This window comes from Sphaeramia orbicularis, chromosome 9 (genome assembly GCF_902148855.1).
Source record: "Sphaeramia orbicularis chromosome 9, fSphaOr1.1, whole genome shotgun sequence".
Classification (NCBI taxonomy): Eukaryota; Metazoa; Chordata; class Actinopteri; order Kurtiformes; family Apogonidae; genus Sphaeramia; species Sphaeramia orbicularis.
The window spans coordinates 51,216,325-51,288,413 of NC_043965.1; the positions used below are offsets into that span (position 1 = coordinate 51,216,325).

At 37.5% G+C, this 72,089-nt stretch overlaps 1 protein-coding gene across 3 annotated transcripts; it reads right to left on the reverse strand.

The window, feature by feature from the left end:
- Positions 1 to 27,283: 27,283 nt before the first annotated feature.
- Positions 27,284 to 41,114, reverse strand: lhx2b (LIM homeobox 2b). 3 transcript variants are annotated; one of them, XM_030144187.1, is made up of 6 exons: positions 40,242 to 41,111; positions 39,675 to 39,837; positions 37,957 to 38,159; positions 36,793 to 37,163; positions 33,190 to 33,395; positions 27,284 to 29,065 (listed from the first exon to the last, which is right to left on the reverse strand). In XM_030144187.1, exons 2-6 carry the CDS (start codon positions 39,792 to 39,794, stop codon positions 28,775 to 28,777), a joined length of 1,191 nt encoding a protein of 396 aa, XP_030000047.1. In that variant the 5' UTR covers positions 39,795 to 39,837; positions 40,242 to 41,111; the 3' UTR covers positions 27,284 to 28,774. The 3 variants fall into 3 exon arrangements, with proteins under 3 accessions (XP_030000047.1, XP_030000046.1, XP_030000045.1); XM_030144186.1 differs by having other exon boundaries at positions 36,793 to 37,160; positions 39,675 to 41,114; XM_030144185.1 differs by having other exon boundaries at positions 39,675 to 41,111.
- Between the last annotated feature and the right edge of the window lie 30,975 nt (positions 41,115 to 72,089).

A 72,089-nucleotide genomic window follows, 5' to 3' on the forward strand; every position in this document is an offset into this window, starting at 1 on the left:
CACAGTTTTGAGAAATTTGGATTTTTTAATTTTGACAAATTTTTTCAATATTAAACATTTGCCTTTACTTATAATTGGCCATATTTTGATGGCTTATAATATGGAAATGGATAGAAATAACAATATAGTTACTGTTGAGCACTGATAGAAAGTCATATATGGGCTTTACTGAATTCGTTGAGTTCTTCATATATATATATATATATATATATATATATATATATATATATATATATATATATATATATATAATTTGTTGAGTTGTCCTCCAGTGAAAGTACCGCCTACTTCTGTTGGGAGATTGATGTCCTGCACCAAGACCACAGGACTCTAACATAGTGGCAGAACTTGACAACCTTGCAAATTCAACTTGTTATTGATTCTTGATAGAACATGCCGGTGGGATACAGGGCCATTGGTCCTATTTTTGTTCCTTTAGAGTCAGCTGTTTATATAAAGAATGAGCACTCCCATGTTTCTACAGATATGGATGACTTCTTTCTTTGTTTTGTTTTTATGAATCATATATCATCATATCATATATAAATCATAACTCATCTTTCTATCATCACCTTCAGGACAAGAAGAATAGAAAACTATTATATGCTGCAATTAAAGTTAAAATGTGTAGGAATTCTATGAAAGGATATCATAAAATCACAATTTCTATGATAATGTTTGGCTTGTGTCGTTACAGTATTGTAAATATTTCAACAATGTTCAAATTCAGAGACACATAATGTTATTCAATGTAATGCCTGCTTCATTTGGCCATAAATGGCTTCGTATCCCCTTTATTAAAATTTGTATTCTTTATTGTTGTTTCATCAGAAAAAAATCATATAATATGGAAACACAATAAGGATAAATTGTCTAAAAATTTACTTCTACTCATCTTTACAATAATAGTGAAAACAAAAAGTCCCATGATCCCATGCTACGTCACAGTGTCATCTACTATTATGCTTTTTCACTGTTTTGATTGATGACCCCTAGTGGCAGAAAGATGTTAGTATTTAACACTTAGGCTGCTAATGGTGCTGACAGGGCTGTGCTTCCAAAAATAAATACTAAAATATAATACAATAAAATGAAATAAATAACTTTAAATCTCTACTTGTATTGTTGAGTATCAGATTAAAGTTATTCTCAGCCAAAACATACAGTATCAAACAAAAAGAAAGTCTACATAAAGCATAAAAGACAGGAGTAAATTTGACGTGGGTTGAGTTTTACAGTGTATGGACAAGTGCTGTTGTGTAAAGGGCCAGGCCCAGCTGCATTGCTGGGAGGTCCGTCTATTGTCTGGAAGACATAAAGGCAGGACGAGCTGGGGACGAGGCTTTACAACTGAGCCCAACAAGCTGCTGCAGACACACACACTCACTGACCATGTCATTGATGCATCAAGTGATGTGGTGTGATGCTCTTCACGTAAATGAGACAAAGGCACGCACACAATCGCTGCATGTTCAATAAAACAAGCAAACCTTAACTCGACCACTCTTTCTGTCTCTCACCCTGGTGGACAATGGGGGTTTATCAGGTGGGGTTCATGTTGATGTCTGAGAGAGGGACAGACCTGTCAATCATCTATTATCCAGTCTTGTTGAAATGATGCCTGTCCCAAACAAATCACAACTGAGCTTTAGTGAATGAAACAAAACACGAATACAACCCTGTCCTTCTGTGCATTTAGAAAATTTGACCATTCTTAGCTCTTATGAAACTCTCCAAACACTGCAAATATAACCTTAGGTAACCTAAGTCAAGCAGTTATGTTATAGTATTAAGGTGCTATAACCCTTTACAGTATTTAGCATGTATAAGCTGGTAAAAAGCTTGCAAACACTTTTTAATTCACTGTGTTGTGTTGCGATCAGCACTTTTAATGTCTCCTATGAAACATTTAATCTGCGGTGTACTTATAGTCATCCATTATCTGGTGAACACCACATTATCTGTATCTAACCTGTACATATGTTCATGTGCCCACATGAGGAATTATAGTCCTTAATATAGTACATCAATAAACTACTTTAAATGGTGTTTATAAGCACATATTTCTGTCCGACGCATTTAAATGTTCTTTTAGCTCATTTTAAGGACCTTAAAACAGCTAAATGCTATAGAGGATGTTTCAGCATTAGCAACATTCATTGGCTGCAATCAGTTTGTTTTATATAGACAAGTAAAAGGTCAGATTTCATGTCACCACTGTATGCTTCTGCACCAAAAATACTTCTATAATTTCTTATTTCATTTTAATAACAATTTCTAAAGATGTGACATGTATTACTGTGTTTTATCTGCCCATGTCTCCCAGAAATGTATTATTTTTTGGTTAATTTTACACCGGTAATAGTAGTTTGTTTTACCAGAATCAGATGCAGAAAAAGTCTGAAAGATGTGATGAAAATTATTCTCATTGTATCAGTTATATCTATAAAAACAATTCACAATCTTTTTTCTAACCCTAGGCAAAGCTCTTTTTGGCCTTAATACAAATAAGTTTAGGAGACATGATATTATATTGTTCTATTATATTCTACAGTTTTATATTGGACTGTAACTCTGGTTCTGCATTTTGTGCATCTGGCATTCCCCCAACCATCTCAGCCAGAGAAAACACAACAAGTAAAGTCTTTCCAAAGAAATTACCTGATTATACATATGCTTGATTTGCAGACATGCAAATGTGGCTAGATAGCTAGATAGCTAGATAGCATGTATAAGACACTACAAAAAAACATAACAAACAATACAAAATATAATAGTATAGTTATAAGTAACAAAACTGTTTTTAATGTGGTGACTAGTTTACTTTTATCCATCTTTGGCATCTATTGCTTTATTGCACATATACCAGCACAGCCTAATGTGGTGCAGAGTTTGTTGCTATGACTCAGTCCAAATTCTTGTTTTTTGGGGGTTTTTTGTTGTTGTTTTTTTTTTCTTAAAAGGGGAACAAAACCCTCAGTGTATCATTCATCCCATATGGTGTTTTCCCTCTTGTCATATTATTGTTCCTGTTCTCACAACTGCTCAGGTGATGCATACAGCGTGTATGCCATGCCCTGCTTTCTGACCTGAATGTACACACAATGGATCAGCCCGCCGCTAATAACGTGAGCCTGCGCCTGTGGCCTTTACAGTGTGCACAGAATAAAGTTCAGGTGTCAGTAGTTCAACTGATTTATAATGGTGAACAGCCTGTGATTAAGTGCTGATGTCACAGGATTCCTCACCACTCATTTGGGGAATCAAGTCGTTTGTATCCAAACAAGACAAATGGGCCAGTGACTGGTTGTAACCTTTCTCATGTGCATGTTCCCTCCAATCATATGCCACTGCTCCTTGGGTCTATGAGCTGACTTTATTTATAGCCGTGCTCCTCCTGTGTGTGCGTTTGTGCATTTTGTGCACGCTGTGTGTTTGCAGGATACACAGTTGTTCGGTTAATTTCCCTTTGCGCTCTTTCCGTGCACAACATATGCTCGCCTGTATCTTCTTATCTGGCAGACCGTGTGCCAGGGAATTAAATTAGCTCTCATTTTGTCACGTGGGTTGATTTTCACACTCTGAGCTGTACGACTTAAGCTTTTTATATGATCATAGCAAAAGTAGTGTCTCAGCAGCGCTAATTGAGACAGCGTGCATTACAGCAGTCTGTAAAATTCCAGCATGAGAAGGGAAACTTCATTCGAGCAGTGACAAATCCAAACCTTGCTACTAATGATAATTGTTCGGAGTGACGATTCTATCAGGGAAAAGGGTGGACTCATCAAATTGATTTTTAAAAGGAGGAAAAAAGGAGCTTATAAAATTACATTCCTCTTGTGTCAACAACTTTGGGGTACTTTACAGATGTCACCTTGAAAGATCTGAAAGTTTTGGAACATTCAAGGCTTTTTCTCGAGTGTGAAAAAGCTGCTTACAGTGCACATTGCAACACATTCAGAAACAAACTACACTATATGGACAAAAGTTTTGGGACACATTGAATTTAGGTGTTTGTTTTCTAACAGGGGTCTGGGATACAAAACAATAATAACAAAAGTCATCATATACTTTTATATTGTAGTGAGTATCATTGCATGGGTTAGTTTAGTTTAACCCTGTAAAGCCTGAACCATTAAATCATTGACAGCAAATTCCAGTTCTTTGAAACTGGAGCCTTTACTGGTCCTTCTGAACTACCAAAATATGTTTTTCTCTTTTTTTTTTTCAAAGATAAATTTCCATGTATGAGTTTCAACTTTGTATCATATTTGATACATCGGGTCTCAATGCTCAAATATTATTATTTTTGAACAAACAAAAACATAATGTAGCACAAACATGTCTAACAAATTGGTAATTCCTTTTCAAAATTGGCAAAGTTCTGCCTCCTTCCTCCTTTTTGACAATTATGTAGTGTCACTGGTGAACGAATTCCTCCCCCTGGTGGATTATCTGTGTATTACATGTATCTAATTGTATACATCAGGTTTTTCAAGAAAATAAATATCACACTGATCATGTAGAGGGCTTCAAAACTCATGTATCAAATATGATACATTTGGCATTATAGGGTGAAATTGTTATCTTTGCTTTCAAAATGCCTCACAGATGGTTTTTATGTCATTTCTCTCAACATTGATTTTTTTTATTATTGTTTTTTTAATCCATAAGTATGATTTTAAATGTTCTACCTTTACATTTCTAAAATATTTTTGTGCTCTTACTGTAAATGATAATTTTCTACCACAACTAACCATCTACTTTCTTCACATCTAACTCCGATAAACTTTAAGGAAATGCTGATGTTTATATCTCAAATCAGCATGAACAGGACATCTTGCAGCTGTAGCCATGATGTGTCCCAATAGTTTTGTCCAAATAGTTTGTAACCATCAATATTTCAAAGTTTAGTGAGAGATTATTCTTCCTCAGTGAGATATGAAGAAAGTAGATTGTTAGTTGTGGTAGAAAATTATCATCCACAGTTAGAGCATGAAAAAATAGTTTTAGAAAGGGGTATAACATTTCAAATCATAGTCATAAATTAAAAAAACAAAACAAAATCAAAGTTGAGAAAAATGAAGTAAAAACCATCTCTGAGGCATTTTGGAAACAAAGAAACGATTTAGGGTGACACATTGGTGCAGTGGATAGCACTCGTGCCTCACAGCAAGAAGGTTCTAGGTTCGATTCCAACACCATTCGACGGGGGTGGGACCTTTCTGTGTGGAGTTTGCGTGTTCTCCCCATGTCTGTGTGGGTTCTGTCCGGGTACTCCGGCTTCCTCCCACCATCCAAAGACATGCACTATTTGTTTAATCTAAATTACCCATAGGTGTCAGAGTGATTGTTTGTCTCTATATGTCAGCTCTGCGATGAACTGGCGACCCCGCCTTTGCCCCTATGTAGCTGGGATAGGCTCCAAGTGACCCCTGTGACCCTAGTGAGGATAAAGCGGGTTCAAAAAATGAATGAAAGAATGAAGAAACAATTTAAACAAAACTAACCGATGCAATGATATTCATCCCAATATAAAACTATATTGACATTTGTCATTATTGTTTTATATCCCAGACCTCTGTTAGAAAAGAATTACCTGAATTTACCGTGTCTTAAAACTTTTGTCCACATAGTGTAACTCTGCAAATGTGGCATTAGCTATCATCACGTTGCATTATTTCTGTATTTAACTCTCCAAACCAACAAAAATGTTCTTTTGTGCTATATTTACATCAGGCTGAAGGAGTTGTATGCTCGCCTATTCAAGGCCAGTCCAAGCTGATGATCAAACAGAGACACAAAGAGAAAAGGCTGCACAATAAAGCCACGTTTTAGTATTATTAGTATTTATTCTCAGATGGTTTATCAGTGCAATACATAAATAAGTATCAAATTGGACGGTGCAGGTCCACACATTTGCATAAACTACCTATCACTATCAACATGAATGAAAGGGTAAGTTAATATACAGCACAGTGAACTGCTCATCTTTATGTGTGAATTCATTTTAATACATTTTCTTTGGATCTCTTTCTAAATGTACTGTAGTGATGTTCAGTTCATTGAAGTCATGTTCACTGTGTTTGCTTTTCTTTATAATGTTGACTGTATCCTCTGTGGTTTTTGTTTTAGCACGGGGCATTTTTTTGCCTTTGATGTATCTGTAGCCTAACACACAGTAAATTTATGACAGATAACTGAAAAAGGATCATATGTCCCTTCTAAAGAACAAAGTTTGAGCTTGATCATTATCTTATTGTATTATTTCTATCCTGCATATGGTCCTTCTGGGTGTATCACAGTATTCAGATTAAGAATTTAAGTCTGTTTCATGTTGTAATTATATTTAGCATCTGTTTGCTGCTCTTGTGGACTGGTTATTGTTTTAATTTCTCGTGCAGCTCATAGTATAATGGACACAAGATTTGATTAGACTTTACTGATCCTACAAAGGGGAATTTCAACAATTGCAATGGAATAAAGTGCAAGAAAAAATGTGCATGCATAAAAATAGTGCAAAAAACAAACAATGTAAAATAATAATAATAATACTAGTAATAAAACCGTAATGACTATATACATATTTACAAAAGAGTGGAGTTGGAATTGTACTCTAGTCATGTACTCTATGAATGCATTGTACTCTATGTTAGCACACAAAGCATTTAAATACTTTATAATAGTTTGTTTGTCTTCTCATGGTGTAAATAAATGAGCTGTTCAAGTGTGTGAGGTAGTATTCTTTAAATTGACACAGTCCTCCAAGATTCTCAAAGTGAAGTTTGGGGACCTCCAGTGGTCCTTAAAGGTGCCCCTGTGGTCTCCACTTTGGACCGGATCAGAACTATGTGACTGTTTGTCAATGTACACTGCCTCTTAACCAGTAGAAGTGAAAAAAAGACCCAGACACGTTTCAGGATTGTGTTAAATCACTTTACACTTTTACATTCGAGGATGTGGTGAGTCAGTTCATCTAAAAATAGTGCTCCTGCCACCACTGTGATAAACGTCTCATCTATCTAACTTGCATGCTTCTCAGATGAAACAGACAGTAAATGGAGCCCAGCTCTTTAAAGAGACCTTTGACCTTTTCATCTACTCTTTTCTTCGTGGGCTCGCTCAAATCTCCAGTGAGTGGAGCCGGAGTGTGACAATTTTCCTGATCTTGACATGTTGGGAATGTTAACAGCGACTTTCATATCATCATATCAACTGTTTTAGTTCATTTGAGGTATGATAAAGAGAATTGTACTGCTGGAGGGGTTTTACTGCTGTTTTGTGCTGTCAAATGGTAGAAACAGTTAAAAACACATTCCTAGGGGAGAAAGTTGTTAAATGGTTTTCTTTAAATGATGCTTCTGACTTTTTAATGTGATCTTCGGGTGGTCTGAGGTTTTTGAAACCCTTTTCTCTGCAATAATTTGGCATTTTTCTTCTAGTGTTTTATGCATTCTAATTAGACTTGCATCTATTTTTATTTGTAGTTGTAGTAGATGTGGTAGTAGTAGAAAAAATTGTTGATGTATAGAATTTGTTTTCTATTTACTATGTTTCACATTTCAGAAAATTTTTCATAGGGATGTAGTTAGGAAGTTTATATTTCCTGCCAGTTGATGCAAATGGAGCACCATTAATCCCCAGTACATGTACAAGATGGAAACAGTTATTTACAATTAATCAAAAATATACTATATAGTGCACATATTAATGCAAACACGCTCTTTTGAGGGATATGTTTTAATGGTAGACCTTGTCATACATGAGCATTATGCATTTGAGTTTATAAGTGTCATTAATCAAAAAGTTGTATTTCTCTGAGAAGAATACTCACCACAACAGGACTACAACATGAGAAATAAATACCAAGTTTGGAAGATATAATGCACTTCAATGTGGAGATAAATTAGTCAAAATTGCTTTGACGTCAAAAATCTATCAAAAATATTTATCTATCAATAATTGTTCAAAAGTAGTGACTTATTGAACTCAGCATCTTATTTTATACCATTCATTTTTACTGGAAAATCAGCAAAAAAAAACCCTGGATATCTCAAAAACAAAACAAGATATAAGGCTGAACATTTTCATGGTGTTTATTAGAACTCATAACAATATTTACTGAAAGATGAATCCGATAAGAGATGGTCAGTGGGGTCAGTGGGGAGGCCTCCAGTGACTTTACATGGGCTGACCCTATTAGCTTTTAACATATACTGGAAGTGTTAATTTGTTTACTGACAAATATAATTATTCTGTGGAGACTGATAAACCGACACACCAATGCAATAATATAATACTATTTAAAATAGCAACAGTTTAAAAAAATGCTGCATATTTGTAAAGAGATTGTATTCTAATTGGGTAAGTGTGGACTACTGTTTTGGTGCAAACAATTTATCTATTTAAACTCTTGCCTACATCTGTGCATTGTTCATGTACCAATGGAGATTTAATGATTTTAATCTAGCTACACTAATCAGAATTTCAGATGTACTCCAGCAACTCAAGCTATTGGGTAATGAAACAAATTGGATACAAACCCCAGGTAAACTCAATATTTTTGAAGAAAAAATAACAGTAAGTCATAAACCTTTGTGTCCTTGTAATAAATATGCACTTCCTCTGTTGACTTCTGCTAGATTTATCTGAACAACCCTTACCATAGGATGTCATGTTGTACATGTTGTCTTTGTATTGCTATATTTTGTTGCCCACTGCTGCAAATCTTATCTTAATGCTTAATTTGTGTGAAACTTTGTAAAACACTATAGGTTTGTCCTTACAGTATGTATCCTTACAGTGGGACCTGGGGGTGGGGGGTGGGGGTATGTAATTCTAAGAGTAACATGACTGACCTGTATGTGGAGGATGTGGTGGGTTATAGCTCTGTAGATAAAGCTCCCCACCTTATCACTGAGTACCTGCTGCACCCCGAAAAACAAATTTGCAACCATGAGGAGGGGGTGACGATGTGCCGGACGGTATGCCCCAACTCATGGATTGATGTCCGTGAGCGGGGATGGGGGGTATGTGCCAAGTGATTTATAATGTTATGATGTACAACAGTAATTGCTAACGCACCCGCACACACCTTTGCTCATGCCCCCACCCCCCATTTGAGGACCACTCATATATAGTATATGTACTTTCAGATATTAAAAAATGACTTAAAATTATCATAAGAGTGTTTAAAAAAAACAATAGAGGCCAATGTATTGGACTGTGGAGATATAAAGGGAATTTATCTACACTTATGTGACCACTAGAGGGAGCAGTGAGTCACTCTGCCAGTCTCCTATGGCAAGGAAAACTAACGCCACAGGGCCTTTGACCAAAGCATCAGAAAGTGACCAGATGGGATGAAAACCATTAAAAAACAATTTTCAGAGTAAAAAAAGTGACAAAGTGATAAGAGCGAGAAGCACTGTTGTTGTTTTCTCTACTGGACACAGCTCTAAATGAAAAGAATAGAGTTTGGTGCTGAAACGGCAGCGTTTCATTTATTTGGAAGAGTTTGATAATGAGACTTATGAAGGTGTAAAGTTATTATGGGATGTTATTATGACTGAACTGTGACAGTTCTGACCTTGTTTGGATGATTCCATAACAGATTTCTGGATTTACTGTGGCTGATTTCTGTCTGAACACAGAGCTACGCTAACAGAGCTATAATGTAAACTATAAGCAGAGCAGTTTGCAGAGGAAAACTTGATGATACAATAATACTGATGTGTGTAAATAATGAGCTTGATACTTTATTCAGTGATACCATCTGTGGATACTAGCATCGATTCGTTGGTGGCTTTCATAGTCATTAGTGTGTTCTGGTAGCTACACGACTTCCCCCTGCTGGTAAGACTGTAATGTCAATACTACATAGATCTACTTGAACCACATTAGACATTGCAGAAGTTCCCCAAAACATCCCATTTTGGCAACAGAAAAAGCAAAAAATAAATGCCATAAAGGTTCTGTAACCTTATTAGATGTAGACTTGTCAAACCTTAATTTAGGAAACGTTCATGAATCATAGCTGTGGGTATGAACTCATTATAGTTGTTTGGAATTTGGAGATCTGTTGGCTTTTCGCTGATTTTGTTGCAAATGTTGTCATAATCAAACATAATCAAGTCGTGTTCTTCTAAACAATATGAATGATGTACAAAACTACAATTAAGGCTTCAATTAAAATAAACTGGAATATTTTTTTTAGGAACTGTAGTTTAATGGCGCAGATATGGGTCCCTCAGTGGTAACACAAACCCAACAGGACTTTAAAACCATATTCTGCACTTAAATAGGGAGTGAAAACCCAAAAGGGTCTAGCTGCACTATATTTATCTGCCAAACCTTAAATCATGCACATTCTCATTGGCTGCCATGATAATTTTGCATGACACTGACAGGTGTTCAACAGACCCTGTGAGTAGGTGGGTATTTTATTTTCAGGATATGGTACATTTATGATATCTACAGCTTTTAAAGAGAAAAATTTGGTTTCCTCTCGTGTTTTTTGAGGCAGAAAATCTGGGACAGATTTTACACTGAATGTGTGGGTGGAACTCTGCGAGAAAATTTGTTCGCTTTTTCTCTGCTGTGCATGTGTATATGTGTGTGCATGTGTGTTAGTTTCATGCTAGCTCCTCGCACAGCCGGGTGGCGGGATGATGGGGCCCACACACGCTGGAACTCCTCAATTATTGTGGTTATGTGTACTCTACAAAGACTTCATCACACAGTGTTTCAGGGAAGTTTTCACATTGCTAGGTGAATCAAAATGCCAGTGACACCCATCCCCGGCCCAGATGTCATCTGTGAATAAACAGGGTGTCAGTCTGGCTGTGCTCCCGCTGCCTGCAAGACAGCCTCTGTCAGCGTCAGACCAGAAAATGCCACCTCTTTGCTGACAGCTGCCTGTGCTGCACTCACACCGACACCCGCGGGGAGAGCCCGGCAGCTCCCTATCCAGCTCTGAGCACCGCCATGCGAAGTGCACATTCCCCAAACCTGCCGCATGCCGCCAAGCGCCTCGTTTCCCGCCCTGACAGCACTTCACTGTATATCTAAATAGAGCAGGAGCCCGGCGTGTCCCAGGGAAACTTTTACATTCTGCGCCATTCAGGGAGGATTTGTCACCTGGGAAGGAGGATAATGAAGCAGTGTTTCTTCTCTGGTTGTTCAAGGCACTCCTTTCCCGTAGACATGGTAATGGCTGGATTGGATTAAATGAGCTCTCATCTTTTTTCTGTCAAAGTGAGGATGGCTAAGATTTGTGGAACATCAGTAGTTTAAATAATAACTAGTCCCAATGCCAAAGTAAAGCCTAAACAGACCAGGTAATAGACGAGGTGGAGTCTGGTGGAAAAGTTAGTTTTCCTTTGACTATAGTGTCCAAAGCCCCACAGAAATAAGCACCTCTCATTCAGATATTTTGCAAAACTCATACCTTTCTCTATATTTTGGCTTCTTGTCCACATGTGAACTATTGACATTGATTAAAAGGTTTTCCAAAGTGTATACTGTTAAACTCATTAAACTTATTTATTACACTATTAAACTTGTTTATTATCCCATAGAAATAGGCACCATTCCTCTATAATTCATATGGCATCTCTGACAAATGTTGGTTTTGTAATTCATATTTTATGTCACACTTTCTAACTTTCTCAGCTTCTGTAAATCAAGGATTCCCTCATAATACCTGGAAAACAAAAACTAATAAAATGTTAACTTATTCTTGTCAGTTCCTTCAAAATAAAACCAAAACTACTTATATGGGTTTCTTATATGAAACTGGTCTCTAAACACAAGACATGGAGGGCTAAAAATTCAAACCAGGTGTAAACTAATGTTATGAAGCAAGTTTGGAAGCACTTTGGGTCTATTTTAAAATAATACTTACAAAGATTTTTCAGATTAAACATTTTTATATTATTTAACATTATATTTTAACACAAAAATCTGCAAAAGGACACGAAAATTACACACTACTCTCTCTATATATTTTATATCTTTTTATTCTCTCACATTTTGGGACGTGAACTAATTATGCAAGGCAGGGTGTTTCACAAAAATGACCGCTGTTGCAAAATTATTTGTGATTTATATGCATTTAACTGGGCAGGTTCTGCATGTAACACATGTGGACACAATGGGTTACACGCAAAACCTGGAATGAGTCTGAGATTCATGAAAAACCTGCATGTCTGGGTTAGAAACCCACTAGGATCATCAAATTTAACACAGTATCTTTATTTATAGCACTATATAAGACCATTTCAAGTCATGTGGTCCAGGAAAATTCCACTGACACCTAGGTAACTTTTCCTGTCCCAATTTTGGTCCTATTTTTGGCCCCAATATTTAATTAAAACTTAATTAATTTCAGGATGGCTCAGAGCAAGAGTATAATTTTTTTGCATTTATCGGAGGTCATCATTTGGTACATCCTGGGGTGAAATATGTCTAAATTTTTCTTTTATTGTTGGGTCTAAAAAAGCTGGCAAAGTGCCAGGTACCAAAACGTACCCAGTTTCATAGAAGCACCGATAAACATAAAACTGAATACTTACTAAAAATCTAGTCAGTTAATGACCTGTCCACACTAATGCAGATATTTAACTAAACTGATATTTTTTCTCTATATTTGGGCTTCTTGTCTACATGTGAACAATGTTTTAGGTCACAAAAATTGAGAATGGAAAAAGATTGTGTTGCTCTCCAATTTGCTCATGTTTATTAATACTTTGTGTAATGAAGCTGCACTTGAAACATCAAATCCAGGTGTATGTATCAGTGTATGACCTGCAGTAGATCGAGGTCAGCATGGAAAACAAAGATTTGTGTGGACAGATTTTTTTTTTAATGGAGGAAGAAAATATCTGTTTGCAACAAGGCATGTAAAAATAAAAACTAAAGGAAAATTGCATCATGTTTCTTCAAAGTTGTCTGTTGGTTATAATGACACTGTAAGTTGCTGAAATGCAGCGAGTACATGTCTCCAAAAAAGAAAGTGCTGAGACAGTCAGCTAGGAAATAAGCCTGCAGGTTCACCAACTTTATTTAGGAGAGAAAAACAAAGGAGAGGAGTAAAGTTTGTTAACGTCCATCCCATAAAAGACAGTGATCTGACCTGCCTCGTGGTTCTTGGCCCATTAGACTTAGCAGATCACAACTTAATGAGAAATTTTGTTTGCACAAAAATAATACACTGGAAAAATCTAAATCCCACCAAGTGTGTTTTTTTCATTCCAAGTCAAAATATCTCATCACACTTAAAATTAGACATAATCACCTAAAGACTAGCTTTTCAGTGAGATATAAGAACTTATTTATAGCCAATAAATCTTGAAAATCTTATTTCAAGAAATCTTACCAAGATAATTTTCACTTGTTCCATTGGCAGATTTTTTTTATTTTTTGGCTTAATTTAAGATGTTTTTGCTTAATTCAAGCACAGAAATCTGCCAAAGGAACAAGTGATAATTATCTACAATTTCTTGAAATAAGATTTTCAAGATCTGTTGTCTAAAAATAAGTTCTTATATCTCACTGAAAAGTTATTCAGTAGTGTCTTCATTATGTCTTATTTAAAGTGTGATGAGATATTCTGACTAGAAATGAGAAAAATACACTTGGTAAGATTTAGATTTTTTCCAGTGTAAAAGGGGGCAATACCAGTTTTAAGCCACACATTGGCCAGAACATGGAGCCATATTGTAGCTATTGTAATGTTAAGCAAAATTCTCTAAAGCGTCCAAAATAACAAGTCAGTCTGTGTGATACCTGTACCTGCCTCACAATATTCACCATTTTGGCAATTAAAGTAATCTTTTGAAAGGGAAATAATATCCATGTGGATGGGATACCTTTATTTCTGAACGTGAATGCTCAACGGAAAGATTCACAGACAACTCTACCATGTTTATGCCAAATTCAATGGGTGTTTTTGTGGAATCAAAGCTGCAGGAGCGAAAATCTGAATAAAAATGAAAAATAAAATACACGCCTTCCTTCTGCTCTCTCCTCTGTGTCAAAAAATAAATGTATATATAAATGAACTAATGTTGTTTCACATCCAAGTCACATCTGAGAGAATGGGATCAGTTTTTGGTACTTACAGCTTCATATATAATCTCCCAACTTGTCTAAAAACATCAGTGACAAAATTGCAGCTTCATAGGGTAGATTGTTTAAAATCTGGCAAGGAATAGATGCAGATTTCCATTATCATTTCAGACTACTTCAGTGTGCTAAAAGGAAATTATAGCTTTATATCTTCATAAGTAGAGAGGTAAATTCCCACCCTTTCCAGTGTGCCCTGTGGGACCTAACTTAAGGAAAAACTGAGTCTTCCGTCAGCCTGCCCCAGGGCAGCTGTGGCTACAGGTGTAGTTTACCACCACCAGAGGGGGAATGTGAGAGCGAATGAATAATGGGTCAATATTGTAGAGCGCTTTGAGTGTCCAAAAAAGCGCTATAGAAATGTAATCCAAATTATTATAAATCTAATCCATTGAGTCGCATTCAAGACCTAGAGATGAAGGAATTCTTGCTCCTATCTATTTTAAAACCTAATTTTTCAAGTCAAGGAAGTGGCAGTTTGTGGTAAGGATAGTAAAGTCACATCCAGTTTTGTGTTTAACAGTTCAGTGGACTGCATCCTCTCTTGTACATGATACACGTCACCAACACTGAAATAGATGTTATTGTACCTTAACATATTTTACCAAGATATTTGAGAGCAAGGTGAAAAGATATTAACAAAAGTGGAGAACTGTACAAGTCTGTTCTCAAGCTGCAGAGAAATCTACGGTGACTTCAGTGACAGACACGTTAGCTTTCTTGATTAGTAAAATTATTTTGTTGTCATATGTAAAGATTGGCATAATGCAGTCAGGATCAAAGAATTAAGAATTGTGTCTCATCAATGACTCTAGTATAGTTTTTTGTTTTTTGGGTTTTTTTTTGTGAAATAAAGGCTCTGGTGACACCTCCAATGTGTTCAATCATCGGTTGCTGGGATAGGCTCTGGTATCCCAAGACTACATATTCTGGACAATGAATGAATGAATAAGGGACAACCACTGCAACTTTTTTTTTTTTTTTTGCCTTTTCCCCGAGTGTTTTTCCAGTCCTGCATCAAAAAATGATGTCCATACCCTGACCAAGTATAATACTACTCATAATGTCTCATTACTGAATGCATATTCTTTGTATATGTTACTGTTATGATGAATCTCTGCTGGTTTAGAAAAAAAAAATCAGCAGTGAAAGTTTCATCTTCAGGTCACATTGCCTATAAAACGTATCCTCATCTCATAGTTTGTCCCCAGTGAGAGTTAAAGTCAGATATAGAGTCTGAGTAGGCGACTTTATTACAACTTTCTTAGTACCCTGTCATGTGTTTATGTGCGTCTCCCTATTGGAGGGTTGTTCTCACTAATTGGTCTTAATTGTTGGTAATACCCCCACGTCGTTTTCCTTTAGGTCGCCCCGGCATGCGGCTGAGGAGATGCCTTTTTTATTGATGTGACAGCGCTAAATGGAGAACCTTTGGCGGAGTGTCAAAGCCTAATTAATCACTCTAATTTCATCTCTCCATGCGTCCTCAGCCATTGAGTGAATGTGATCAGAGAGGGAGCCGTCTCCGTGTTAGCCAAGCCTCCTCATGCTAATTAGCTGCTAGCCCTGAGATGGAGAGGGCCTCAGGGTGAGAGGCAAGGGGCTAAAGCCGGCCTAAATGGCCACATAATGACCACAGGAGCAGGAATCAGAACCCATCTCATTTTCATTACATATTACATTCAAGCCCCCCACCCCCCACCCCGAGCCGAGTGAATGTGTTTTTCTCTTAAGTTGACGTGTCCATCGCTCATCAGACATTGGACTGTCGGCGTGGATGGCGGAACTTCAGGACAACACTGAAACTGTAGTTCATCTGATCTGACAAATCATGAAATTTCCCACTATTTGTTTGGACACAAAAGTGGCCGCCCTGAAAACAGGTCAGATTATCTGTCCATATACACATGAATTGCTCAGTTTACTCTTTAGCATAAAATCAACCAAGATATTTTTCACCAAAACTGGGTTATTTTGTCAAATTCGTTGTCCAACTTATTAAAGTGTTCCACTTTATAGATGAAGTATTGGATGCATTAAATTAAGGTGTTGCTAACAGGGGCTACAAAATGATAATGACGAATATATGATTTATACTGTGATAAATATCATTGCAATAATCATTTTTACTGTTTTGAGTGTTGCTTATGCTTATATTGCCATCTAAAACACTTATAACATGTTTTTCTTTTGCTTATATCTTAAGTCAAAGTAGTTTTTTTTTTTTTTATCATTACATTTGCTTTAAATCTTTCACCTATAGATTTTTTTTCCCCATTTTTGTAAAGCACTGCAAATTGCCCTGTCTGAATTGTGCTATACAAATAAATCTGCCTTGCCTTGCCTTGCCTAGTTTTCTGAGATATATGCATGTTCTGACCATAAATAATCATTTAATCACTACAAGCAACCATCTGGTTTCTTCAGCTGTTTCTCAAAATGAAAAAAAAACCTGCTTCTAAACTTAAAGAAATATTGATTTGACATTTATCATGATAATGATTGACAACTGCCATGAACCTTTCTATCATAGTGCCTCAATGGAAATGGGAAGTCTTATAAGCTGTAGTATTTTTTTCCATATAGTATAAATGAAGCCATTAAGAAACTGCACATTAAGACTGAATACAGAAAAAAAAAAAAACTGCATCGAAATGACATATATGTGCAATTGATTATATTTTTCAATACAATTTCCATTTAAAGGAGTAATATTTAGCAATTTTAAATGGAATTATACATTTTCAAACATTTCCCTGTGGTCCGCATAAACTGTAAATGCTCTGCTTGGGTCTGAATTCTTCATTAATTCAACTCCACAGGTCCATCTTCAACCCTATTTCAGACTAATGACACCAGAAAGGTCGTTTTGAGCACTGGCCCTTTAAATGCAAATGAGTCACTTTGCACCCCACCCCCTCCAGGTTGTTAGCTGTGCTGCTCTGTCCCGTTCAACCAACAACTGAACATTGTAGGTAATCGGCTCGAAGTTTGGAGAATGAACTACAACCGCTGCTGCTGACAAATGTTTGTCAGACGTCTTGACCTTACAAGTGCAAATGCCATGACGTAACTAGTTATAGACGTAACAAAGTAAGCAGAAATTAAAACAGGTTGTAGAAATCCACTTGATTTTTGCTTGAATGAACATAAACATAGCTTTGCAGCACCTGCAGGGTTTAAATTCAAACTTCATGAACTATTAGAGTCCAAATACACAAATAAATGTACCAAAGACTAATAAAAGTGGGTTTAGCAAAATATGACCCCTTTAAATGCCATTTCTAGTTTTTTGTCCTCTCTAACCCTGTATTTTATCTATACGATGCTATGTTTTTAGGATGTTATTGCACAATGTTCAGTTTTCAATGCAACAACATGAAAACTAGCAGCATGTATTACGCTGTTGCATATATGTGCTTCTACATTTGTGTTGATGATATGCAAGTAATTTATGGATCTTCTCATGAAAACTGAGTTCTAACCTTATCTGAAAAAGTATTTATAATACTCACCATCACCACTAAGATATAAATTGAAAGTGTGTAATGTTGCTTTATAGCTGTGGGTATGGAAATATATGAGTAAAATCAAGGCAAGTAACACTTAACCCATTTACATGACCATAAAAATCTAATAACTGAGAGTAATCAGATAATTGTAATAATCAGATCTGACATGTTTTCATCCACTTCAGAAATACAATAATTGATCACTCCTATTGTTGTCTTCTGCTTACATTTGACTATGTCAGTTCCATTTTCTATGATCACTTTGTTTTACACATTCGCAGACGTAAAAGAACAAAACAAATCAGATTAACCTGTATACATGCAGGAAGACATTGCAATATTGGGGAGAAATCCAGGCGCGTTCATCTGATTTCTCATAATCCTATTACTGCTGTTATCTGATAAATTATATCACATTATATTGTTTACACGATCACCTGAATAATCTGGTACCTCCAAAGAATGGATAATGATCAGTGTGCATGTAAACGGGCTCACTGAATGCAACTAAATGTGAACATTTACAGAATCAGGGTTATACCCATAGAAGAAAATCCATCCACATGAAGCCTCTTCTCTTTTTTCCTTTTTTTTTCTTTTAATGTATTTATGTATTTATAATTATTTTTTATTTTATTTTGTTTTATTATTTTTAAATTTTCTTTATAATTTTAAACTTTTTAAATTTTATTTTATGTTTTTTTATTATTTAAAAAAGCCTAAAAAGCTAAACAAAACAAAAAACACATAAAGCCTCTTCTAATATGACTGGAGCGTTAAGCTGAATACGTCACTCATCACGTCATATTTAAAGAGAAACAGAACAAAGCATCACATTAGCTTCATGTCATAATTGCCTAAGTCATATTTTTGACCGAATTGTGATATCTGTGTAACTTTACTCATCTAACACTGGTGATTAATGTTTCGTCATTGGCTATGACCTGAAAAAAATACGACTTAGGCAATTATGCTATGAGGCTAACGATAAGCAACTTAAGCTCTTTCTTTAGAAAGTGAGCGACAGTGGGCCAAAGGCTTAAAATCCCTTTGATTATAAACGGATGACGTATTAATTGGACGCCTGCTTGTGATTCATCATATGTTTTAGGCATGTCTACAGAGTTTAGATCCACCCCCCAGTTCAAAGAGGAAAATTCAGAGTATTTTAAGGGCTGCTCTTACGCTGAAATTTGGCAGCGTTCCTGCATATTAAACTTTACGGGATCCAGTGTTTCTATATTGCCTGTCATGTTGTTAAGACTGGCCTCTCTCTATTAAAGCCTTCATCGCACCATTTTATACGGGTGTGTGGGTACATCTGGCCAACGTGTTTGGCATCATCTGCAGTTCCTGGCTCAGACACTTAACATGAGACCTAAAAGCCCTCAGCACCAAGCCTGCCTGGCACCCGCTCCTCTGGGAAAACTGGGCCGGGAGAACAGGCCTTGAATCAGGACAGGCTAGAGAGGTGTGTGTGTGTGTGTGTGTGTGTGTGTGTGTGTGTGTGTGTGTGTGTGTGTGGGATGTTGACCCTTGCTCTACTTACTGTTGGTTGCTTGTAATGTTGGTGATCCAGGAATTTAAGGCTCTTTGGGTATTCTGCAAGTAGCTGGAAGTGGTTGTGCGTCACTCTGCAGAAGTGTGTCAGATAAATGGCTGAAATGCAAATGTGACTGTGGCAACAGTTTTACTCGGAGAAACCGCAAACCTGAGAGTAGGAAAAGAAAAAAAAACAAAAAAGACAGGTGTGTGTGTGTGTGTGGGGGGGGGGGGGGATTAGCATATGCTGTAACCCTAGCAAAGTCAAGAAGGAAATAATAATTGGATGCATATTGTATTAAATTAAATTATATTTTATCAAATTGATAATAGTTTAATTAACTTTTCTTTAGTGCTGATGGATAAAGTGCATTATTATCATAACTTCAATATGAGCATGCACAATAAACATAACAAAATACACTACTCTGTACCTATATTAGGTTTGTTGGTTTAATGAAGTTCTAATCATCACACATATTTATTTCTCAGTCTCTGTATTTAGATCCAATCTGTTATATGTGAACTATGTACAGCAGGAACACTGAAGTTTCAGGGTAAAAACAGCTTCTATAAACCAAAGCAGTCATATTTATTTGTACTTAACATGTCTTTAACCCTTTTGTTCAAACAATATGAGATTTATGGCATTAATTTTCTGATGTTTTATACCAGGTTTCATTCAGCTCATGCCAGATGTTTCTAACTGTTTGTGCTTCTTCTTGTCATTGGGTCAGGGGTCAAACTAAATAGTGACTTTAACCTTTAGAACACATTTAGTTCAGTTTTTTGTGTGTTTTGTTTTAACCCTGTGCACATATTTTGTGTATTTTCTTGTTGTATATGAATAAATAAATATGTATGATCATCTAAAAAACAACACTAAAGGTGGAATAAGATTTTTCGACAATATATATGGAGCAAAATATATAATTCACACTCAGTTCATAGTATGAACTTTTGGCCAATCACAGTCCCAGAAAGTTGTCAGATGAACTGGTGTCAATTTTGTTGCAACTGTGAGGATACATTATGTATTTTCGTAAACCATAGTGTCATCAAGTCATATAGAGAGCAAAAGTCCCACCTGTATGACCTAATTTTAGAAAAAAAACCTGAATGGCAACATCCCATTTGATTTGCGTCACCATTTACACATGATTCTAATTTTACAAAGCCAACAAAGTAACAGTTTGTAGCAAAAATAGTAAAGAAATATCTAGTTCATCGTTAAACAGCTGAATGGACTGCATCTCAGTTGGCTTCAAACCAAAGCTAAATTGTGCATTTTTCCATTCCTCATCTGATGGTATGCATCATGATGCCATAAGGGTCAGGCCCTCATTAGCGCCCCGGGGTAAATATCAGGGGGTCAGTAAACTCAGTTTTCTGACATTTCAAATGGCTGTAATATCGCCAATATTCATCTGATCATACCAAAATTTAACATGCAACATCTCTGTGCAAGTCCCTTTTCATAAGCAAATTTCACAACTCTAGCTTCTGTGGCTTCCGGTTGCTATGGTAATGCATATAAAATTTGTTTATCATCAATAACTTCCGTTCTGTCCATTGTAGCAATTTCAAAGTAATGCCAAATTATTGGAAATTCAATTCTAAAATATCCAATTTTTGACCATAACTCCCTAAATTTTGCAGATAGAGAAAAAACGACTAGTATCAGGTTATAAAGTGTGCAAAAACCATTCTCCAGCAAATGCACTGCCTATGGCAGTTTTTTGTTTGTGTGTTTTTTTTTTTTTTACTACCAACCTTGAGTCTGGTCTCAACCAGCTTTAATATGTAAAGTGTCATGAAATAACTTTTGTTATGATTTGGCACTATATAAATAAAATTTGATATAATATGATATGGTAAATGGACTGAACTTATATAGCACATTTTCTACACCTTAGTGGTGCCCAAAGTGCTTTACAATTCCTCACACTGACCCATTCACACACACATTCATACAGCAGTAGACAGCTGCTGCCATGCAATGCGCTCCCAGACTCTACTGATATGCCTCATCACATGCAATACACATCACCAACACCAAAACCTTGTATATTAATCTTCATGGGTGATGTAACAAACATTAAAAGAGTCAAAAGTCATGATGAAGCTGCAGTGGCATCTTCAGTCTTGTAGACAGAGACAGTTACGATGACGTCAGGCGTGTAGTCTTATATTTAATGTCTATTCAGTCTGATACCTCAACAGTTTCATTACAAACTGCAACTTTCTTGACTTGTAAAATTCTGTTTGAGCTCACAAACATCAAATGTGTGAATCATGGCATGGTAAATGATCGATCCAGTTTTGATTTTTTTTTTTTTTTTTCCTGAAATAAGATCCCATGGGATGCAGCCAGAAGGAGCTTTATTGTTTTGACCTGCTTCAGTTATATATAAGTCACTTAGTAAGTGCTGCATTACAATCTGCAACAGCTGTACTCTTTAATTCTTGGATATTAATATATTTGTGTGTCCAAAAGGAAAACCTGCAGCTCCCAAAGCAAGTATATTATCATCAACAACTAGGTTATTATGTCTGCTGATACTTTAGACTACTGTATTCTGTTACACTCAGCCACAACCTCAGTGGTTTCTATTGAACCTCTACTGTATGTCTCCTTCAACTGTACGCATTTAATTAACATAACTGTGAATTTTTATCAGAACAGGTAGGTTCTGTCACAGGAAAACATCAGGAAGTAGCCTGGAGGATTTGTTAGGGACTATTTTCAGTGGGGAATTCACTCATACTCATGTACTGGTCTTGTTTTTTAATGTTCGTTGTGGATGGATGGATTCAAACCCCCGTCCCTGCATGTCCTGTATTGTAACAGTCAGACTCTTTAATATGTTTTTAAAGTAAAAGCAAACATGTTGAGGCAGTGGTCACAGATGTAATAATATTTTAAAGCTGCAATGAACCTTTTTTTATTTTTATAAATTTGCTGAATCTATTCTTCATTAATCTAACGTAAATGGTTATTTATCCTATTACCAATCCAAGATAAATGTTGGAAATTAGTTTCATGATCAAAATAGTTACCAGTTGAAAAAAACAGCGTAATGGTTTCTGGTATAGTTTTAGTTTTTCTGGGATTTATTGGCTAAACTAATGAATTAAAAGTCTTGTCTTTCATTTTTTTTCCCAAGTGGTTTTATAGAGATTATGCAGAAATGACAATATTTAAAATAAGTCCCAACCAAACCGATGGTTGTTGTGTTTTATACTGAGCTAAGTGTGAGTGGCTGTCATTCATGTTTTGGGATGTTGAAACAATAGCTACATTCATCTGATTTAGAAGGGACAGAGGATAGTCTTGGTAAAAAATAAAAAAAAAAAATTAATGTTTTTGTAAAGCTGTTGAGTCTTCGCCAGCTGCCCTGGAAAATCCTTAATCCACAGTTTATTGTCCTTAGAATAACAATTTCTGAGAAAATAAAAACATAAGCATCCATTAACACACAGTAAATTTCCAGTTATGAGCCTGTTGTGTTGTTTCCCTGTGGTTGTTGCCAAGAGTCTTCCTTTCCCTGCAATTACTGGATCACATTCACATCACACATTAACATGAAGCAGGCAGCCAAATATGTTCTTCCAACACTGAGAATTTATAGCTTGAACTATAAATTTTTTTTTGTCCTTATATTGAAGTGAGATGCAGCTAGAACAGGGCTCGGCCAACACATCCATATGCTTCTTTCTTGGTTTTTTCGTTCTGTTTGTTGACCTGATTGATTTCCTAAAGTGAAGGCTCCAAACGTGCAGACACACTTCACATTCTCGTTTATTTAATGTAGAGGCAGACCTGTAGAAATGTGGTCAATGCAATGCACAAAAGAAGAAGAGGCTTTGTCGCTGGAAGTCCACTTTGTCCGTGGTAAAATCCCTAAACTCCTCACACCAACGCAGAGATAATTACCAACTCTGCATGCTGTAAGGGACTTCTCTCTCTCTCTCTCTTTCTCTCTCTCTCTTTTTTTTTGTATATATATCCACCCATTTCTAATTATGCATTGCAGGGTCTGTTAAGGTCTGTTTTTCATAATTCATGTTTTGCTTACGAAGTGTAAAGACTGCTATTCTCCAGACCTTTCCCTCCACCACCCACCATCTCCTTGTTAAACTTCCGTGCTGGAACTGGACTGTAAACTGATATTTTTAAGTGGAAAATCTTCCTACCTTTACGATAGCTCGAGTCCCCACTGCTGAAGCCATGAGAAAATTGAACACATTTTGCTCCAGCAGAGTGAGGAAAAGCTGCTCATGAAAACAGATTTTTTTTATGATTGCACTTTCGGGAAGGCTGCCAGCTACTATCACTCTCAGCTTGGGCACAGATGCTTATTTAAAGTGATCTGGGAAGTTTTTGTCTTAAACTTTTTTTTTTTGTAGCGCCACATTTGATGAAAGTGGTTGACTATAATGGTGATCACAAAACAGGATAATCAAACATAATTTGCGCAGACAGCAGCTTGCCACCTGTCACACATACACAGGTTTTGAAGTCTGCAGAAGTGAAGCTGCATCTTTTTCTTAAACTTTATATAAACTTTATAAAACACTTTAAATACATTATCTGCTGGCCAATATGGTAACATAGGAGAGGGTGTTACAGCAACATACATACATAATGCACAAAACCTGACCGTGGACACATTAAAATAATAAAAATGGATGATTTAAAACAACTACATTCCCACTAAAATCATTTTTGGACATGATGCATGAATGGAATTTAGATATAGTTTGTTTTGTGATTTATTTATTTTTTTCTAGACAAGTTTCTTAATATACTTTAATATAATTGCAAGTGTGCAACTAAATCGGAGCAGACTATAGGTCAGCTTTTCACAGGGTTAACCAGAAATTCTACCTAGAAAGCTTTGAAAATAAAATGATGCATATAGAATCCACATATTGTAGATTTAATGGTTCATCTATTTAACATATTAGAGAAAATGAAAGGTGGAATCAGACAGGATCAGATCTAAGAAGTGATGCCTTCACATACATTATGCATGGCTGTTATCTAAAACTGCAAGAAGATTTTTTTTCCCCTGAAAACAAAAAAAACTGCAAAAAAAAAAAAAGCGAAAAAAAACCCAACAAAAAACATAGACTTAAAAGAACCTAAATAAAAACCCATTTTGTGTGCAATATTACAGACATGATGAATGGATTTCTTTTATGGGGATAGCATTTTTAGGAAAAGCTTGTGCTAATAATGAAAATTATTTGATGTGAAAATGTAGTTTTGCAAAAATCTGAGCTAAATATAGGTCTACGGGTAATTGGAATGAGAGGCAGAAAGAGTCTACATATTGTAGTTTTAGTGTTTAAATATTTAACATGTTAGATAAAATGAAAGGTGGAATCATAGACAGGATCAGATCTATGAAGTGGTGACTGCACTTACATTAAGCTTCAATAATCAATGTAATCTAAAACTTGAAAATGTTCTTTAAAAGGAGAAACACTTTGAAGGTTAAATTAAAACCTAGTTTAGTTTTCAATTTCCCAACAATACAAGACATGATGCATGAATGTCTTCTATGGGGACAACATTTTTAGGTAAAGTTTGTCGTGTCGAATTTTTTTTCAAGAGTAATAATAATGTGACAATGCAACTGTGCAAAAAAAAAAAAAAAAATCGCACCATAGTATAGATCTACAGGTATTTATGTCAGACAGAAGAGAGGATTTCACAGACTTTACCAGAAAGTCTACCTGCAAAATCAAAGGAACGTATATAGAGTCCACATATTGTAATTTCAATGGTGCATCTATTTAATATATCAGATAAAATGCAAGGTGGAATCATAGACAAGATCAGATCTATGACATGTTTCCTGCATATATACTATGAAATACTGTAATCTAAAACTGTTAAAAATGTTGAAAGACATGCTTAAAAAGCTTAAAAAGAGAAGTATTAAAAAACTAGTTTAGTTTCCAATTTCTGTACAGTATTACAGATATGATGCATGAACGAATGGAACAGAATTTTTAGGTGAAGTTTGTCTTGTATATTTTTGTAAGGGGAAAAAGATACAAAAATGCAATTTTGCAGAAATCGGAGCAGACTATAGACCTACAGGTATTGGTGTCAGAAACAGAAAGTGAGTGTTGTAATTTTAGCGTTACATCTGGTTAAAATATAATATACACAGTTGAATCAAGTCTGTGAGATGATGCCTGTTTATACGTTATGTGTCACAATAATCTAAAAATGCTAAAAATATTGACCTGATGGGATTCTTTCCTGCTTAAATAAACTGAATAAAAACCTAGTTTAGCATTTGATGTCTGTAAAATATTCTATGAGCATGAAAACATTCCAGTTTACTGAGATACTGGCATCTGAATTGAGTTCTGCATGTGTTTTTATGTATTTATATATGCATTGTTAAATTGTTAGAACTTGAATTTCATCCCTCAACTAAAAAAAAAAAAAATCTGCTGTGCATTCAGTGGTTTGTATTTATGTCTTACAAAAGCACTGCTAGAGGCAGAGAGAAACTATATTTTATTTCAGCCTGTGTGTTTAACTGTGCGGTGAAATGACAATAAAGGTAACCATGAATTTTTGTCTGCTTTTAGATTACAACGGCAGTTTTTATTCAGACCCCCCCCCCATTACCCCAGAGCAAGGATAGATTGTTGGAAAAAGGGCCTTGAGGCTTGTACCAAACCCCTTACTTTTGACACGTGTATCCTTCAGCAGAACTGTAATATTCTGTTGTTGGCTGAAAACTGCACATTAACACCAGTATTTTATTTAGTTTTGCAATTTGACCAGTTAATGTCAGGAGGCGGATCATGCTGACACCGACTTTTATCGACTACAATGTGTATTTGTGAATGCGTTACAAATGCCCAGGTATGCACTTTGCAGAAACAAATGAATCGCTATGACATCCAGAGATCTAGATACTTCGGTTTAAGTAGGCTACTCGCTGTGGCATTTCCACTGAGCCTTCACACTACCCACTGAGCCCCCCCTCCCCATCATCTGTCGAACCCTCGGGCCTGAGCTCAGCAGACGAGTTCACTGAGCTATTTAAGCACCAGTGAATGAGAGTGAACTTACTGCCCTTAATAACAATAAATAAATAACTAAATCTGGATATGGGAATGAATAAATGGATAACAGTCTAATGAGTCGGTTATTAAACTCCAGATAAATAAAGGCCAAAGTGTTCTGCCAGCGTTATTAAGATATATATCTGCAGTGATTTTCCAGCTGCCATTTTTCTTTTGTGGGTTTTCAAGGGGAATGGACGCTGTTAAAAGAGGCTGGAATTGCATCTACACGGCCAGCAATAAAACAGTCAGAAATAGATGTTTTTTTTTTTTTTTTTTTTCCCCTTTCTATTCTGGGTGAAATTTAATGTGAATCAGCCCTTATCGAACCTCTTTGTGGACTGAGACAACATGATTTACTCTTTTGCCATGTGGAATGTTTTCTTCTTTAACCCATAAAGACCCAGTGCTACTTTTATGGCAGTTCCCAAATTATTTTTTTCTGTCTATTTCACCTTTTTTTTTTTAGTGATTTTTCACCTTTTATTGTAATATTGTCCTCTGTATTTAGCATTTTTTACAGTGAAAATTATGTATTTTCCTATGTTTAATCTACTGATGATGTAGATGTTCATGAAAACTCAGAAAAAATTGAAGAAATAGCCACCTTTTCCAACAAAATATACCATTAACTGAACATGAAAACAAGTGTCATTTGTCAAACTACATGAGTTTTACTGGTGGATCAACATTTTTCGATTGGTAGATGCGAGGGTAAAAAAAAAAAATAAAAAAAATAAAAAAAATTCATTCATTCATTCATTTTCTGAACTGTATCCTCACTAGGGTCCTGGGGGTCACTGGAGCCTATCCCAACTACTTGTGGGTGAAGTCGGGGTACACCCTGGACATGTCTCCAGTTCCTTGCAGGGCTGACATATAGAGTCAAACAATCTCTCTCAATCACTCTCAAAATAATTTTAATGCACCTTAAGTATGTGAATGGAAATAAAATTCATGCCACTGTGTCTAACTTAGTAGAAATTCTTATTGTGGATTTCTTTTTACAGCTGTGACGTATTTAAAGTAAAGATTAATGGAAACATCACTGTACGACAAAGTGCTTTCACCAATCACAGTCAGGCCCCACAGGATGCAACCATCAGATGCTGCGATGTACGGTGAGAATAACACCCAAATTAGCTTTGAAAAGGTAAGCGTTGTAGTTCATAGTGTTTATATTTCTTGCAGAAGTGAAGACAACAGTTGTTGCGTACAAGAAAGTGCAGGATATCAGTGAGGATCATTACAGCAGTGAGGGATTGATCAGTGTTTTTACCAGCAGCTTTCCTCCCATTCACAGTTTTCTATCATGCACTAAACATCCACCTCAGCAAGTCATTTCAACTCAACAGTCTTTTGAAAAATGAAGAAAACCTGCATTAATGTTAAATAAGTACCACTTATCTGCACTGCTAATGATCTTTTTTTTCTTAAGTAATGGTAGTGGCAGGCTAGTTGAGCACCTTCATAGAAGATATTTCTCACTTGCTGCAGAGAAAAAGTTTGAGGATGTACCATTTTTTAGGCTTTTTGCAAGAAACGGAAACACAGAAAACTTGAGCTTTAATGTCATAATGCAGGAGGTTTTCTAGATCATAAAAAAAACTCAGCCTTTTCTGAATACTCTATGGTTCATTTCACTTGACATCTATAAAATTTGACAAAAAACTGCTCAGAATCACAGAAAATGTTAAAATTTTGCCTCCTTCTCAGGCCATTTATGTTTAAGACTGGGACATTGATGGAGCGTCTGATTTTAACTTAAGAAGGTGAAAAAAGAAAGGTACAAATATATGTTCTAGGTTGTTCAGGTGAGTAATTAGTTTGCCATAACTCATCAGGCCGAACCTGCAGAATGAGAACAACAGGTCACATGTAGACGCACAAACACACATAGTGAATCACCACAACACCACTCACACACACATGCACACAACGGTATGATTTGCCGTGTGACGTCTGAAACAGCAGTTAGGATTAAATGGACTGTAAGGCACATGGCAGTAGTAGGATATTGTAACCTGTGTTTAATCTCAGATTTCCAAAAAAAAAAGAATTTTTTACAATCCTTCTAACAGTGACTCTTGTACAACAACATAAATACTGTGCTGGAAAAAATGAATTTCCAAAAATTAAGCAGTTTTTTTCTTTTTTTTCACCGCAGTCTCTTTCTGTAAACATTGAAAAATGTAAATCAAGTCTCCTCAGTTCTCGACAAGACAACAACATCAAAATAACAACAACTGTTCCATCTGTAAGGCTCGACCGCCTCACTATGCAAATAGTCTCTATTAGGCTCAGAGCAAAGGGGAATCTTTTTTTTTATGTTTTGTTTAGTTTCCGTTACCTTCTCTTTTCTAATCCATTTAATGTTCGCAGGAGTCAACAGTACTCAGTTTTAGATCCAGGAGGTTGGAGCAGGGGATTGTGGGTTGGAGTGGAGGTGGGGGTGTGGGTTGGGGGTGTGGGGGGGGTGGAAGGCGGGTCCATCAGAAGAGGCTGGTTAGCGTGGTCTGTGATGGGCTTCGGCACTCGTGAACGTCCATGCCGCCCGGCACCGAGGTGAGCACGGAGGTGACGGTGGGCATCGTGGGGTTGGTCAAGTCTGTCAGGGTGGTGGGGGTGCTGGAGGGGCTCATGGAGGCGTTGGAGATCTCCGAGGCTGGGCCTGACGGCGTTCCGCCCTGCAGCGTGGAGCCATCAGATGCCTTATCCACACCGGTGCTCTCCTGTCGCAGCAGGTTCCTCCTGAACTTGGCCCGAGCGTTTTGGAACCACACCTGCAGAAAGAAAACCAACAGGGAATGAAGAAATAAATCTATTTTAGAGCTGATCCATCAAATAGAACAAGGACTGATAGATGGTGCAACCACAGATAATGCAGTTGTACCCAGCAAATTTATGATAATAAAAGAGATGAGATGAGATGAAATGAGATGAGGTTAAATTAGATTAGATTAGTTTAGATTAAATGAGACTTTATTGATCCACAACAGGGATCTTTATTAGTCAAGGCAGTAACAGAATGAAGTGCAAGAGAAAATGTGCATAGATAATGACAGTGCAAAAGACAAACAACAACAATAAAAAAACAATTATGGTAACTCAGCAAACTATCCTTTTTGTCTCCTATCTGCATCTTATGGCTCACAGCTGTTAAAAATGATACTGAACTATTTATATATGAATTTGTTGTGTGATATCTTGTCCCTAATTTGAGTTTCGTTGAGATGGATAGTGTTTCTTTCTATCAAAAATATATATATATAAAAAAAAAACCAACAATATCAAGCCTTACTATCTGTTATTATATCTACATCTGCCCCCAGAGATGAAGCATCTGTTTTCTCATGTACTGACAAAGACATAAATGCTTCATTTCTTCAAGAAGCCATATTGAAATTTGCCCAAGAAAAGTCTTTGAGTTATCGAGAATAATTCAGACGGTTCCTCTGCGTTGTACAGAGATGCAGACAGAAATCCTGAAAGTACAAATGTCTCAAATTTGAGCCAATAATACCCAATCTGCTGCATGAGAAACATATTTTTAATAGAACCCTTTAACCGTGAGAAATACCACCACTCCACCTGCTTCCTGTGTTGGTTGAAAGCCCATGGATGTAATCTTTTATGCATATTTTAATAACTTTAAGTACTCAGACCATCAACATTTTTGTGTGTTTTTAATTCCATGAGGTAACTGATATGACTCAGTTTCCAAATAATGTGTTAATGAATCAACTCCCCTAAACTCGGGGCAAATGTCGCTGGCTGAACATAGTGACTGCTGTTATTTTTGTCAGTTATTACTGCAGGTAATGCATTGTAGGCTTTTAAGCTCAGTCTGCTCTTACAACTGCAACACCACCCAACAGTAATAAAAGTGATGCTAATAAAAGCAGACAAGCAGTGAAGCTCGCTCTGATGGATTACCTACTGTATTCCCAAGCATGTTTCAAGTCTTTGCAAGTTAATTTGAATAATGTTTTAACTGAACGACGACCAAAGGCTGCCTGCAAAATAGGGACGTTCAGAAATCCAAAACACTGCGGTTATGATGCAGAATAAATGACCTTCCGTAATAATGACAGCATCAGTCATTTGTCGGTTTGTTGGAGTGTATTTTCCTAGACAAGAACCTCAAGCGGTCATGTTCATTTTCAGGTCAAGATAAATGGATATGGGGCGAAACACCAGCGGGCCAGTGTTATTTTTATCATTTCCTGTTGGTTTTTTAAACCTCATCGAGGTAGTTAATATAAATTAAAACCACATTCTTACCTAAAGCTGCAATTATAGCTCGGATGAAATGTAAAAGGGGTCAAAACTACTGAGCATTACAACCAGATTTGTACGAAAAAATGTTTTAATAAACCAACTGTTTATTGCCTGACACCAGAAAACAAAAAGACAAAAAATAATCAATGGAATATGGAGCTAAAAAGCCACAAAAAAACAAAAACAAAACAAACAACGCAAATGTAACCTCAGGCAGTTGGTGGAGACCTAAATGAGGCAAAAAGTGGGATCCTAATATCAATCAGTACATCCTATCCATCTCAACTCTATACATTTATTTAATAATAATCCTTTATTTAACCTGGAAATACTCATTGTGGTTAAGAATATCTTATACAAAAGGCCAAGACGAGAACAATATGACAAATACGTCTAGTTTTCTGCCTAAAAAGCGACAAATCCTAATTCAGCTTTAAGCACCTGAACCGTTTTTTGTTCCTTTAAATGAAATTCTGAAGAGGCTAAAATATGCACAGTAAGCTTATAATCAAAACAAAGATAGCTCTTAAACGTAGTGATGTCCTAGAACTCCAAAGAAGACCCACGTTACCGCCGCCACCACCACCACCACCACCACCACCACCACCACTACCACACACATTCACTTCTTCCATTTCTTATTAGCTTTAACTTTACAGCACACACCAGCGAGCATCTCCTCATGTCTGTTTAAAGTCTGTTTTCAGATGCTCTGACTGGAGTCGAGGATAAAAGACGACTTAAACACACAAAGCGGGGGTGCTTTTCTATTGTGTACAAAAGTTATAACAGCCTTTACTTTTTAAGACTAGTCACAGAGAAAAAGGCAGTGGTAGACACTGGAAAATAAAGCTTTTTCTTTTATGCTTGTATGCAGAAATACACCGCTTTAGTCCAGGGGTGTCAAACTCATTTTAGTTTAGGAGCCACATTCAGCCCAATTTGATCTCAACCAGGCCAGACCAGAAAAATAATAGGCACATAAACCAATAAATAATAATTGTTTTAGAGTGAAAAACAAGTAAAATTACATTGTGAAAATGGGAATAATTTGAACTACCACATACAACCTGAAGTCTAGTCATAAAAATAAGTGCAATTTCAACAATATTCTGTCTCAGCTCATCAGGAACACAACTTAGTGATTACAGCGGGTCTACAAATGCATAAAACATTTAGCAGCAGGCAGAATAGTGTTAAAACTGCACTTTTTTTCTTTAAAAATTTCCGGTTGTTCATATTTCTTTTAGGTTACTCACATTTTATTGTGGAAAACATTAATATTTTCATAATGCAATTTAACTTTTTTCACATTAAACCAAGGAGAAAATGTATTATTGTCATTACTTACAAGTTATTTGGTATTATTTTACTTGAGATCACATCGGCCCCTTGAACTGAACTAAAATGAGTTTGACACCCTTGATGATTAATGTTGTTGGTGTCAAATTCATCTTGCAGGCTGGATTGGATCTTTTTTTTGGAGGGGGTGGGGCGTATGTTTGTTTGACACCCCAGTTTTAGCCTCTTGTTTTTAGTGAAAATGTAAAGATTATTCCCATATTTGCAGGATGCTTGAGTTGAATGATTTTGTCTCATTTTAGGTGAGGTTTAGGAAGGCCCTGCACCCCGATTAGGAGTTTTTCAATGCCCCTGATATGATTTTATGATCAATTTTTTAATGTATTTTTTCACTCTTAATCTTTGCTCTCTTGCTAAATAATGGAGGGAGTGAGGAGGCGGTCTGAGCTGAGCTGAGGAGCTGAGTGTTGGAGCGTGTTAGCGATGGAATCATGATGGAGCCATGGGAAACAGGCACAGGGAGCAGCGCTTCAGCTGGAATAACAGCCACGAAAAACTGAAACGCATCAAAGCAAAACGACTGCTTTGTTTTCAGCGAGCGTTAATTAAAGCAGCGGGATGATATTTTTTTTCATCTTTTCAGAAAAAAAAAATTTGATTCAGAAACCTTTTTGTCTCATTTTCTTCGTCTCAGTCCCCCAGATAATTTGCTGTCGTCTTTGTGGAAATCAAACGCTCTGTTGTGCTTTCTCTTTCCTCTGCATGTACTACAGAGCTTTAGTTTTTCATCCTTCAGTCGTCACTGCAACTTCACATCATCCACTGAAATAGATTACTCATTTTTTTGTTTTGTTTTGTTTTACAGCTTTATTTTCATTTTCAGGTGCTTTTGCTTTTATAGTAAGAACTCGCATATAATTGAAATTCTGGATTTTTTTTTTTTTTTTGTCGGTGGCTTTTCAATTAACGTCTCATTTTATTGAAATGTGAAGAAAAAAATATAAATAAAGAAAGAAAGAAAGAAAGAAAGAAAGAAAGAAAGAAAGAAAGAAAGAAAGAATATTCATTTTTGTTGCACTGTGTTCAGCTTGTTTGTAGTTTCCTGAAAGTCTTCCAAGACGTTTTAACTAAAATGAAAAACAGCATTACTTTAAAATAAAGCAGCTGATTTGGCTTCTGTGAGGAAAACCTCACTTCATATATTTTACACTTGGATGTGGACTGATTTGCATTGGAAGCCAGTGAAATTCCTTCACCCCTGCTGGCATTTGACTCCCCCCTGCCCCTGGATGGATACGAAGCGTAGGGGAGGCCGTGAGGTTACCTGTAAGACCCGCTTGGTGAGGCCGGTCTTCTGGGCGAGCTGCTTGAGGTCCTTGGCGTCTGGGTTGTGGTTGATGGCGAAGTAGGATTTCATGGTCCTCAGTTGGTGGTGTTTGAAGGACGTCCGCATGCGCTTGGTCTTCTGACTGGAGCTGTACTGGGAGTCCCGGTCCATAGACTCGCCGTCATTTTCATTGCAACTCAGTGCTGCAGGCCAACCGGAAACAGGAGAGAGGAGATGATGAGACGGATGCAACTCTGATCCAGTTATTAATCACATTAATTGGTTAGTGTCTTATAGGGATTTACATCTTTTTTGTCATTTTCTCATCTCAGCATGACCCCAGCTGGAAAAAATATTCTATAGAAAATCTGTTTCGGGCATGCTTTTTTGTGATATGATTAAAAAATCTGCAATACCCCGCAAGACAATGATCAAATCTCCATAAACTCATACAAAAATGACGTGACATGACAACAAAAAGTTAAATACTTTGTTTTCTGGCTGCATTTTCTGATCTTATTGTGACCCCAGCTGCAAAAAATATCCTATAGAAAATCTGTCTCAGGTATGTTTTTTTTGTGATGTGATTAAAAAAAATCTCAAATACCTTGTAAGAAAACTATCAAATCTACAAAACTTATACAGAAACGACGTTACATGACAACAAAAAGGTAAATACTTTGTTTTCTGGCTGCATGTTCTGATTTTACTGTGACTCCAGCTACTAATGTATTCCTACAGAATATGTTTCAGGTATGCTTCTTTTTGTGATATGATTAAAAAAAAAAAACGATTAAAAAATCTGCAATACCTTACAAAAAAATTATCAAATATCCATAAACTCATAAAAATGATGTTAAATGACACAAGAAGCCAAATAATTCAAGTGATCGTGTGCCAAAGATGGAATTTAGACTTAAAAGAAGATAAAAACTACCTTAAACTAAAGGTGTCAACACCCTCCGAGCTTGATTTATTTCCATGTACTTCATTTCTAACCCCCTAATAGATGAAGTTATCATCTGTGTTGCTTTTTAACATCCTAAATTAATTGCACATGCTTGTATATGGCTCTATTTTCCATGTGTAAACCTATAAAAATCAGTCCGATCCAGAGTGACACTGTGACCTGACAGCTGTTTCTTCCAGCTGCAGATCATCCTCGGTTCTGCCCTTTCTTCTGTTTGTCTGTCCCTGTGTCTGTCTGTCTATCTTTCTGTCTGTCTTTTCTTTCTATCCTGGGAGGAGCTATAGCCTGGCTTCAGTAAACACACACACACACACACACAACACAACACAACACAACACAACACAACACAACACACATGTATTTGTCCCAGCCTGCAAATTTCTTGGCACCGGCTAAAGTGTTGCTGCATGCATAACAGTTCGTGTTCAATATCTGAACGCTGCAAATGATGAATATGAAGTGAGTGAAAACCATCAGAATAACACTTCACTTAATTAGCCCATACACACCAGGCAGAACAAATGCTGCTTTCTGGCCAAAGCATATGCTGCAGCGTTTTAACAAAAAGCAGCCTGTAGACCGTTTCCTGCTTGTCTCATCGTCTTCTTACATCTTAATTCATAGTATTAATACCACCCTTTAACTGCATGCATACTGTATGCTATCTCAGCTGCACAGGTGAAGCCTTTAATGCTGTTTCCAGCTGCAGACAGAAGAGGGCGCACTGCAGCTTCCCTCTCCTCTCTCTGCTTTTCAGTTGTTTTTGTTCAGACAGTTTTTTTTTCCTTTTCTTTTTTTTTTTTTACTTAATACCCACAGTGAAAACAAAGACAACTTCTGTTAGATAAAGAGCATGTTTCTCTAAAATTAGCCTTTGCTTTTTGTTCTTAAATTTCCAGAAAATGTGTTTTCTACAAGCAAACCCCCCCATCTCTAGCAGTTAAAACCTTTTTTTTCCCTTTTAGAACAGTTCACGCTTCACTTGCATCCTGAATTCCACTGTTTAAAAAAACAGCAACAACATCTTAAGACATAAAGTGATGCTGCTTTTTACAACAAAGCATCACTTGAGGTAAAAGCAGAATCAAGCGACAAAACAATTACTTCACTTGTTGCAGCTTTAAAGCACCAAACTTATCAGAGCCAGCAAAAAAAGAGGATAAATACAAGGAAACAGCAAAAAAAAAAAAAAAAAAAAAAAAAAAAAAAAAGTTTTGTTACTCCTGAGTTTATACGATGTAAGGCTTGAAATCAACATGCTGTATATGGGAACAGTTGGGAGGTTAATTAACTAAAGCCAACACATCAAAAAATAAGATTCCAGCCACAGAGTTGTGAAAGAAAGTTATTGTATTCTCTGCTCTCTCTTCCAGTGAATAACTCATCAAATCACATTGATCTCCCTGGTACACACCCAGTTTGGCCTTGTCCCAATGCAAAAAGGCTCCAGCAGTGTGTGTGTGTGTGTGTGTGTGTGTGTGTGCAGGAGTGGGTTCAGGGGAGGGGGTGTTGGGGTCTGTAGATGTCTATGGAGCCTGACAAGTGGAAAAGGGCGAAAGCAAAAGCCGGAACATCAAAAAACTTTTGCTTTTATCCCCTAAAGAGGACATGGGAGAAAAAAAAATCTTTTCTTCCCCCCCCCCCCCCCCCCCCCCCCCCCCCCGTAGACTGAATAAATACTGGAACATGATGTAAAAAATGTAGAATTTCTGATAAACTCCATATTTGATTCATTCTTTATCTCGCTGTTCTCTCACATGTAATCCATTTAAAGCAGCATGAAAACACTGTGACACACTCTAACTTAATGTTTCCAATAAATGCAACTACATGCATCCACTTCAGTCCAGACTCAGTTCAACTCTCTCTCTTTTTTTATGCCCTCCCTGTTCTAAAACTTGGCCTGCATGCTTTCATGGCTCAGGCTTATTCATGCACAGTATTTTGGCCTCAATTTCCTGCAGCCACCGTGAGCTCGATGGAAACTACACATTCTTAATAATCTGTAAACCTCTATTGGAAAACAAACAATACGCAAAAAGAAGAAAAAAATCTGATACGTCTAAGTTAATTAGTTTTTTTTAAGAAGCCTCGAAGAACTGTAAAAGACAATTAAAAACAAATCGCGTTGAAGTCATAATAAAGTGCGTCCCATGAGGGAAATTAAAGAATAAAATCCTGACACTATGACAGATATAAAACAAGGCCTGCCGGTGGGTCAGTGAGTTATGGATTTACCCCACACAAGATTAAAAAAAAATACTGTTAAGTATACAAAGCTAAAGCATTACAGGAACACACACAACACAGAATAAGCCCTATAGGATCGTAGAAGGGGTTTCATTAATTTCGTCTGTCAGTCTTGTTCACTATTCATTCCGCAAAGCTTGGGTTTGTATTATTAAAACTGTGCAGCGGGATCCAGTTGCCAACATTCTTTGATGATCCATTTCTCAATTTTAGACTTTTTTCCAGATGTTTTAGACCTGATCTGATGAGTGAGAGAAAAAAAAAAAAACACAATCCAAACATGAATTTTCTACGACTATCGATATGTCTTCATCTCTTCTACCGCTCCACGCCTTACTCCTCTTGTAACTGTTTCTGTCTTATGTAAATGTTCTTCTTACCTGCGTTATAAGCGGCCAGCTCGGCCCCCGGCCCGGGACTTTTCCTCTTCCTGGGTCGGCCCTTTTGCACTGTCCCCACGCCGTTGAAGTAGGATAGTCCGAGCGTGTTGGCCGGGCCCAGGCCTTTGTGCGGCACAACGTCCGCGTGGTTAAAATGTGTCTGATATTCTCCCTGGATGAGAGTCTCAAAGTGCAGCCGACAGTACACCAGACTGTCCTTCATGCCAAAGTGGTCCCCGGTGGTGAGCATCTTGCTGCAGGTGGTGCAGGTGAAGCAGTTGAGGTGGTAGACCAGGTCCCGGGCGCGCATCACCATCTCCGAAGCTGAGATCCCCAGGTGGCACCGAGCGCATCTCTGCACCGAAAATCTTCTGCGGACAACACAGAAACCTCATCAGCGGCTGAACACGGAGTCATACAGGCCTTACAGTGTGTCAAGAGTAGGGCTGCGTGGGTGAGCCACATCTCCAAATAGCTACAACACCCGAACTTTTCCAAGACGCACAAAAAGTTTCGTTTAAGCCAAATTTTAGGAGGCGCTAAAATTAAAACAGATAGCTCCACAAAACATTCATAATTAAAGATTGTAATTGATATTAGCCACGCGTGTTACAAAGCCTGCTATATATATATATATATATATATATATATATATATATATATATATATATAGTGTGTGTGTGTGTGTGTGTGTGTGTGTGTGTGTGTGTGTGTGTGTGTGTGTGTGTGTGCGTCAAGTCCCACAGTTTGCTTGAGTCAGTGAATGGAGCCTGATGAGGGGTTCACTGTCACTAGAGAAAAGCACTGAGAGTTTTGGCACCAGAGTGAGGTCCAAAGTCCTTTTCTTTATTTTTATATTTTCATTTACACACCATTGCTTGTACAATTGTGCTCAGATGAAAAAAAATCCATATAAAGGAAATATGTGGCATAAAAACACTATATATACATGATAAATAATGATTTTCATGCCAAAAATAAGCATCACATTTATCTAAGCTTTCAAGTCTTTTTTTCCATTTATTTTTTCCATCAGGGATACATATTTTTAACATACGCCTACCCTGAGCCTTACTTCCCCCTCATTTGAAACATATTTTCCCCTTTTTCTTCATTTGAACCCCACTAACCACTAACGCCCTCTTGCCCTGTGCGCCCTCCTACCTGTAGTAGTCCTCCTTGCAGTAGATGCTTCCGTCTTTGCTGAAGCAGGTGAGTTCAGACTCCAGGTTCAGTTTGCACTCGCAGCACTTTAGGCAGCGCATGTGCCATTGTTTGTCCACTGCCAGCAGGTAGTACCGGTCCGCGATCTTCCTGCCGCAGCCGGCGCATAGAGCCACGCGTTCGTTGGTCATACACGGCATGGACTGCGGGGAAAGGACACGAGAGACGCACGGGGACGCAGTCAGGGCGCGGGGTTGTATATGGCATCTTTATGGCACAATATAACAGAGCCACCATGACACACTGAGGAATGACACTCCATTTATCTCTCTTTGTGGGGAAAAAAAAAAGATTAAAATCCCACTTATTTGGGCTGGAGTTAACAAATAACGCATGGCAATACTGTAACAAAAAAAAACAACAAAAAACTATTACACAGGAATATTACACGTATATACAAAAAACTAGCGTGAAAACATTTAATTATTTTCATCTCAGATCCTCCCAAAAATTTTATTTATGTTTGATTATTACGTGCAATTTAGACTGAACAGAGTGATACATAAAAATCAATTATTAAGTAAAAAATATTGCGTTTTACAGAGTATAAGAAATTAAAAACAATAAGGGATTATTTTACTGAAAGTCAACAGGCTTACAAAATCCAAAATGGGGATATAGTGGAAATGAATTACACTGATCCAATAAGGTCATCAATGTTAAAGTATCACCAATAGCATCAGTTTACATTTAAGTAAGGATTTTTTAAAATATAAAACACGATATAAAACAATTAACACACTGTATATGAACATATATATGATATATTATCTGTGGGTCATGTGATACTCAGATAATGCTGTTAATTTCTCCTAAATAACAACAACGTTCGTCAACAAACAAAGGTAAATAATGCAGGATGTCACACGTGCATTTACGGGCCTGTACGGTTACGCACACGTATCTCACATAATATATTAACAAATTGAAAATACACACGAATTCCTGGTTGGAATCAACATTTTCAACCTCTTTGCTCCTATTTAATATTTACATTTTTCATTGTTATTTTGTGTGGTTTTAAAACTTTCCAATGATTCATCCAAGCTGCGTTTTTTGCTTAAATTACTGCATGTTACCTTTGTATAAAGGAAAAAAAAAAAAAAGATAGAAATAAAAACCTATCACCATTAGCTGTTTTAACAACAATAATAATGCGCCTTCTTATATTTTCTGTTAAAGTCTGTGTTGATGTAATTTCTACAGGAGTATTTTTTTTCTTTTCTTTTTACTTTAAAGCATTTGATATCTGCTCCAAAAATGTGCACCAAAATGCGCCCTAAACGCACATCAAAGCTCATTTTAAATAAAGTCCAGATTTAACAGAATATGGGACAATTTATTTCCCCTCTTAAAATAATTTCGACGTGTTAAGATCTGCGTTTAGTGGAAGTAAGAAGTTTTGGGTTAAGCAGTGGCTGAAAGGAAATGGGGAATAACAATGTTTAGGCCTTAAGGATGAAGTTTCCACACCTAAGATGCGTCTGAAGGAAAATAAATAACAACATGTGGCGTTAGATGTGAAGTTTAGGGTCTGATTTGAGGGTAAAAAGCTGAAGGAACTGTGTGGAGCTGTGAGTCCAGCCACTGTCACATGTTTCCAGGCTGCCATGCTGCCTGCGCTAACAAGCCGACAGGGCCAAATGAATGTGTCCTACCGTCTCTGATTCCCCCATATCGATGGCTGAGCTGATGGCGGCTGACTCGCTCTTTCCTCTCCGGTCCATTTCTTCCACCACACCGTGCACGTCGCCTCCAGGGAGGCCATGGAAAAGCATCGTTGCCGCAGAGGGGAGGATATTATAACTGTTCTCTTCGGATCTGCAAGCCAAGATGTCCATCAGAGGCAAAACCCCGTGCAATAATGCCACTCAAAGAAAAAAAAAAAAAAAAGAAGAAGAAGAGGAATCGCTCTTTTTTTGTCAGGTTTTCCTATATCTTGCCGTGACAAGTGAGAAATCCAAATCAGGGAGGAAAAACTATGAGAGAAAAATTGGACACGTGTTCTCCACACTACGTCTCATCTGCCAATGGAAACCGTCATCCGAATCTCTGCACCTCTCATTATTAATAAGCTATGATTAATTCATAAATAACCACACAGATTCCGCTTGTCTTACTGCGCCGATCGGAATCTATTTTTCTCTCAGGTTCGGTATTATTTCTCTGCTTTTACCGGTTACTGTTGCTATATTTTCTTTTCCATCTACGTTGAATAAACATACCAACTATGGAAGCCCCCGTTGCATCGGTCTCGGCACCGATGCCTCCTCCTCCTCGCCGGGAGTAATATTTCAGAATTTCGACAGTCTGCAAGGCATTGGCAAAATTCTCCCCTTTTTTCTGCAGAACAGTAAGTTTCTCTGTACAACTGGCGCTGCCAAAGCTGGGCAGCAGCCGTCTACTGCATCACAGTCAGAAAGAAAACAAAGATATCTCCAAAAAAAAAAAAAAAAAAGCTGACAGAGCCTGCGGGAAAGGTTTGTTCCCCTCCTCCAGATTAAGTCCAAGTTGATGCTAAAAGTAGCTGATTTATGTCGCTCAAACTATTTTTCGCTTTGCAGATTAAAAAGGAAAAACAATCACAAAAACTCTCTTCTGTTTGTGCTTTTTAGAATCCCTCCGGCCGTCCGGGAGAAGCAGTTTTCCTTCACAGTAGTCTGTTTAATTAATGTTTTCTCTTTTGCCAAGGAGGCTGCATACATGTGCGTAACAGCACAAGAGGAGGAGTTGGCTTTACGTTGACTGATGATAGGCGAGTGTTTGCTGGCCCCCCAAAACCACCGTTCCTCCTTCTCAGGTCCCGGTTGGACTCTCCGCTCCTTATCAACGGGGCCCTGTTGCGTCACGACGCACCATTTATGTTCATTGGCTGTTCCGCCGTCACCGAACTGTTTGGCTATACTTTACCGATCGGTCTGGAAACACAGCCCTTGACTCGGTTACGCGCGGACCATGGACCACAGTGTCCCAGGGTGCGTATCCGTTCGGCTGCGGTTTGAGAGGCCGAGTCCAGACGGAGAGAAGCGAGTGCGAGTGTTTTCAGGGGTGGCGGAGGAGCTTTCTTCGGAGGTCTGCTGGGACATTTACTTCAGTGACGCGCGGAGAGGGTTCCACGCAGCCTCTCCATGGCACCACGCAGCTCTGAGCAGAACCTGCTGCTCCAGTCTCCCCAAACACACACATCACAAAAAGAATCACACTTTGTAATTCTTAATTGCTGGCTTCATTTGATCAGAAAAAACAGTACAAACAAAACAGTTTAATAACCCTTTGTGTGTTCTCATACTCAAGTATAATCCAGCTTCAAATCACACACACACACACACACACACACACACACACACACACACACACACACACACACACACACACACACACTGATTTATTCATTTGGCCTAAACTGCATGAGGCGACTGCACAAATAAGCCTGACTTCTGCGCGTAAAAGCGCATTTCTCCTCAAAACCAGAAGGCAAGGGCCTTGACATGTCAAGTGGTATTTTTCTCAAGAGATATTAGAGTGATCATGCTAAAAAAAAAAAAAGAAAAGAAAAGAAAAAAAGATTATTGCTCATGTAAACACAACATGAATGCGACCGTTTAAAGTAGAATTAAACCGCAAAAAATCCAATAATTTAAGCGCCACAAGGTGTCATCTGTACATTACACTGCTCTGATTCCTTTATTTATTAATTTTTTTTTTCTTCACATGCAGTTTCATCTCCTGAACTCCACTCTGTGATTTGATGTCATGCGTAACCCAGCGGCTTCTTGTGTTTCCACCTCAGAATGCAAGCAGTTTGCTTCAGCAGCAGGGGCTGCAGCAGGAACTGATCCCGAATCCGTTCGTTCTAATTAGCTCTCTGCTCTTAATTGGGAGGGGGGGGGGGGGTGTTGGGTGGTGATGAGGGTGGAGGGGGGGTGTTGGGGGCTGGAGGAGGTTGCATGGGAAGAAGGGGGTAGTGGTGAACTTCGTCATCACAAGACGCGTTTGAGGACCCGGGTAGAGGTTTGATCTCCACAAAAGATGGTAGTTACAGCGGTGTGCGAGAAAATTACACCTTATCACGTCACCGCTTTTGGCTTTTGTTGTTTGTAATTGAAGCCAGTTGATTAAATCCGAACCATTCAACCTTTTTGACTTGTGCGTTTTTCCAATAATGCGCACATTTTGGCAGCAAAACGACGCGCAATAAAACCTACAGAATGTAAATCCCACTGTTACCTTGATATTTCTAATTATTTTTCTTTCCCTCATCTTTTTTTTTCTTTCTCTAGAATTACCTGTCCTCCCCCTCCCGTGTATAAAAGCTCGCGTTTAGGCTATTGTGAAGTTTTATAGCACAAATATGATGTTAAGCTCCTAAATCCTTATGCAAATCACCCCTCTGTAATACCCTTAATTGAATACATGCATATTTATCATCTGCGTTTTCTATCTGCTATAAGGCTGGGTTTATACATTAAACATAGCGGTAGCGGGCATGTCTGCAGGCGTGTATGAAATATTATATTAGGAGGTTGTGTAAGATTAAGGAGAAAATATCAGTTTGTATCTATTTGTATCAGAAGAGCCAGACTGCTGTGTTTCTAGGATTTGATTTAAGGAACTTCTCAGAATGAAGAAGAACCCGTTTACTCGGAATTTAGAGGTGATTTATGTAAATGAAGGCCGGGGTCTGGGCTGGTCTATATATTAGAATATTCTCAGTAATGTGTGTTCACAAATATTCAGAGCAGAGGAGGAGAATAGTCACAATATGATAATTAACAAGCGTGTTAAGGCAGAGCTGCGCTGGTTAAAGTAGTCCAATATTTAATTCATCTATGGTACATTTATTTAAAAAGGGGGGAAAAAAGGTAAAACTGAATTAATTACAGTTCATCCCACACATTTGGCCCCCTCCCCACCGTTCTCCCTCTCCCCTTCACACACTTTTTCCTTTTTTTTAACATGGGGGCAGTAGACTCACATCTTCAGTGCGAAGAGATAAAAAGATGCAAGAAAAGGGAATCAAAAGGCGAAGCATCCCCAGCACCAGCCACCGTCCTATTGCCAGGGAAGCATCATTTATGCCTTTTCATGCAACTTCCATCATTGTGTTGCCAATCACTGTGACATATATTACAAAAAAGGGGCCTCTTCATTGAGAATTTCCAGCCTCAGAAAGTTAAATTGAGTCTAAATAGAAAAAGGTTAAACTGCTCACAGTTTACAGAGAGAGGAATAATCCAGGAAATATTCCATTTAAGAGTGTAATAATAGTGTTAGGAATTTGTGACTTTTTTTCTGGGATGTTTGGTTGAAACTGCGTAAATTAAAATGTGCAATTAATTGTTAAATGCTAAACATCACAACAATATCTAGCCAATGTCTTTAAGATAAGATAAGGTAAGATAAGATTTATTGTCCCACAATGGGGAAATTTGTGATATAAAATCTCACTCATATCTATCTATCTATCTATCTATCTATCTATCTATCTATCTATCTATCTATCTATATATATATATATATATATATATATATATATATATATATATATATATATATATATGTACATATATATATAATGCACAGAAAGAGTAGATATGAAGGATTAATAACTGTAAAAAGTACAGGAGTATTTCTTCCAAAATAAAGGAGTAAATACTGTTTTTGAGCTGCAGGAAATAAAATAAACTTCATATATTTATTTGTATTGTATTTTATATGAACACTAATAATATTGCTAAAATCCAAACATAGCCAGTAAAAGCCAAAATACATTTAATTATATATAAAATTACATTATTTCACTTATAAGCAGCCATTCCATTTCTAATGTAATTTCCTTGCATTGAAATAATCTAAATTTGGCTATTTTCTAACATAAAACAATCAAGTTTCTGCAAAACTTCCCTCCTATTTAGGTGTAAAAAGGACAATAAACTCACTAATGAGACTGTCGTAAGTTCAGCTGCTGTTCATAAACAAAATACGTCAAATTTTTTTCACTCACTTTCAACTCATACAATATTAAAATGTGACCTGATATGAGGTCACAGCTGGATAAAGAGTAAAGATGCTTTTAATTGCACAACAAGAGGTTTTGCATGCACTAATAACCACTATGGATAATAAACTATCAGTGTGAGCAGCTAACTTAAACACTTTGAAAAAAAAAAAAAAAGTACATGCATTGTGTGTGTATGTGTGTTGTAAATTGGTTGTGCAGGAGTAAAATGTAAAATGCTGATGCAGCTCCACTGATTACTCCATGTCCCGTAATGATTTCCAAACAGGGCAGCCATCAATAACACAAATCTGCATTTCTCAGAAAAACATCACCCTCGTCAGGATCCTGGCATCTTTTTGATCTCTCCCCCGTTTTTGTAATTGTATTCTGTATAAAGGTAAAGGGGGAGGTGTCGGGGTGCGTGGCTCTAATGGGATGCTGCTGTGGAAGTGGGGAGTGGGTTACACGCTCTCTGAGGAGAACTCGGCTGTAATTAAGAAAAGGAACAAAGCAGAGGAGACTAAAAACACATGAAAGGGAGGAAGCACCTAATCACTGTACGCACACCATCCACACTGTCCCACTACATGTAAATACACACATTGAAGCTGGCAGGAATCACACATAGGAGCCTGAACGCACTGCACACCTGAGACTCTCTCACATGTCAGTCCACACAGGACGACAGTGTGCCTGTGGGAGCCCACTGACATAATCTGACCATCACTAGAGTCTGCATCCAGACAAATCACATCCTAAAATTTATAGAGCGTGTAATAACTTTCATATAACAACTGTAGTGTTGTCAGCGTTGTGTTGTAGACAGTCAGTGACAATGTAAAAAGCATCACAGCAATGTAAAATACTTATTTATAAAGAATATTTAATTTAAAAATGTAATGTCCATGAACAGAAATCCATTATTTGCATTCAATGGATGCAGAAAAAGCAGCAGTTTGTTGCTAGTCAAGACTTTTTACACTTACTTTATGTACATAACATAACATAACATAACATAACATAGCATAACATAACATAACATAACATAACATAACATAACCCTTTATTAGTCCTGCTCTTACAGCAGCAAAACCAAGACACTATTAACAATAAAAAATTCTAAATATCTGTATTAAAAATGGTAAGATAAGATTAGAAAAATAAGGTTTATGAAAAGAAATACAACATTTGCATTCAGTGGATGCAATAATTGTAATAGTGTATGTACTTTCTGATAAGATAAGATAAGATAAGATAAGATAAGATAAGATAAGATAAGATAAGATAAGATAAGATAAGATAAAGTAAGGTAAGGTAAGATAAGGTAAGATAAGATAAGATGAGATGAGATAAGATGAGATGAGATAAGATAAGCTGTGTCAATAACATACATATCAGTATACACACCAGATATGCATGATATGCCTTATTTATAGACATCTATGTTACATCTATAGCACATTTTTACATACAGACACATCTTCAGTCATCGTATACCTGCACTTTTACATTGGACACCAAACAGTATTTTATTGTCTGATTACTGGTATAACAGTAAAGCTGAAAATTATCTAATCTAATCTTTCAGCTTCCTGTAAATGGAATTTTAGTGAAATTATTATATTGAATATTACCACTAATGGTATAATATACATTATCATCCTCTCATTTGTCTTGGTCTCAAGTTCTGCACATTTATTAAAACAATAATATACACAAAAGTGCACTGTCTGTCAATCATATCAATATATTTTATAGAGATATTGCACACACCCATTGTTTAAAAAAGCACTGACAATAATACATATTGCACATATGACAATAATACATATTGCACATATGTCACAATAAAAACACCCTGTAAAAGTTTAGTAGATCGAAGGCATGAATGATTTTTAAAATGGTTTAGTTTAACATTTTAGAAATGTCATTAGTTTGTTCAGAAGAGTCTTATAGTGGGCTACAGGTTTATGTTTGTACATATTGATAAAAATATCATAAAGATGGTGAAGAAGGCTTGCCTTACATCTTCATTTTACTGTAACTTCAAAGCCACACCCACTCTGTAGTAATCCAATCACATTTCAGGGATTTCAATTTAATCCTAGTTTCGTCACCCACATTTGCTGTTTCAATGAAAATCACACAAAATCACTGAAGATAAAACAATAATAACAGTATAATTTCCTTTTCATGATGACTTTAAGGCCTGCAAAAATATTGATGCAAGAATATAAATCTCAGTCATTAGTTCACATACAGCCTGAGATGATAATATAATAACCAGTTATCAAATTTGCGTCCTTTTCCCTGTTTTGTAACAGGACGTAACATGAATGAAGAGAGACAAAAAGAGAAGGGGAGTGAATAAGAGAATTGGTAAACACAGATTAGAAATAAAAGTGTTGTCACTGTGTTTTATGCAATTTTCATACTAATGTAAAATATCAGAAATTGCACTATTCAATATGTTTGGTGTTTATATATATTCTTTATTTAAACAGCTGAATCTCATAGTTACAGCAATAAATAAAGACAGAACAAAAACAAATTTCCTACTATTCAGATAATTGCATATAGTAGCTGGAAAATGTATGATAAATAAGAAGAAGTTCAACCGTAATTTCAGTTCAAATTTAGAAGCAATCACCTTCAGAAAGCATTTTGTTATTTCAGCCCTTAAAATAGACTTATGTTCTCCAAAAACAACAAGAAGAGCTGTTTTAATCCTATAACACCAAACGTATCATATTTTATACATGAGTTTTGTAGCCCTTTACATGATCAGTGTGATTTTTTTTTTCTTGAAAAACCGGATGTGTACAATTAGATACATGCAATACACAGATAATCCACCGGGGGGAGGGATTCCTTCACCAGAGGCGTTTTTCCAGTGACACTTCATGATTGTCTTTAATGAGTAAGGAAGCAGCACTTCGCTTATTTTGAAAAGGAATTTGTTAGACATATTTGTGTTATATTTTATTTTTGTTTGTTCAAAAGTAATATTTGAGCATTGAGACCCGATGTATCAAACATGATAAAAAACTGAAACTCATACATGGAAATTGATATTTGAAAAACATTTTTTTGACTGTTCAGAAGGACCAATAAAGGCCCCAGTTTCAAAGAACTGGGATTTTCTGTCAATGATTTAATGGTTCAGGCTTTACAGGGTTAACCAAAACGATTCTGACTCCAAACCACTATTTGTAGGATTTTCTGAGAGCACAAACCTTATTACTTTTGGGTGTTACACATGTATTTCCAAATATAAAATGTAAGTAGCCCAGAGAGTGACTTATAAATACATTTCCCTTTTCATTTATGGCACAAATTCTGTTAAAAGGTGATGCTTTTTATTTCTGAAAGTGATGGAACAGCAGGTAAAATCCCCAAACTACACTAATTGAAGGTAAAAGATGTCACAGTGTCAACTACATGATGCAAATGACTGAAAGGTGAACTGTGAACTCCGTGGAAAAACTCTTTGGTGTAAAATGAACCAAAAATAAGGCTGTGGAGGGTGACCCACATGAGAGTGTCTGTAATGACCCATAATAACGCAGGTGGAACGTGGATGGAGGCGGTGGCGAACACAGCCCAGGGTTTCGCTCTCCTGCTCCCACGCCTTTTTTGCCTTCACATTTCAACACAACATATTGTAGGAGTCACTGCTTATGCTGCGGCAGCATATGCTCCTCCTGACATGGTGTTGGGAAATGACAAAAAATGTGTTGTGATCCAGGTTTACACAAAGACGGAGCTGGAGTAGACGTGTAAAAAGGATGCATTGTATCCATAGCTGGAAAAGACAATTGTGTTAAAAGGATTTGCAGAACTTTGAGAGTCTTTTTGTTGGGTAAATATATGAGTTTATGGTGTTTTTTTGCGTTGGCTGCAGAGCTAAAGGACTAAATATGTGGGAAAAAAAGACAGATCCGGAGACAGTTCATGAAACTTTATGAAAACGAGGCCAAAATCTGACACCTACATAGGCTATAGACATTTTTATCCCAGGAGCCAAAAATATACTGTGGTTAGATTTAACATTTTCTCAGTTAGAACCGCTGATGCAAAAGGAAGACGAGAAACGTAAGGCCGAAGAAATCTTATAGTAACTGTAATGTCATCAGTGTTGTGTTACAAACGGTCATTGAAGACATAAAAAGCATCACAATAATGTAAAACACTGATTTATGAAGCGTTTTAATTAAAAAATGTAAAGATCATAAACAGAAATCTATATTTTGCATTCACTGGATGGAATTAATTAAGTCGTTTATGTACTTTCTAATAAGATAAGATAAAAGATAATCCTTTATTAGTCCCATAACTGTGCTACGGCAGCAAAAAACACATACAGTAGCAAAAATGAGACATTATTTGCAGTTGAAAAGATAAATCTCTGTTTTGAAAAAATGGCAAGAAATAGAGGTAAAAGCAGTAAAATAGTAACAAAAAACAAAAAAACAGACCATAAGAAGTCGAGAGGATTTAGATCATAACATCAGCACAAGCTAAATCCCTTTAAAAAGCAGAAATACACAGAAATAATGGTGCAGTTTTCAATAATGTTTCAAAATGTGTAAATTAATCACATTGTATGCAAGTATAATGCTAATATGCAGTGTAAACAGTGAAGAATTGTCTAGTTAATACTGAAAAAGAAGCATTCAAGTGAGTTAAAAGTGAGTTGAAACTAAAATACTCAAATAGAAAATAATGTAGGCTTAGTTTACTTCCTCTGCTGTCTTGAAAATACACGATTAAAAAGAAATGTTACTAAAATCCTCCTGGAAATCCTTCTGAAGGAGCTCCACTTGATGCTGTAAAACACCCAAAATAACAAAAACAGGTTCTGTCTCATCTGAAGCACTTTACTAGTTTGACAAGTGTTGTGTAAAATAATTATTTTTCTCCGTTTTTCAACATTTAATTTCATGCATTCATTTGTGTTTTATGTGGAAATGATGCCAGAAGTAATCAGCAGTTGCAGCCAAATCCAGGAACAATTACTTCAAAGACGGCACAAGTCGAGGCTGGAGTTGAAACCGGACACAGGAGAGAGATTTCATCCACGTTCGCCCCGGTGGTGTCGGCCAAGCCTTGGTCTACTGTATATCTTTTAGGCCTGTTCAAAGAGCTGCTCTGAGTCGTCTCTCAGTGGGGGAGCTTCAGCTGACTCCGACCTGCCTCACATTAACTCTGCACATCTGATCAGCATTGTGCTTTATGGCTTTTCATGGTATTAGAGTCAGGGAAGCAACATAAGGCGCTGAGCAGCAATGCCAGATGGGAAATCTTAAACTACTGGACAAAAGGGTTTAAAATTAATGTATTTCGAGATTGGATAAGTGTCAATGTGTAATTTCAGAGACAAAAATAAATATTTATTTATAATTCTTACAAATCTAGAAAGAAATTGCTCACTTAGATAAATGCTGCATAGAATGGCTTAAAACATCCAAATATCCAATAAACTAGTAAACTCTAAGCTTCTGCATCGAATAAACATGATTAACCTTTCAATATCCGAGTGAGCATGTTATGCACACTTTGCATTTCATGCTATAAAAGGTCATATTATTTTTCACAATTTGTATTAGGTTAGAATTCAAAAGTTGTTCATTTCGGCATGATTTTTAATATTCTGACCCAGCCACTAAAGTCAGCACATTGTAAACAATAGAACACACTAGCACCCTTCTCTGAAGTGTGCAAAAAATGCGCATTGGCACATTTTAGCACAAAAAATAATAATGCATCTTAACCAATGTTGCCATAAATCACTGACACATGCCAGACTGCAAAAATAAATAAATAAATAAATAAATAAATAAATAATTAATAATAATAATAATAATAATAATAATAATAATAATAATAATAATAATAATAATAATAATAATAATAATGGGGGCATCAAAAAATATGGTTTGCTCCTCTAACCAGTTTTCGCTACTTAACAAACACCACTGTCACCTTATGCACTTATTGTAGCAAAAAAGGTTGTTTTGTTGTTCTGGAAAAAATCAGAAGTTCCTTCAGTTAAATTATGGCTGGAAGAAATTGTTAAACTCTCTCACCTGGAGAGAATCCAGTTCTCATTATTAAATAAACTACACCAGTTTAATCAGATTTGGCATTTCCTTCAACAATATATTGATAAAACAACCTGAATTTAATTAGAATTTATGTGGCTTCCCTTGGTGTGATACATCATAAGTCTTGGGATGGAGGGGTGGGAAGGGGGGTAGATGAGGGTTGTTAAAATGTGCGTTTGTTATGTTTGCTTTTCTCTGTTGTACTTTTGGTTTGTTCACTCTGTTTATTTTTCAAAATGTGGACAAATTGTAATAATGGATGTTTTTGTGACTAACTCTTGAATAAAAAGATAAACAATAAAAACTATGGTTTGTTTACATTCCAAACATGGCATTTTGAATGTGACAATTATTGAGTATTTGTGTTCTTGTTTTTTGGCTCAAGTTGATGAAATATGAAAAAAAGAAAAAAGTTAAAAACGAACTGTATGAAAAATAATGTTGACATTACTACGGCGCTGTGCAGATTACTCTCAGTGATTAGGAAGAGTCTCTCTGGGCAGGAGACTGGAGGTTACACAATCATCAAATGAGTGGTGAGTTTAATATTATAACAATGACTGTTCTGTACTGCATAAAATATAGTCTATATCCCATACATTACTGCATTCAGTGTGAAATAACTGACATTTCTGATGTGAAAAGATGATTTTTGTGATGTTAGCATGGTATTACATTCATGATAACATTTAAGTACGAGGGATGAGATGCTTAAACAGACATAGAATCCATGTTTAATTTATTGTCATGTCAGGAAATTAATTAAAATGAGGCATTGTCATGACACACTGTTTTTTTGTTTCTTTATAATTTAGTATTCCAAGCATTGCAAAAAAAAAAACTTAAGACAAGAAACTTTTGGATCTCTGTTTTAAGTATTTGAATGTGTTGTTCTGAAAATTGTACTTATAACACTGAATCACCTATGAAAGGCCCGTGCAGCCTGTCTTGTTGAGGAAAAAAAGAGTCTAAATGCATTTATATTGTCACCTTTATAAAGTATTTATGTGTATACGTTTTCAATAACACGTGTATAAAGTGAGGCTGGACTTCATGGACGTTTGCCTATTTTCGATGAATTTGAGGAAAATGCAGTGAAATGCTCATTTAATGCACTTTTTTTTTTTTTTTTCCTATTTCAGGCCTGTTGTGACTTGGGATTTGATAAAAATTGGCTCCCACACTGTAAGAAATGAAATGTTGGAATTTGTTGGAATTAATTAAAAATGTTATACAACTTGTTCAACGAAATATGGTTATTTAAATGTAAAAAGATGTTGCAGTTAATTGCAAAGAAAACCTACTAATAAATCCAAAGTAAGGCATTGCTTTAACGCTACAACGTAATAATTAGATTTTCTAATCAACAGTATTGGTTTGGATTTTCACACATCTTTCGTAAATTTAGTGATGGGAAGTCCAATTCTTTTAAAGGAGCTGTATGTAAGAATTATATTCCCAGCAATCATACAATAGCCCTGAATGTCACCAGACGTTAAGGAATCATGTTCATTTCAAATATTGATATAATATAATACTGAGGAATAGTAAAGCGTCTTCAGTTTCACTTTGCATCACTCCAACAATCACGGACCCCCCCCCCCCCCCCCCCCACCCACCCAACAATCATGGACCGCTACCCCCAGCTCTAACAATCACGGACCATTACACACACACACACATACACACACACACACACACACACACACACTCAGCACTGACAGATTGTTTCCTTCTTGTACCAAGGGCCCAACATGATTCTGTTTCAGGGGTGCCCAAGTTCCCAAATACATCATGACAAAGTAGAAACAAAACAAGTATATGTATAGGAGATGCTTTTGACAGATGGAAACGGCTGAAAGTGGAGAAGAATTTGAAGACTGATGCCGAAGTTGCTAATTTTCTCCTGGACAGGTATCTATCTATCTATCTATCTATCTAGACAGACAGACAGACAGGCAGGCAGGCAGACAGACAGATAGATAGATAATGCAGAGATGGACAGAAAGAGAGATATTAAGGGTTAGACCTGTTGCTGCTTATACTTGTCAAGTGGTGTAGTGGGTTAACCAGATACTTGGTAGTATAGCAGGACAAGTTCAAGATCAACACTTGCAGGATGTTTTTTTTTTTTTTTTTCCAAACACTGGTGACTCAGTTAGCAACAGACAAACAAAATGAAAGAATCAAGTTAGTTTAAAGAATCTGATTTCCCGTCACTAAATTTACAACAAAATGAGTGTAAACCCAAACCAATACTGCTGATTTGAAAATGTAATTGTTAAGTTGTAGCATTAAAGCAACATCTTAATTTAGATTTGTTGACACAATTTGGATTTATTAGCAGGTTATCTTTGCAATTAACTGCAACATCTTTTTACACTTAAATAACCATATTTCATGGAACAAGTACCATTTTTAATTAAGTCCAACAAATTCCAACTTTTAATTCCAACAATTTCTTAGAGTGCAGAAAAAAAAAGCTTTGGGAAGCACTGATGTAGACAGATTATTACAACCATTACCGTTGTTGTTGAGGACGGCAGTTGGTCACCTGAGTTCTTTATCTCGTCCTACTTCTTTATGATTATTATCACAGTGAAGAAAAATGCTGAAATAATGAGCAAAATGCAAGACAAAATGATCACAATGCCACACATGATGGGACTTCTGACATTTTTAGTGATAAATCATATAGAACACAGGTGTCAAACATATGGCCGGCAGGTCAAAACTAGCCCACCAAAGGGTCCAATCCAGCCCATGGGATGAATCTGTGAAATGCAAAAATCACAATGAAGATATTAACAATCATTTTAGTTTGGGTTCCACATTCAGCCCTCTTTGATCTCAAGTAGGTCGGACCATTAAAATACTATCAAAATAACCTATAAATAAAGACAACTCCAAAGTCTTCTATTTGTTTTCCTGTAAAAAAAAAACAACAAAAAAAAAACAATTAAATTATAGAAAAATGTTTACATTTACACACTATCCTTTCAAAAAAAGGTGAAAAACATGAACGAATATGAACAATCTCAAATGTCTTAAGAAAAGTAAGTGCAATTTTAACAATATTCTGCCTGTGACTAAATGTTTTGTGTATTTGAAGATCCACTGTGATCTGTCAGTTGTAATGCACATGTGTGAAGAGAAGCTGAGGCAGAATACTGTTAAAGTTGCATTTATTTTTTAAAATACATATCATTTATTAAATGGTTGTTCATGATATTCCCATTTTTTTAAAGGATAGTTTGTAGTTGTAAATATTTTCACATTGTAATTTTACTTTTTTCACTCTTAAACATTGAGAAAAGTTTGGAGTTGACAGTATTTATATATTATTATGTTATTATTTTACTGGCCCAGCCCAGTTCAGATCATATTGGGGGATGTGGACCCGGAACTAGAATGAGTTTGACGCCCCTGATATAGAAGGTGAAATTAAAAACTGGGTATTTATCATATATCTGATATCACTATTTTGTCTTAAGAAGCTGGAGTCACGTTTGGTTTCTGCCACTGAATTAGAAGGTTTGCAGCCAAAAACAGCTGCATCCCGGGTGGGGATAATCAATAATTAGCATCGTCCATTTGTCTTCTTTCTGATTGCAGAGTTGCGGTACGGTTTTTCTGCTGGTTTTGTGTCGCTTCGTGCTCCCATCCTGGCCCCTGTCAATCAGCCCCAGACTGCGAGGATTACAAAAGAAGCTCATTCTGCCACAGGAGCCCCTCTTTGGAGAGCAATTCTAAAACTTACATGCCTCTTATTTGTTGGGTCAAAGGTTAAATTGCTGACCCTCCCCTCCATTCCTCCCCCTCGTTCTCCCCACCGTGGCCAAGCTGTACTCGGAGTCTTATATTTACATGGATTAGAGTCCTTTCACGCTGAAGAAAAGAGCTGGTTCACAGTCAAAGCCCGAGGAGCAGTCCATGCTGCCCGAGTGGCCACATTATTCACTGGCAGACAATGACCATATTGTAGTTATGTGGAAAAGGAGGGGGCAAGAGGAAAGAGAAATCCCCCCTTTGCCATGGCAAAGTCCTACACTTGTGCCACGGAGAGGGGAGGGCCGAGCCCCATCCGCTTTTTCAAGCAGAGCAAACAAAGCCTGCCCACTGTGAACAAGATGAAGATGTCAAAAGCTTTTAGGCAGGGGGGTGAGACGGGGTTTAGGGGATAAACCAACAAAACAAGTGAAAAGGTCTTTTCTCAAATGGATAAATCCTACTAAGTCTACATTTCCACATCAGATTTACTCTCTCCTTTAACATCCTCTCTCCACCCCCTTTCAATAACCTTTGCAAATCAAACCATATAGAAAAAGAAGGAGGATGTTTCAATCTTAGAAAAGCTCCAACTTCATTTTGTAATATGATAAATTCACGAGCACTGAAAAGAAAAGAGCAATATGTTTTTTAAAAAAAATGTAGTTAGAGAAAGTGATGCAAAATTTTCACATGAAAAACAAGCTGATTTTCTTTGATTTTTAACCGCAGCATAAACTCCCAAATGCACAGAATCATGCACATTAAAAACTGGAGAAATGAGAATTTCTGCAACTAAAATCTGTTTTCTCCATTGTTCTCCCTGGTTTCCATGCAGTTTTTAAAGACATACAGATATTTCCCTCTAACTTGCACCTATGGCAGTGTGATGTCTCAGTGGACAGAAGCCCGAGGCACTGTAGAGTGAATGACATAAAGAGGCCTGGTATACAGCCACAGCCAATTCACATGCAAATCGCCAGCCTTGCACTGACTCTGATTAACTCCCTGTGAGTTCATAGTTTCCCTGTTAACAAAGATTTAGCTGCTTTTGAGTGAAGCAGTACATTAAGTGGGGAGAGACAGAGGCAGAGAGGGCTGGTGGCGAACCTTACAGTAAAGCCCCCTCAGGACATAATGCAACCTTCATCTTGTCGGCCTAATCTGCCCAGCAGATGCAGGACAAGGCCAGTACCGGTACAAGGGAGGAGAAAAAAAAAGAGACAAAAGAAAGCAGAGCTCTTGTTTCTCATTCTGTCCCAGCAGCAAAAGTCCTCCAAAAACCCCATGACAGAACAGAGTGAATGACTTGAGATTGAGCCAGTCAAGAGCTGTGTGCCCAGCAAACCCTATGAATGAGAATAGGTCATGCTGTTTCTATAGCGATGCCTGTATCTGCTTTTCAGCTGCGTCCATACAGTCACGCACAATCAGTCTTTGCATCATGATTCGCCGAAAACAAAAGGAATCGTCTTCAAATAAAACATGGTAACAGAAAGTAGAAAAGTGAAAGAGTGATGTGTAATTCACCTGTTTACCACTAGAGGGTGGCTCCGAAAAAAATCCCACCCTATATTGAACATTTTCAGATGTTGATACATAATTGTACTTCTTTTGGTATATACTTTAAGGTAGTGGCTTCCAGACTGTTTCAGCTTGAGAATTTAAAAAAAAAAAATGCAATTTCACATCTGCATGAGACACAAAAATACATCATTGATTCTTATTGTTAATATTATGTTTGTTCATATTTTATGTATATTTTTTATTTTATTCTACTCGAGTTCTATTCTTATTTTAGTTTTTGTAAAATTTTACATTCTATTTTCTTATTTTACTTTTTAGTTTTTGTAATTTTATATTTGTTCTGTTGTTTGTTTTTACTTTTTTTTTTTCTGATTGATATTGTTGTAGTGACTGAGTAGTACTCCTAATTTCATTGCACACACAATGACAATAAAGGCTATTCTGATTCTGATTCATAATGTCCACATTTTTACTGACTCTTCCATAATCAAAATACACTGAATTAAATGTACTTTTTTTTTCTTATCTTTGTTAAGACCATTTTTATAAAGTACTGTGGAAAACATTCTTCTGTTTCAATTTGGAAAAAGTGTTTCACTTTGCAGATATTACATTTTGTATAGTGTATTTTCTTCTACCAATGGGCAATCCCATTGGTAGATTGCACCAGTTTTAGATCCCAACCTTAAGTTTATGAAAGGCAGGTTATTTAACCTTAGATTACACTGGTCAACAACAAATTTATTGTTTAAGTTTTTTGAGCTGATTTTGGATAATTTTGGTATGCCGAATCCAAAAATCAAATTAATTTTGCTCAATCAGGTCAACTTTCTGAACTATGCTACATATTGGCTTTTTAACATTTTTGCTTACATTTATGGGCATTTTCACATCATATGATACAAAATTCTTTCATATTTCTTGCAATAAACGACTTCTGAAGATTTTACTTTTGCCAATTTATGATTAATGGGTTTTTTTTAATATTACAGGTGAATGAAATGGCTTCGACTAGAAGATCTTGTAAAAATAAGCCTGACGTATTCTGCTACATCTGCGGTGAATACACCATTGTACCTAACAGGAATCCTGTTAGAAAATAATTTTTTTTCTCTTAAAACCTATTTTGGGTGAGAACTATATAAAAAAATCAACTGATAAAGTCACAAAAATGTAATCAATTTTGTGAGAAGATCAAATTTTTCAAAATCAAATTAGCAAAAAAACCTGACCTGATTGAGAAAAACAGATGTCATTTTTGGATTTAGCGGTGCAAAATGGTTCTAATTCAGTTGAAAAAACCTAGACAACTTGCAAAAAACATTTTTTTGTAACCCAGTGTTATTTACACCCTGAAGCAATATACACATGTACTCATGATGCATTAACTACATCAATATTTGTGGTTGTTTTTTTTTTTTTATTTGGTATTGGCAGATCACACATAAATGAGAGGCAAAAATTTTGTAGTAACAGGATATTTCACTTTGCAAGCATCATTTTATTTATTTATTTATTTATTTATACAAACATTGAACATTGATCTCCCCCTGGGGATGATTTGTCGAGCTATCATCAGATTAAACGTAAATGCGACTTTCTAAATTTGTGAACTAAAATATGAAGTGTATTAGAGATTATGTGATGTACAAGACATGGCTTCTTTGACTCAGATATAATACTGCCATCACTTTCATCTTCAATAGAGATTTGATTAAAATAATGATAATAATGATGATAATAATAATAAAGCTACCATCATGTCTGAACACTGGATGAAATGTGTGAGGGGATAATGTCAAAAGTTTGTACTCGTGTCAATAAGGTGAGGATTTCTTCTTTTCAGCTTATCTTATTCCAGTGGCATCTTCATACCTTCAGAGTACAATAATGGAGGGGTTTCAAAGCACAAATTAAATACCTGGATGTGTCAGTATTTTTAATTATTTTTGTTAAAACATAAAACAACTCCATGGAAAATGCTTATTGATAAATACTGCAAAGTATTCATGATTTCCACTTTCATTTAGCCATGATAGTAATTTCACAAATCTATATTTTATTGCACATAAATCTATGTTTATTACATGTTTTCCTGAATGCAGTGTACTCTGTGAAAATAATGCAGTTTGATCTATAATGTGCACAATTTTTGTTCCTGATTTTCAAAATGTAACTTTTTCATCTCTTTTCACTTACACCAGTGTTTTTCAAATTGTGGGGCAGGCCCCCCAGGGGAGGTGCAAAGGCTTGCCAGGGGGGCATGGGATCACTCCTTGGTGTTTTTTTTTTTTTTTTCTTCAGGTTAGAACATGTAGCAGGTGGAACTAATGTTTTAGCGTTAGAGCACCCTGGACTCATTTTGGGGACGTACAGCAAACCAATCTACTGCCAAATGGTGATCTGTCATTAGACTAGACAAAGAGTTCAGGTTTGGAGAATGGACAAGGATTTTATTGGAGAAGAAAAATGTGCAATGTGGCTGTTTTTACACAGTTTATACAGTTTGCACCTTAATGTTCTGTGATGTGCAATGTATACGGGTTCACTGCAGTCACTGATATTGTTAAAATGTTCATCTTTGTTAATCTTTGTTACCAGAATTTGATTGTTGTTTTTTTTTTAAAAAGTACCTTTATTGTCATAGTTGTAAGATCCTATTTTTATTTGGACAAATATTGCCTCAGGGAGCAGTCTGGTTGAGTTTATTTATATTGCTCAAATAAAAATCGAAGTTATTTTTAATTTGAACAAAAAATTATTCAAGGAAAAGCAGAAAGTATTGCTACAATAAAAGTTATAATTGCACCACTGTTACAATGTTGTTGGGGTTGAGGGAGACCTGGAGATTGAGAAGCACTGACTTATGCAATGATACGTCATAGATGATTTCTATATTGTATCGTAAGTGGAAGCAAAATATTGTGAACAGCCTTGTCAGTTATAGCCTATGATTAGCACTCCAAATTACAACATTTACATCTCAAACACTTCTGCGAATAACAAAAACATTGCAAGTATAATTTGCACTGAGACATGCATTGAAGATAAAGAAATTTGCATTTTGCACAAACTTCTTAACAAAACTGTCACAAAATAAATATGCCTTTCAGGTCTACTAACATTATTCATCATTCTATACAAATTACAATCTAAACAACAACTGTGGTTAAAATCTGCCCATCCAAAGTCAAGTTTCAACTGTCTCCTGAAGTTAATTTACTTACTAAAACAATACAAAACTTAGATACAAAATCATGCTCCAGTCTTGGTTCCATAAAGACCAACTTGAAGAGTGTAATGAGTATTTTTTGCCATCAGACCTGTTGTCTTAAAGGAAATGTCTGTACCGTACCTCATAGCATGTTTTGTAATGTGTACAAATTGAGTGACTTTACATGAATGTGACTTTTTGTACAGCTTTGATTCATATATGCTGCCTTCTGTGTCTCAGCAGCAGCACCCCACCTCGTACTGCTCTGCTGGTGTGAAACCAGGAGAATAGCCTTTGTCAAGGTGTACCCGCTTCAATTCTCACTCATCTCCCCTGGCATAGGGGTGTTAAATTATATGCTCCAGAGGACTCCACATTCATATTTTTACAAGACCCAGGTTATTAGGCAAACAGGCTCTGCACATGTCCCCCGCTATGACAGTTTTCGCAGTCAAGGATTTCGACCTTTATTTCCATCCAAGTACCGCCTGCACTCCCCTTCGCACCCCCTGTGACACACACCGACACGCACACACACAACCACATGTACAACCTCTACCACCCCTCGCCAATTCCCGCTCCCTCTGCCTCTAACTAGGCGAGAGCCTCTAAGTCTGTAGAGGGTGTGATCACAGTATAGTCACTCTGGGTGTAAGACTCCAGGCAGAACGGCTGTGGATCCGAACCCCCCAATCTACTCCGTGGATTGACAGCACAGCCCCTCAGCCCCCTCACTTCTCATTTTGCAGCTTTATTTATAGTTCCCCTCTGCATAGTTCATAGAGGGAGAAAAAAAAATAAAAAATGGTGTTTCTGATGACCATTTGTTCCTGAAGAGGAGACAAATTACAAATGTGAGCTTCGCCTTTGTACTTTGAAAATGCCTTTTTCATAACTAAAAACGGGCCTGATGAAAAGACCAAGGAACATCAAAGTAGTTCGCCCTCCGACAGAAAGGTTAAAAGTTGAGCTTGAACACTGATTCTCTTGCATTCTTCCGGGCTCGATTCTCATTAGCCACTCATTTTAATCAGATGCACCATCAATTAGTATGACTTTTCGGTCCGTTTGATGCTTAAAAGTTGGATCTCAAGGACGCAGAACTTTCGGTGTATACTCAGATGAGAGTTAAAGAAGCATCCGATGCTTGCTGCTCCCATGGCTGCGTTTTTGTTTAGTTTTTTTTTATTGCCACCTCAGAGGAAGCAGTTAATTCTAACACAGTCAGGGTTCAAGCCTGTTGGGCTGAGAAACCATATATGTGTGTATGTGTTTTCATTTACATGTGCTAACATTTTAGACAGGAAATAAATAGCATCAGTTTGGACTAAAATATAAAGCTGATTACGGACCAGTGTTGACATCTTGATCAGATATTTTCTTAGTATGAAATCTATCAGAGAATAAGTTGGTGTTTCCCAAAGTGACATGGGTAAAATTAGACATAAACACTAGTTAGAAGAAAACTAACTACCGGGATTCCTGGGAAATGATTTGCTTTTTTTTTTTTTGTCATAAATGCATGTAAGAGTATGAACTATCATCAGTTCTCATTTAAAAATATCAACATCCCCTCTGGCCTTCACAGTGCCACTCCAGTATGGGATAACTATGGAAAGTGTTATACTGTAAATAGACTTTGTCCGTTTGGGGACTTGCAGCGTGTTACATGTTGCCAACAGCTGAGACATCCACACATGTAAAAGCTGATTTGGCTTTTCATGTTGACATGCAAGCAGAAAATAGGATAAGTACACTAGGCAATAACCAAAATTGCATGTTTCCCAGCTCAGCACCATAATCAGAGCTCTGTCTTGAATGTCAAACTCTATTGGAGTCACTGAATTGTGATGTTTGATGTTTGATGAGGGGAAAAAAAGACAGACAGTACACAGAGATTTTCGGCAGCGATTACCTGCAGGAGTTTGATAAGAAGATGTGTGACTTGGACAGACAGACCAAAGAGTGAGGATACAGCAGGTCAGAAGAGAATGGCACCCAGTCTATCACTGTCTGAAGAGGAGAAGGGAATCGTATGATAGAAGGGACAAAGGGAACATCAGAAGTTTTTTTTTTTTTTTCTCCTCCATTTTTTAAAAGAAATTCTACTCTCACAACCTTCATTTACAAAGTACACAATATAGACAGAAGTACTGGGACAGGTTGAATTCAAGTGTTTCTTTTCTAACAGGGGTCTGGGCAACAAAACAATAATGACAAATGCCATAATGTAGTTTTGTATAGTGACAAGTCACATTAGAAACTGGAATTTCCCTTTTGCTGTTTTTATCAGTTATCTTCATCTACTGTTATTCATATGATCTTCTACTGTCAGACTAATACCTATGTCAACATGAATATTTCATTCCTCCATTTTTTAAACAAATTCTGTCCAAACAATATCTCTGTCCACACAACAACACAAAAATATCTCCAAATAGTCCAAAGTCTCTGACAAACCATAGTTGTTGTCCAGCCTGTGGACACTGTGGATAATACTGGAGGAAGTAGATGCAGAGGCTTTAATCTGTCTTGAAGGTGAAGCAGCAACAAGAAGTTCAGTTGTAAACTTGTGTTACTTTAAAGTGAGCCGGTACTGGTCATGGTTACAGCATTAATTGTGCTTTGTGCATCACTTATAAGCAAGAGAGGTGCATATTCAGTAAAAAATGGCAATAAATGCGCCACACTGGGCCTTTTTATTATGTGAATTAGGCACATGGGCAGACCCTATGGGGAGCAGCCATTGTTGGCCGTAAGTGACGTACCTGTCATTGATTCTGGGTATTGGAGTACTTGTCTTTCATCTGTCAGAACAAGAAAGGCCATCCTGGTTTCGGGGGTGGGGTCTATGTGTATAGAGGTGACTCCACAGGCCTATCCTTGTCCAGAATGTTTTCTAGCAATGTGGACAGGGGATGGGATGGTGGCGGCAGAAGCTGATCCGAGGCTGTTCCTCCTGGCCTGTCTGTGTTGCTCAGCTGCAGTGGTCCTGGTGGCTTCACACGTTGCCTCGCTGGACAGCTGATTTCCACTTGCCTCTACCCCGTCAACTCTCATCCAGTGTGGTTAATGCCAAAGGCTTTCAGAGAAGCTTTGAGAGTATGTTTGAAGTGCTTTCTCTGACCTCCTTGGGTGCGCATGCCTTGTAATAGTTCGCCATATGGTAGTTTCTTTGGGAGCCGGTGGTCTGGCATGAAAATTGTGTCTTGCCCGTCGAAGCTGTGCCTGCATCAAAATGGTGTACATGCTGGCCAGGGAAATATGGGTGAGGACCTCAGTGTCAGGAACCTTGTCTTGCCACTTTATGCCAAGAAGTTTTCTAAGACAAGTGGTGTGGAAGTGGTTTAGCTTCTTTGCGTGGTGCTGGTATACTGTCCATGTCTCACAGCAGTAGAGTAGCATGGTGAGAACTACAGCTTGATACACCTTGATCTTGGTCAGTAAACAAGCAGCAGTCAGTGAGCAGATTAAGTGCATTTGCACTTGTTTGTGCAGCCGTAAGCTTTGCACTCCACCATTGTCCTAGAGACGCGACCCAGCACTGGCTGGTGTCATCTTAGACTGGTGTCTGCTGCACGGGATCAGTTCTCAGTTCATCTCAGCCCAGGTAATCTGACAACACTACACTACTACACTACACTACACTACTACAACACCTTTCATCACAACCAGTGTTGGAACGGCCCATGAAGGAGGCAATATGTCACTGACCATGACTGACTGACGGAGCACATACCTGAAAACGAGCTATGATTAAAGTTATCCGATGGAACCGCAAGTATTATACATGACATTTTGAGATAGCTAGCAATGAAAATTCACTACAGGTACCCTTTAACTGTTGTAGGCGTGGAAGTGTATTCTTTATATGATGTGGATTTGTCCACATCCTGCCAGTTTGGTCCGTCTCCCAAAGGTATCGGTGCTGACCTCGATCAACTGCAGGTCATACACTGATTCATTCACCTGAATTTGATGTTTCAAGTAAAGCTTCATTACACAAAGACTTAATAGATGTGAACAAAAATGTGGTGTAATGCCATCCATTAACAATCTCTCCATTTTACCTGAACACACAGATACACATAAACCAGAGGTTATACAAATCTACACTTGAGAAAGCATTCAAAAAATCTTGTTTTCTGACTTAAAATGCAATTTCTGTGTTAATGAAAGGACGAAGCATAGAAGAAAAACATCTGTTTTGCAAACTATTCATGTGAAAGGGTTAAGATGAAACTCTGGGTGTATATGTGTTATCCACCTACCAGGATCACGTCAATGTGAACTATACATAGTGCAAAAATGAAGCTCCCCACTTGGTTGAAAAGGAAATCCTTACACAAATGACGTCTTTCCAAATGTGCGGATTTTCATAAACCAAAGAGATTTCAATCTTTACACTGCATGAAAATTCTCAGATAGTCAGTGGTGAATTGCAGCGTAGAATCACAATTCATGATTTATTAAGTCCTGCTCCTTCTCCTTCTGCTCTTTTGTAAACATATGGGACCCTATTTTGGAAACAAAAATGTATTATAGTCAATGGAAAAAAATGTTTGTTTTTTTTTTCAATTTGAATTATGCATCGTTTACACATATTCATCATTTTAAAAGATCATTTCAAGAGAAAAAAAAAACTTTTAAAATTGATTGTCAGACTACGGAAATACACAAACAGAATTACTATGGGAAGGCGACGTCAATGTAACTTTCTCGCACTTGGAGACCTGAAACATGCCGAGGTAACGGCCATTTTGCTGATGTATAATGACAGATGTAGTCCACTGAGCCATTTCACACAGAAGTAGCTGATAGTTTACTAGTTCACTTCAACCACAAATTGCAACTTTCTTGATATGTAAAATTCTATATTAAACAGACAAACATCTCAAATGGGATCCAAAGAAATCATTTGACTCTTACCATTGATTTCCATGTCTACTATTTCTGTGTGCCATGGGATGGAGCTTCACCTCTGTTTATGTGAAAGGAGACTTTTTGGTCCTGTGATGGAGCTGCTATTATCATGGAGACGGTGAAACACATGCATGCAGCTAAATTGCAAATCCAGTGTGTTTCTGCACAACCTGATCTGTGTCTTGATTTTGTTGCACCGGAGCATGATTTGACATTTGATGATCTACAAGATACTTTTCAGTATTGTTCTCCTGTGGGCAGTTGGTAGGGTGGCTGGGAACTATAGACTAAACAGAATACAGGACTTATCCACTGGAGAGTAAAGATGACATCCTGACTCCTGTAGGTGTTAATAATAATAATAATAATAATAATAATAATAATAATAATAATAATAATGTATTGTCTAGTACATATTGTACAAATTGTATATATACAGGGTGGGGAAGCAACATAAATGGTTACTTCATATATATATATATATATATATATATATATATATATATATATATATATATATATATATATATGTGTATGTATATATATATATGTATGTGTGTATATATATATATATATATATATATATATATATATATATATATATATATATATATATATATATGTATATATACACAGGGTGGGGAAGCAAAATTTACAATATTTTGATTCACGGATTGAAAGACAGTGTATTAGTTTATTGAAAGTCATGAGAATTTATTTGCCACAAGAAAATTTACATAATAGAAAATGTTTTTATTCTTTGTGTCCTCCTTCTTTCTCAATAACTGCCTTCACACGCTTCCTGAAACTTGCGCAAGTGTTCCTCAAATATTCAGGTGACAACTTCTCCCATTCTTCTTTAATAGTATCTTCCAGACTTTCTCGTAATAGTTTTGCTCATAGTCATTCTCTTCTTTACATTATAAACAGTCTTTATGGACACTCCAACTATTTTTGAAATCTCCTTTGGTGTGACGAGGGCATTCAGCAAATCACACATTCTTTGACGTTTGCTTTCCTGATTACTCATATGGGCAAAAGTTTCTGAAAAGGTATGGATAATAGTGTTAGGTATGATTATGACATCAATATATGTTTGGTTTCAAAACAATTGACGTAGTGCCTGCTGAGAAAATACATCTAAAGGTTCATTGTAAATTTTGCTTCCCCACCCTATATATATATATATATATATATATATATATATATATATATATATATATATATATATATATATACTTTTTTTTATACTTGAATGGAACTGGAATGCAACTTTAACACACACAAATTTCCATCTGGGATTACTAAAGTATTTTCTAAGGCTTATAAAAGATTGTAGTTTGGTTTAAATAATAATAATAAACAGTAGAGCTGCACAAAGTATCATTTGAGCATTGTCATTGCAATGTACGTGTGCACAATTGTCACATCGGTGGTCCTGCAATGTAGGAAGCAAATGAGCTCAACATGTCCTCATCTAATTTTAACCTGGGTACCTAACACACGCTGCGCATAGCGATCCACCAATCACAATTGTTCTTAATCAGTTTGCTGAAGCAGACCACGCCCCTAAACATAGAGTGAGTCACTGGTAACAACACTGAAAAATGAACAACGAATAAGAGAAAATAACTGAAAACGAAGACTTGGTGTCAAAAAGAAAAGCAACGTCAGTTATCTGGAATTATTTTGGCTATAAGACGGATGATATTGAAACACATGTTTCGTGTCGACAGCCTTGCACCTGTTGCCACAACAAGAGGTAACACAACTAATTTGTTTGACCATTTATGTCGGCACCACACAGCCATTATATCCTCCTGAGGATTTTTTCATATTGCAATATATATCCCAGGGTTAAACAAAATCGCAATGTCAGTTTTTTCCAATATTGTTCAGCCCTAATAAACAATCAATAAGTGTATGTAACCAGGTTTTTCTGGACTTTTCTGGATCTCTTCCTAAACCTACCAAAGTTCTGTAGGTGCCTAAACTTGTCATAAAATGTTGTATAATGGTGTTGTCAAAACCAGCTGGTATAATGTGTAAAACAACAGTTTTGCCATGACAAAATATAGTGCAAACAAAATTACATTCTCCATAAATTGAGTTTAGTTCACCAGAAACATTGCCAAAGATACACTATATGGACAATAGCATTTAGACATGTTGAATTCACGTGTTTCTTTTAAACTTCTTCTAAACTTCTTTAAAACTTTCCATTAAACTTAAAGGAAATATTGATATATCCATCTCAAATCAGCATGAACAGGACATCTTACAAGCTGCAGCCATGATCCATCCATCCATCCATCCGGGACGGGCGGACGCATGTGCACGCAACGACTAGCAGCAAGATTGCATCTTGTTTTTATTTATTTGATCTTATTTATTTTATTCTTTTACTTATCCATGCTGCTATACAGGTGAATGGTGGAACACTGAGCGCTTTTTGTCCTGTCTTTTTGTCCTGTCTGTAGGTGTGATCAAGTGCCTGTCATGAATGTTCAATGTATGTGTTGTTATAACGCCAAGGCAATCACCTAGACTGCAAAACAAATCTACCTACGGGTATAAATAAAGTAACCTTGACCTTGACCTTGATCCATCCATCCATCCATCCATTATCTGCCGCTTCATCCAGGGCCGGGTCACAGGGGTAACAGTCTAAGCAGGGACGCCCAGACTTCCCTCTCCCCAGATACCTCCTCCAGTTCTTCCAGGGGGACCCCAAGGCATTCCCAGGCCAGCCGAGAGACATAGTCTCTCCAGCGTGTCCTAGGTGTTCCCCGAGGTCTCCTCCTGGTGGGAAATGCCCGGAGCACCTCCCCAGGGAGGCGTCCAGGAGGCATCCGAAACAGATGCCCGAGCCACCTCAGCTGGCCCCTACCATGTGGAGGAGTAGCGGCTCAACTTTGAGCTCCTCCCTGGTGACTGAGCTCCTCACCCTATCCCTAAGGGTGCGCCCAGCCACCCTATGGAGGAAGCTCATTTCGGCTGCTTGTGTCCGGGATCTTGTCTTTTCAGTCATGACCCAAAGCTCATGACCAGCCATGATATGTCCCAATTTTTTAAATCTATATAGTTCAGTGTTTTTCAGCCTTGGGGTCGCAACCCCACGTGGGGTCGCCTGAAATTTCTAGTAATTGATAAGAATAAAAATTCAAAAAAAAAAAAATCAATATATATTTAACTATAATTAAAACACCACACACTTTTCCTAATAAAAAACAAGTTAAAATAAAATGCAGGATATAATATCTGAGAGGGCATATTTGATTGACCCGATCATGTGACCACGTGTGTTACTACTCTTCAACCTGCCCGAAGACAGTTGCAGTCAGAAAAACGGACCAAACAGAGAATGGAAAGATTTCCTCTTCTTTCTTCTTCTTTCCTGCTTGGCCTCGCTAAGACATCTCCAAGAGAAACTAAGAAGCAGACACCAAAAAGTTACATTATATCCATTATATAGACTAAACGTTGTCTAAAATTAACATTTTTTGCAACATAGTATAGCAAACTATTACATGATCAAAAACAAATTAATTTTAGCAAAAAATGTCTCTTTTTTGAATGTCTGTGTTGCTAGAAATGTATGATGTTAAAATGGGGTCACGAGCCAAAAAAGGTTGGGAACCACTGTTATAGTTTATACACTTAGAGGTAACCTTCGAAGTAACTGTTAAAATCCTAGTCATGGATTTAAAAAAAAACAAACAAAACCATGTTGAGAAAAATTAAGTAAAAGCCATCTCTGAGCTGAGGGTTCTCTCGGGGTGTGATGGAAGGGTGCGGCCGTGGTGGCAATTGGGGCCTGGGTCGGGGGTGTGGGTCACTGGGTCTTTTGCAGCGGATGTCACTGCGCCGATGATCGCTGCACACCTAGGGCGTGCAAGACTGGGGAGGTATGGAGAGTGGTGGGTCCCCGGGCCTGTTTGAGGGGCTTTCGGGCAGCTGGTCCCAGATCCATGTCCCCTTGACCACATAGGATAATTGAGTGTATGGGTGGCCTCTGGGGTGGGCGGCGGCTTCACTGGGTGCCCAGAGTTTCTGGACCGCCCTGCTCCTTGGCGGCCCCTGCCTAGGGACCAATGGCGGCTGCTTGTCTTTCAGGGAGGGGAAGCTGATTGTCGACTTACATCAAAAAAATTGTCAGGTTATTCATTCATTTTCTGAACCCACTTTATCCTCACTAGGGTCACGGGGGTCGCTTGGAGCCTATCCCAGCTACATAGGGGCGAAGGCGGGGTACACCCTGGACAAGTCGCCAGTTCATCGCAGGGCATTGTCAGGTTATTTAAACATAAATTCGGCCCTTCGTTCCTTGTGATTTGTATATTTGCGTATTTACAGTGCAAGAAATGAACAAGTAATTTCGTAGTGGTTTCTCTCTCGATTTCACAAGCAGAATGCGCAAACTGTAATAAACTGAACTCTGTTAAGTGAAGGAGTATATCTCAAAATAGCTGTTAATCAAACCAGATTCAGCCTTTGGATTGATCCTCCAATCAGCACATGGAAACCCAGCGTCCAGCTCAGCCAAGGCCCGCCCACAGCTCCATTCACCCCCAGAGACACTGAGCATCTGGGGATGGGACAACATCATTGTATTTATCCAATTACCATCCAGTTTTGAGGCAATAAAAAAAAAAACGGTTCCATGCAGTCCCATTGAAGTCCATGGATGCTGAGTGTCTACAGGCAAACGCACTGACCATAGATCATATGAGAAAACAGTGCCGTGGGAATGTATGAGAAGTTAACAACATCGAGTCCGTTGATTTGTGATAAAGCTGATTGTGAACGAACTCGTCTTTGAGATGAACGTGTTCTAACACATTTGTAGTCAATGAAATGTCAACACAACCGTACATATTTGAACATTTAATTTTCGTAATTTTAGGGGAAGCTGAGCTTCCTTTGCAGTCTTTGAGAAATCTAGGGACAGGTATTGTGGAACGGGGGTGCCTAATGCCGACTGGCTCGTCTTCTGGGAGGAAACTTCCTCCCAGTCATACTATCCCCCAACCCCTCACCTCCCCACCCCCCTCACACAAGCACGTAGGGTCTTGGGGAGTGTGCACGTCCTGAGGGGGTATGGCAAGGGGGGTCACTAAAACGGCCCCCTTCTGTGGTTACCTGGGGTGTCTAACTCCACAATTTTAATTACACCCACCCACAACACAGCACACAGAAACTCTGACACTACACATTCACTTTTGGGGGACGGGCTGAGTGGCGCCTGGTGGACGGTGCCATTCAGGTGGGTGAGGCTGCCCATGGGACATCACCCTCAACAGTGTGCAGTTTCTGCTCCTCAATTTTAACAGCTTGCATACACATCTCACACTTCACAGCACTGATAGGTGGGGAGGTGAGGGTGGGGGGGGGTCTTCCCACACCCCTGTTTCCTGATTTCTGGGATGAGGGGGCCCGGGGGGAGGGGGGGGTTGGTCCATTGGCTTGGGGTCTTGGCTGGTTGCATTGCTGGGGGAGTACTGCCCTCAGATGAATGATGTGTGCGCATGGGGATTGTGGTCGGGGGGGTGGGGGGGCGGTCCTCTTGCTCACCGCAGCACATGTTGGGACTGGGAAAGATGTGTGTGTGCGGGCATTGGGGGTATGGCGGTTGCTGGTGTTGCCGCTTTGGGCTCCAGTTGTTGCTGGGGCTGCATTCGGCTGCCGCGCGTTGGAGGGACTCGCAGCAGTGCTGCTTGCTGCCTGGGGGGGTGGCGGTGCTCTGGATATGCGTGTCTTGTGCATGCAGGTGTGTATGTAGGTAGGTGTGGGGGGCTGTGGATGGGTGTGGGTACATGTGTGGGTGTGTTTGTACATGTAGGTGTGTGCGTGTGTGTGTGAATGTGGGTAGGTGGGTGTATGGGCATGGGTGTAGGTGTTTGTGCATGTGGGTGTGTGTGAATGGGCGAACATGTGGGGTGGGTGGTGTGTGTGTCTGGGTGTCAGCGGGTGTGTGTGCACATGCTTGTGTGGGCGTGTAGGGGCTGGGGTTTGTGGGACGGGAGGCAGGGACGGGGGGGGCTCCAGGGTGCTTGGCCGTGGCATCGGGGTACGCACGGGGGTGGGGGGGGGGTGTTGGCGGTCGGCTGCTGTGGGGCCTCTGGCTGGGGCCTCCCTTCACCATCTTCGGGGTGGGCAAACTGTCGCCTCTTGAGGGGGCAGGTTAGTTCCCCCTCTCTGTGGTGTCTGCTGGTTGGCTGGGCCTCGGGACCCTCCTTGTTGGCCCCTGGTCCTTGGAGGGGGTGCAGTTGCAGTTCCATGGCTCTGTTCATCGCTGAGTGCACCTCAGTCTCTTTACCTTGTTCTCTTTGCTTTTCCCTGATGCAGTCACTCTGTCACAGGAGATTGATGTGAACAACTGATGATGTGTAGATTTGTTACTGGTTATTTGGGTGGATATTGTTTAGGATATTCTGTTCATGCTTTCTTTTTTATATTCATCATTTAATAGGTGTTATGTATTTTATTTTATTTTATTGCAATTTTGTTTGTTTGTTTGTTTTTGTTTTGCTTTTTCTTTCTCTTCTGCCCAGTTTACTCAGTTCTGGTTGTAGTTATTATTACCATTATAATTATCACCATGGTTGTTATTGTTTGTATTGTTGATATTTTCTTGTGAGGGTCTTCGCCACCTTCTTCTTTCTTGCTCTCCCCCCTTCACCCCCACCCCATGTCAGGTCCGGCATCAAAACGTGGTTCAACAAAACTCATAATAAAGACAGTAGAATATCAAGGGGAGCTTCATATACTTTATGAAGTTTCCCTAGGCAAAGCAAATTTGTTCAGCACCAAAAGGCAGCCAGACTACCATTCTGCTATTAGGATGCTGGACAAGACAAGCTAAAAAAAGAAGAAAAACAAAAAAATCTTTGAAGCATTTTGGAAGCAAATTTAAACAAACCTAACCTGTACCGTACAATAACATTCATCACAATATAAAACTAAATTATGACATTTGACATTATTTAGTTTTGTAGCCCAGACCCCTGTTAGAAAAGAAACACCTGAATTCAACCAGTTCTTTTGTCCATATAGTGTATATTAGATAGGTATTAGTTTCAGTTTCTAAAAGTGGAAAAGATTTGTGGAGTTTATTGAGACAGTATATCGTAGTGAGAGTGGTGGGACAATTCAATTTAAAACACACAAAAAAAAAAAAAATAAAAAAAATAAGGTGACGGAGGTAGAGGAAGGCTTGACAGAGGTGCTGAACAGGGATCTGCTGGTAACTGAACAGAGTGGAAGGAGTTAACACTCAGCTGTGTTTAATCTCCTCAGGGGGACTTTGGGGCAATATCCAGTTAGACTGGAATGTGAATGTGTGTGATTCTGACCAGGGGCTGGCACAACTGTCTCTCACTCCTCCAGCAGAGAGCCTATGGTCGCTCCTCTCAGCAGTGTTATGTCTCCCCAGCACCCTATTAAAACTGCTCTCAACACATGGAGCTGGCTTCGACCATGGTAGACAAGCAACTCCCTAGAGTCTAACCACTGACGCTCGAGTCCAAACCACACAAGACCTCAGAGTACACAACTGTTATAAAGAAGAATTAACTCAGCTTTCCACAGATGTCAGAAAGTTAGAAATGCAGTTTTTGTGAGATGAAAAAAAAAAAAACAACCAATGAGTCTGCAGTGCAAAACGGAGACTTCAGGATTTTATCTGAATATGCTCCTGACACCATGTAGACACATTAACATATGTTCTGTTGGCACCTCACAGATTATGACTTCTATCATGTTAGCTGTCTTCAAAATACTCAAAATACTCCTAAATACACAAGTAGTTACGATTACGTTTAAATCTAAACTGATATAAATACTTAAATAAATAGCATATTTCTTTCTTCTCTTTATATTTTATGTTTCACAAGTTTGTATGTTTCTGTTTTCTGTCTTCCCTGCACTTTATTTTTGTATTTACTGGTGTCAGCTGTGTAATTTCCTCATGATGGGATCAAAAAAATGTCATCTTATCTTATCTTATCTTATCTTATCTTCTGATACATATGAATTGTCACATAAATACATACATTTCTAGTTGTTAAATCATCGCCTGCTTTTCTATTTACAATTTTTTCACAGGGAACAGACAGAAAACAGTTGTTGTCTTTATTTTCCACATGTACAATATAGCTTTAACTTTTTTTTTTTTTCTTTTTTATAGCCGATGCATCTTAAGCCTTGTAGTTTACACTTGGGACTCGGGGAACATGCCAACCACTCTTTTATCTTTTCCAGGTTGTTTTACTAAAGTCTTTCTGTGCATTTTAGGCTATTGTTTGCATGCAAGTGAAAGTATTTCATTTTTTTCTTCCCATTTCACCTCCCAGGATGCACACACAATATTTTATGATGCTCTAAAAATGTCACTTAAAATAGAGAAACAGTCCACCAGTCAGAACATTACAGGAAAAATGGAAAAAAAGTACAATCTTACGGACCTAAAATGTGTAAAAATGATTAAATGTGTTTCCTCTGAGTTTACAAATAATGATATTTTGAAATATTG

Coding starts and splice junctions, on each gene's coding strand:
- lhx2b (XM_030144185.1), bottom strand. CDS start 39,857: ATGGACATCTTGGCTTGCAGATCCGAAGAGAACAGTTATAATATCCTC. Junction 33,396..36,792: donor GCTGGCCGCTTATAACGCAG/GTAAGAAGAACA, acceptor GTTGGCCTGCAG/CACTGAGTTGCAATGAAAAT. Junction 29,066..33,189: donor TCACCAAGCGGGTCTTACAG/GTAACCTCACGG, acceptor TTCTTTCTGCAG/GTGTGGTTCCAAAACGCTCG.